We start from the raw sequence: 72,089 nt of genomic DNA, 5'->3' as shown, positions 1-72,089 counted from the left end.
TTCTGAATGTGCAAAAATAGTGTAAATTCTCACTGCACAGTGCCCCTAGTGCCTACATCAATTTTGGGAGGCTTTTTACTCCCACTTTCCACATTGTAGTGGAAAGTGATATGTGCAATTTCTCTGTCCCGAGGGCATATAAAACATCTTTTATAAGGGCCCTCCTTATAATGACATGGTCCCCCACCCCTGGGACACCTAGGGGGGAACCTGGAGGTACCTAAAATGCTAAAATATTATAGCCATTTTGAGGTCAGGCGTGCTTGTATCCTGTGTGAAAAGCTTTCAAAGTTTGTTTAATTGTAGGCTTAATTTGGGTACCCTCGGTTCCTCTGAATTCCCTTTCAGATCGCCGGATGTTAACTCTCCTCCTCTGCTCACTACCTCACAGTCCCTGCTGTGCATCAGTTGTTAGGTGCGGGACGCTCTCCTCATCGGCGCCGTTACCGCGAGCACCCGGTGTGTTTACCAGTCGAGGTGCATTTACACAGTGGTGGATGGAGGGGGTGGGGCCTGAGATACACTCTGTGGCACGTTTTAAGTTGGGGAATTAATTCCCCATCAATCCTTAGGGCTCGTGGGGGCTAACTAGCCCACGAGGTGCGTCCAGTAAGCGCCACTTTCTTTCTTGGAATTACTAAATAGGTGTGTTGTAAGTGGTATTGGTATGTCCATCGTTTTGAAAATGTTAGTTTCTATTCTTGAGTGTGTGTATCAAAGGGTATATATGGATGAGAGTAGGTCTGCTACTCTATTACAAGCATGATGTCATCAGTGATGTAATTTGACGTCATGAGTGATGTCACTGACCATGTCATGAGTGATGTAATATGTGACATCATCAGCAGTGCATTGTGGGCACACGAGTTATAGATAGCTGAGCTAACTATAACAGGACAATTTCAATGGTTTTGTATGGGTGAAATGTCCAACTAACTATAACGCCCCTGAAACCTATGTTTTTTCAGTGAATTTCTCTCTATCTATCTATCTATCTATCTATCTATCTATCTATCTATCTATCTATCTATCTATCTATCTATCTATCTATCTATCTATCTATATATATATATATATATACATATATACACACACATGCACATATATATATATATATATATATATATATATATATATATATGAACATCCGTGGACTTTGATCGGATGGTTGGTTCCTTTCACTACCCGCCAGCAGCTTGCACAACTTGATTGTTCTGACACTCCTCCCCCCTACCATCAACCCAGTTTCTGCCGCTACAGTGCATTCTGGGGAATGCAGTTCCTAGGACTCAGCGGGAACCGGCACAGGTGTGCCTACAGCAACAGAGGGAGGAGTTTTGGCTGCAACCCCTTATTTAATAGCAGTCGGGGTTCAAAAGTGAAAGACATTTGCAGTGTGAGGCGCTGACGAAGGCTCACCCGCCGAAATGCATCCGCCGTCACTGACATTTGATGAATAAAGTGAGCTGTGTCCCTGAACCTACCTCTGGCCTCTGATTTCTTGCGAAAGGAATTGTTTGCCATATATTCTGCGTCTGCTGGAGATGTAGTACAATTGGCCCTGCTACTCCGAGAGCCCAAGCTACTTCTGGCACCCTGCTGCTTGCAGCATCTACATGATCGAGTTATCGATATAGCGGAAGACCGCCAGGAACCTCAGGCCGACGAGGGCAGACGGAGGTATTTCATCTCGACAGGACGTGTTGCCTTGCATTTGGCAGTCCCTTCCCATCAACCTACCTGAGGCAATCAGCAGTAGCAGTACGAGGGGGCAAAGGGGAACATCCGTGGACTTTGATCTGATGGATGGTTCCTTTCACTACCCGCCGGCAGCTTGCACAAATTGATTGTTCTGACACTCCTCCCCCATACCGTCAACCCAGTTTCTGCTGCTACAGTGCATTCTGGGGAATGCAGTTCTTAGGACTCAGCGGGAACTGGCACAGGTGTGCCTACAGCAACAGAGGGAGGAGTTTTGGCTGCAAACACTTATTTGATAGCAGGCGGGGTTCACAAGTAAAAGACATTTGCAGTGTGAGGCGCTGACGAAGGCTCACCCGCTGAAATGCATCCGCCGCCACTGACATTTGATGAATAAAGCGAGCTGTTTCCCTGAACCTACCTCTGGCCTCTGATTTCTTGCGAAAGGAATTGTTTGCCATATATTCTGCGTCTGCCAGAGATGCAGTACAGTTGGCCCTGCTACTCCAAGAGCCCAAGCTACTTTTGGCACCCTGCTGCTTGCAGCATCTACATGATCGAGTTATTGATATAGCGGAAGGCCGCCAGGACCCTCAGGTGGACGAGGGTAGATGGAGGTATTTCATCTCGACAGGACGTGTTAGCTCGCATTTGGCAGTCCCTTCCCATTGACCTACCTGAGGCAATCAGCAGTAGCAGTACGAGGGGTCAAAGGGGAACATCCGTGGACTTTGATCGGATGGATGGTTCCTTTCACCACCCGCCGGCAGCTTGCACAAATTGATTGTTCTGACACTCCTCCCCCATACCATCAACCCAGTTTCTGCCGCTACAGTGCATTCTGAGGAATGCAGTTCCTAGGACTCAGCGGGAACCGGCACAGGTGTGTCTACAGCAACAGAGGGAGGAGCTTTGGCTGCAAGCACTTATTTGATAGCAGGCGGGGTTCAGAAGTGAAAGATATTTGCAGTGTGAGGCGCTGACAAAGGCTCACCCGCCAAAATGCATCAGCCGCCACTGACATTTGATGAATAAAGCGAGCTGTTTCCCTGAATCTACCTCTGGCCTCTGATTTCTTGCGAAAGGAATTGTTTGCCATATATATATATATATATTCACTGAAAAAACCATAGGTTTTAGGCCTTATATAGTTAGGAATTAGCATTTAAAAAACCTTGAAAATTCACTGAAAAAAACATAGGTTTCAAGCCTTATATAGTTAGGAATTAACATATAAAAAAACCATTGAAATTGCTCCTATATAGTTAGTTGGACTAACTCATACAAAACCATTGAAATTGCTCCTATATAGTTAGTTGTACTAACTATATATCGCGCACCCGTAATCCACTGCTGATGATGTCACATATTACATCATTCATGACAAGGTCAGTGACATCACTGATGACATCTCAAATGACATCACTGATGACATCACTGATGACGTCATCCACGTTACAATCACATACACCTTTTCACATACTAGTAAAATATTTCATCACTCTTTGTAAAATACAGAGTATGATATTTGAATCAATTGTTACAGCAATACAATTATCTAAAAACCCACTCAGTGATTTATAAATGTATACACACATCTAATCACTTACCTGTAGATTCACTCATACATGCTGTCAATGAACAATAGAACACTATCAAAAATACTTATACACCTAAATCGACATTACACACCAGCACACATCCTATTCACATATGAAGTCATCCTACTCACTTATGCAAACAATGGATCATACTTACATATTTACTTAGCTACACACGTATACAAACACAACTTCATCTATTCATTTAGATAGTAAGTCATACTTAGTGAATTATAAAATCATTATTACAAGTATAAAGTTATCCATACAGTCACTCACACAATCATTCAGTCTTATGTATATTTATTTATATACAACAACTGACACATACACTGCCTTTTATTTTTCTAGTTTGTTGGACATGTATCATTGGGACATATATTTGCTCATCACCACACCCATAAAGATATTCACTCACCCAAACAACTGTTAGAACATGTAGTTTTAACTTAATATTTCTAGTGAATCAACTATTCACACATCTTTGGGCAGTCACACACCCCCCACTGAACCACACACACATTCACTCTCCCATACAAATACTCAGTTAACTAATCAATAACTAATACAGACTTTCACATAGCTAGTAACCAACTGGAGTACCCGTTTACACAACAACTGACAAAGAGATACAGATATTCAAACAGTTTAGTCACTATCCACTATATTTAGTGAGACACTATAAATTGGACAAGTAAACAGTCAATTACACTGCTACTAAATCCTCCATCCAATTATTTATTTTAATATATCCACTCATTCTTGAATGCAAATTGCTATATATAATGAATATTTAAATAACGAAGCAAACCACATTCACTGGATGATGTCATCAGTGATGTCATTTGAGATGTCATCAGTGATGTCACTGACCTTGTCATGAATGATGTAATATGTGACATCATCAGCAGTGGATTACGGGTGCGCGATATATAGTTAGTACAACTAACTATATGGGAGCAATTTCAATGGTTTTGTATGAGTTAGTCCAACTAACTATATAGGAGCAATTTCAATGTTTTTTTTATATGTTAATTCCTAACTATATAAGGCTTGAAATCTATGGTTTTTTCAGTGAATTTTCGAGGTTTTTTAAATGCTAATTCCTAACTATATAAGGCCTAAAATCTATGGTTTTTTCAGTGATATACAGATATATATATATATATATATATATATATCTATATTCACTGAAAAAACCATAGGTTATAGACCATATATAGTTAGGAATTAGCATTTATAAAACCTTGAAAATTCACTGAAAAAACCATAGGTTATAGATCATATATAGTTAGGGATTAGCATTTACAAAACCTTAATTTACTCGCACAAAACCATTGAAATTCGCATATATAGTTAGTTGCACTAACTATATATCGCGCACCCGCAATCCACTGCTGATGATGTCACATATTACATCATTCATGACATGGTCAGTGACATCACTGATGACATTATCCAGTGACTGTATGTTTCTGTAGAGTTAAAATATGTCTTACATATTGAAGAATGAGTGGATATATAAGTGTCTGGATGAAGGATTTAGTAGGTGCATGACTGACTGTATGAGTGAGTGATTAGATGTGTCTCACTGAGTGCATGGGTTAGTGGCTAAACTGTCTTAATTTGTACATCATTATGTCTGTTGTTCTGTAAACTGCTGCATGTGTTGATCAGTAGCTATATGAGTAACTATATGGGTTATTGATTGGTTGCCCAAGTATTTGTATGGGAGACTGAGTGTGTGTGTATGGGTGGCTGGAAGGTGTGTGACTCTGTGCATAGATGTGTGAACAGTTGATTCACTAGATGTATGTGTTCAAAAGTGCATGTGGAATTAGCTGTATGGGCGGTTGACTGTGTGCATGAGTGTATTGGTGAGTGAATTGATATCTTAGTGCTACATGTCAAAGTAAGTACATATGTAAAACACAGTACATGTGAGAGTTGACAAATATAAATAACTGTGCATAAGAGCCAGTCAATGTGTGAGTGGCTGTTTGGATCATTGTAAACTTGTGTCAAGGATTGTATAAGAGAGTAAATATGTGTTAGTATACGTTTGAATAAGTAAGGTGTGTATAACTGTATAGTTGAGGAAATGGATGTGTGATTGATTTTTTGCATGACTGACTAGGTGTGTGAGTAACTCAATGGATGAGTGACAGTCTGTGAGTGTCTGTTTACACTGATTGTATCTAAGGTTATATTAGAGTCTGAAGAGGTTCATCGTATTATCTCATGAATGATGTCATCAGTGATGTGAAAAGTAATGTCAAATGAGATGTCATCAGTGATGTCATTTGAGATGTCATCAGTGATGTCATCAGTGATGTCATTTGAGATGTCATCAGTGATGTCACTGACCATGTCATGAATGATGTAATATGTGACATCATCAGCAATGGATTGCGGGTGTGCGATATATAGTTAGTGCAACTAACTATATATGCGAATTTCAATGGTTTTGTGCGAGTAAATTAAGGTTTTGTAAATGCTAATCCCTAACTATATATGGTCTATAACCTATGGTTTTTTCGGTGAATTTTCAAGGTTTTGTAAATGCTAATTCCTAACTATATATGGTCTATAACCTATGGTTTTTTCAGTGAATTTCAATGTTTTTTTAATAGTAAATATCAAAAGCTGTAAAATGTATTCTTATTCTAATTCAAAAATATATTTTTTATATTTTTCTATTATATTTTTTTAATTTAATATTTTTTTTAATTATTTTTTATTGTTTCGCTGCCGGTCCGCGAACCGGTAAACGTTCCGTTAGCGCAAGTACCGCGTTAGAAAGCAACATCGTGACGCATCGCGTAATCGCATCGTATCGCGTTACTGCGTAATGCATCTTATGACGCGCGGCGTTAGCGCACCCAGAAGCGCTCTGGAATGCGAACCAAGGCGCGAAACGCAGAGCCCCGGAAACGATCCGAGGCGCGGCGCGGAGCGCGTAACGTAAGCATAACAGGTCATGTGACTAGTTTATAAAACTTTTCATTGGTTCATTTTACTTTTAGTTTCCTAATGATGGAAGGCTTGATCATATGACTTAAAATTAACACTTTTCATTGGTTTAGAACATTTTTTTTTCCCAAATGATGAAAGTCCCACCTTTTTTCCTCACTCTGACTTTCATTTTTATGAGAGAAAGACCTGTTTCTGCTTGTTCAGTCATGGCATCTGTAGTAGCTGCAGCTGGTGGACCCCCAGCACCACCACCACCTCCAAGGAGGAGAGGACTACCTCCTCAGGTCATCATCCAACAAGAGGAGGAAGAAGAGGAAGAAGAGGAACAGGAGAAAGGGACAAGGTTTTTTTTAAAAGAACAGCCAAGGAGGTCCCATATAAAAGAAAATATTATTTGGCAATTTTTTTCATTTCCTCCACATGAAAAAAAGGTAAATGCCCGGTATGTTACCTGCCTCATCTGCCACGATGTACTGTCCAGAGGAACCGAAAAAAAATATAGTTATGGTAATTATACCATGCATTGCCATATGGAGAGGTGTCACCCGATAAATTACAGTGTTGCCCAAATACGAGATTTGGTGGATAACCCCCGACCTGCCAGTACATCCACCAGTGAAGTGGCAGTGACGGAATCAGAGGCAAGGGAAACGGTCCCAAATCTTCAGAAGAACTTTGGCCAAATGAAAATAACATGTTTAACTTGCGGCAAATTAATTTCCTGTGGAGAGAGGAGTGTAACTCTAATCAATAGAGCTTATGAACATCATCAATGTACAAAACGTCCCAGAAACTAAAGTTTCTTTTTTGTTTGTTGCTCCTGTTGAGCCCTTTCTAATGAATCATTTTTGTTCCCCCCCCAAAAAAAACACAAAAAAATATAAAACAACAAAAATAATTAAAAAAAGTTCTTTTCAGAACTATCTTCCCTTTATGAAAAATTGCTAGAATGTTTAGCACTCTAGCAACATCTATTTCTTTTGATTCGCTTCCCGGTTTGCGAGCCGGTAAGCGAACCGGAAGCGAACTAAAAAAAATGTTTTTAAAAAAAAAAGAAGAGTAAGTAAACAGAGAGTAATGTTAAAAGAAAGACAAATAGAGGGAGTAACACACAGTTACTGTTGAAAGAGGGACTGAGAAAAGGAGTGGAAAGAGTAGTATAAGTAAGTAATAGAAAAAGAAATGAGGGAAGTAGCAAAGGCAGGAAACTAAAGGTTAAAGAAATGAAGCAGTGGAACTAATAAAAGTTAAATTTGATAGAGATGTAACGTAAAGAGTACTAAACACTTACCTTATAATTATTATTAATTTAGTCAATTGTAATTTTTATACTTTTAATCTGTGTAAGAAAGAACAAAAAATGTTAAATTAATAGAAGGTAGTAAAAAAAGAGTGAGCATGAGACAAGATGAATACATATTATAAATCACAATTCAAAGTACAAAATTAATTATACATATTTAATGGTTTATTTTTGCTGTTCTCAGAATATATCAAATTTCACTGAAAACAGTGAGTTGAAGGTATTCATCATATAACAGCGGGGAAAAAAACACAATCAAAATGATTGTGTTTAAAAAACCCAAATAATATAACTAATCAGAAATTAGAACTCCTCAAAAGTAACTTACTTTCTATGACGTCAAAGGATGTCCTATGAACAGCTTATACTCTGTTGTGCTGTTACTATTTTCTGCCCGACACTTTCTGAAAGATAAACTCCATCGATTTAAGAAAAATGAGACATACAGAGCAATTTAAAACAGCACACTAAATTACAGCAACACCTAGAATCATTATAGTCCAGTTACCTACCCTAAATTCTCACTTCAGAAAACAAGTCAAAAGGCAACATTGCTTCATACTCAATTGGTAATGTTTGCTGAAAGACTAGCCTTTTTTTATTTCAAATAAGCAGTGTAATATCCTGATGTTGTCAAAGGACCATATTAATATATAATAGCTGCAGTTGCAAATGTTCTTCCTGAAATCGATGACTGTGTAGCCAAAACATTTTTAATTAGACTTAACAACTTTTTTTCATCCAGTTTATGTAGTTGAAATTGTAAAATGACATTTCACTCATAAGTTTCCATAAATAATATGGACAGCATTGCAGACTTACATTTCCTCTACTCCTTGTTTTGATTTGCTGCTTGAATTAGCTTATAAACACAAACAGTTTTCGCTCTGTACTACACTTATCCACAAGGCCATATAGAGTAGGAGCCATTAGAACCTCTTGAAATTCCTCAGAACACATCCCAAGATTCCTTTCCTAAAATTTTGGTTGTAAGAACACCAGGTAAGAATTTTGAAGGTGGAAAGGCAATCTTTTTTTGAAAGTTAAAACAGAATCATTGCAGAATGACCAGCCGTTTCCAGATTTTAAATAAGCTGTGTAATGTCCTGAAGTAGTTGAAGGACCGTCATGATATATAATTGCTGTAGTTACAAAAGTCCTTCCTGATATTGACAACTGCGAAGCCACAAAATTATTAATTAAAGTTGTCAATTTATTTCCACCAGGCCTACATCGTTGGAACATTAAAATGACATACTGGCCATAACTTCGTAAAATTAACGTGGACAGCATTGCAGACTTACATTGGCTACACTCCATGTTTTGATCGGCTGCCTTTACTAGCTTATTGAAGGATACTGATTTACTGTCAGGCAAAGTTAAATATATAAATCTTTCTGAGTCTACACTAGTAGTACTTGATAGCCTACAGTTCTCGCAATCATGCTGCCATTGATAAGAAAGGCCAAACAGATAATCTACATCTATACCTTCATCTTGCAATACATCAAGCATATACATTAAAAACTCCTGACAATCCTGCTGAATATTTTGAGAGAATTGTGTTTGACCTGAACATTCATCTAACAGATAACGAATTTCAGACACACTTTATACTCTTGTTCTATCAGCGCTACATTTCTCTAACACAGAATTCAACAAACAACATAAACTTTGTTCCGAATTGATCACAATCTGTTCTTTTAAAGTCTCTAGTGAAAAGAGAACATTAACCACTACATTAGCATAGCAGTTGACACCAGAACTATTTTCAAATTGAAAACCAACAACATCTTCAACAGAATTCATTTTATTTCTGCTTACAATTTTCGGTTCATCGACTTTTGGTCTTTTTGCTACAACCTCCCTACTATTACTGATATCTCTTCGTTTCCGGCCTACCACACGTTTCTCAAACAAAGGATATTGAGGCAAATGTGGCGCATACTCTCTTCTTAACCTATTGTATTCCTTAACACTATCTAGATCCGCACAAATGTTTGTGACATCACAGTCAATCAAGTACAATCCCGATAAAGTTCTGACTCGTGACAATGCTACATAAGCCATACCCTCTTTGAACACAGAACTGCCAATATTCACCAAAGCACTGTCTACACTTAAACCTTGCGATTTATGAATTGTCACGGCATATGCCAAGCAAACAGGAAACTGCTTACGGCAAACATATAAGTCTTTTACAAGCAAAAACCTAGCTTTGCAACGACCAATTAGCTGTACTTCCTCAATGCCATCAAATTTAATTTTTAAAAATTCAATTCCATCTCTACTTCTGTATTTCTCAAAATCAACAACATTACCCATTGATCCATTTACCAGACCTCTTTCAACATGTAAATTTCTTCTCAAAATGATACGGCAATTTAAGCACACATTCAGAGTCTTTTCAAAACCCGCAGTTTTAGATATGGTCTTCTCTAATGAATCCAATTTAGATTTCAAATTCTCAGACAAAACAATTGTTGCACCCATATGCTCTATTCTGTCAATAGCTTCCAGTTTCACAATCTCTTGGTTCTCTAAATTCAATATTTTGTTGTTGAAGATGGAACATTCTGCAAGAGTTGGCATCAAACATATTCCAGATTTTTTCTCAGTAATTTTCTGAAAAATATCCTCTGGCAGAACGTCTTCTTCTGGATACAAATTTGACAGTAATCATGCATGTAAAGCTTCTTTCCCACGCTCAGTCACTTTCCCGATTCTAACATCTTGTAGAATATTCTTGTAATCTTCATCCTTCGCCTGACGCATATTTTCACGCAGCTCAGCATAATTGAAGTTTAACCATATGTTAACGTTGCCAATGCTCCCTAGGCACTTCCTGGTATCTTCATGCGTAAGCAGTTTAAACACTGGTTGTCCTTTCACTGGTGTCAGCTGCAGAAGATCACCGAAAACAATGATGTGTTTGCCACCGAATAACACATCATACTCTGTTTTAAGAACTTCCTGCATTCTCAAATGCACAAAGGCAAGCATGACATTGGAAACCATGCTTACTTCGTCAATGATAAGAAGTTTGATCTTCTTCAGAACTCTAGATACTTCACAACAAGCATCCCCAGATAACTTGTGGTATTGTAATTTGTTATCATGCTCCACTGGCAGCATCAGTAGCCGATGCAAAGTAATCCCTTTAATGTTATGTGCTGCCAGTCCAGTTGGAGCAGTGACAACACAAGATAGCGATGACTCAGTCCTTTTCTGCAGATAACATGAAATTGCTTTAATGAGAAAACTTTTTCCAGTTCCTGCTTCTCCACTCACGTACAGTCGGACAGGCGTCAACGACGTACATGAGCACTCTTTCTTCTCATGACTTAATCCATGATCAATTTGTTTGGTAACTTTGTCATATATTTTCCTCTGCTCAACATTGAGTTGTCTTTCCAAATCTTCTAAGTTAACCGCATCCTTCTGAGCATGTGCCATGGCTCTTTCCTCTTCAATCATAGCAGTGGCAGCTTTATTTTCGATAACTGGTTCTCCTAGTGGATCCTGACTCAATGAAACAGAACTCTGACTGTCCTGAGAACTGTCTCTAGCAATCTCAGCTGCAATTGTTGCTTCCTGCTCGATTTCTGCATTCAATATTTCTAGATATTTTGGAGAAACAGGACATTCTATGGACTCCTTGGCTGCATTAAAAGAGTCTTCGTAACAGAAGAAATCTCCAAGCAGTTCCTCTTCTGCACGCCAAGGCTTGAAAAGTTGCAAAAGAGCTAAATAGAAAAAATCTTTTCTTTCTGGACATTCGCAATTCAATTTTCGATGATTTACCAAATGACATTTTCTTTGCTTGACCAGACATCCCTCACTTCCAATTACAGCATACACTCCTTTATCAATATCTTCTTTGATGTTCCTCTTAAAAATGTAATTTTGTAGAACATCATACAGACAAACATTCTCCAGGTGACTGCTTCTATTTGGATAATATGTATCCAACATGTTGGTCTTCAAAATATCTGTACTGCCTGGCTCCTTCTCCGCCAAATACTCAATTTCCCGTACAGGTTTCAGAACTCGATTACGCATTGCAGCAAGACCAAGACTCGCCCAAATGATACTCCTAGATTTGGCATAGAGACTTGCTGAAGATAACCGGTCAGAACATTCGTAAGCTCAGATTTCTCGATGCGACAACATCTTCAGACTGAAACTGTACAACTTCTTACTGAGACTCTTTTCATGGGAAATATCCTCCCACATATCCTTCAGTTCTGTCTTTTCTTTTTTGGTGATGTAAGACGTCACATACCGAGCCACAGCCATACAGTTGTCAGCCACAAACTGTATATCCATGTTAGCATTCCACATGGACAAAATCACTGGGTTGTAGTCGTTAATGTACTTGGACTCTTCGTTTCTTTTCAAATTGTATGTGTTTTTGGGTGATTTCCTCATCACATTATGTCGCAGCGAAGTCATCAAATTGTTCACTCTTCCTTTAGATATCACCGACCGTGGAAATGCAAAACGACATTTGGTGTAGTACTTGTCCTTGTTTCTGAATTTACGACAACAGTACTTTCCACAGCGATGGCTTTGAAACCGTAAAACTTGTTCTCTTAGACTTTTATCTTCGTTTGTCTTTGGAACAGCACATGTAGCATACTGTTCTATGAAACTCATCACTAAGTCATCCGGATCTGTTCCAAATTTGGGTGCATCTTTGATCCATAGCAGCATATGTATATGAGGAGCACCTCTTGCTTGATACTCTTTTCTCCAGAAGAAATCCAACCCATCTCCAAGAGGTGGATTTTTCTTGTTCGTGATTAAAGACATCATAGCTTCAAATCTATGATTGAAGTATCTGCATACATTCACTGGATCCAAAGAGCACAGTTCTCCGGGTGTCTTGAATTCGATATTTTCAATGTTTCCATTTGCCTCTCGTAGAAATTCAAGTAAGTCTTCCCAGCCATACTCAGCACAGCTGAGAGTGAGGAACCATGTGGGAGTTCCTAAGTTCCTCAGCATACATTTTAAGTCACCATGACGGCGGTACCAATACTCATTAGTACCACGCTGACAAGCCATGAGATTAATCAGGGGAGAATCCAAAATACTGTCTTGCACATTGACTTTATCCATAAAGTCCCTTGCCGAGATATTTCACAGTTGTACACCACTTTTCAAGATGTGGTTCACTGCATAAGACAATCCAGAGAGATCACTTTCAAACAGTAGATGAAATAAATAGGGAATGCATTGACGAAACCTAGGATCTTCTGCATACAATCGTAAAGTCCGGTATTCTGAAGCAGGAATTTGAACAGGTCGCTCATCATATCGTCCTCCTTGACCTGTGGGAAATAACTGTGGGAAACACCGAGCTTCCAAACTTTCCTCCCAAACACTAATGGGACTCCCTTTGGCTTGTTTCATTTGAAACAACTCAATAGCATTCCCCATGACTTCCTTGGAATGCAAAGGATGAACACTATAATGTTCATATATTTCTTCATTTTTAGAGGCTTCTACTTTCTCAATTTGTCCAGCTCACAAATCGCTGTCCTCTTCTTCACTTACTTCCTCTTCTGCAACACATACATTCTTGTAGTACTCATTGTTTTTTTATCAAATACAATGTTGCCTTTTTGACTTTCCTAACATCCACTAAATCTTGCCAGATTTTCTTACTCTTTGTCGGAACCCCATTAACTATGATAACCAGAGGTTCCTCTTCCACTTTCTCTACTCCAATTGTATTAATGTTTTTCTTCAAATCTAAAGGCAAATAAACAACTCTTCCCTTTAATCCTCTCTGTAAATCTGATGGAGGCAATTTCCCTGTTTTTGGCTCCATTCGTATAATAGCCTGGAAGGGATGGACACTTTGAATCAAAATAGATTCATAAGTATTTAAATCCCTCAATTCAGAAGGAATGTCAACCAATTCCAGATTATTATAAACCGCTCTAGCAGGCATCTGGTTTTGGTTTAATTTGTTATAACAATAAGTACACATACGTTGCTCAGCTCCCAAATCAAAACAATTTTCTACCATCAAGTATGTGGCAAAATCCTTCCATTCACTATTGTTTTCTATATCACTTTTTGCATATAAATCCACTAACTTAGTCTGATTCTTATAATAAGTCGGTCGACAACACACACAAGTGAAATTAGGCCTCTCACTTGATTTCACCATAAACGTGGAAATTTCCTTGTGAAACTTATGTTTACTGAAAATCTGTACACTCTCTTCCACATTACCTTCTTCTAGTGGGTCAATTTCAACATTGTTCTCTTTACCAGCAAAGTAACAGAACTCAATTTCTTGACAAATATTCTTCACATCTACTTCAGAACCATGCAAAAGAGCACTGCTTAATTGTTTAAGCATAATTGCTGGACTCTTAGCATAATACAACATTCTAACTAATTTCCTTATTTTATTATGATGCACTGCTAGCATCCTGAAATGATGAAAAACACTCTGACATACTCTCCTGGAAAGACAAGCCAGTGAATGACCATGCAAACCTGTCACTTGTCTCACTCTACAAGGATCTAATTCTTGCAACAACTTTATTTTTTGTTTTAAACTTTTCTTATTAAATGTCCGTACAAATTCACAAAGCAAATTGATGGAATCCTGACGCACACTGCAAATAGAACTACACTTCCAGGTGTACACTGGTCCCTTAGGATGTCTCCCTAAAACATCATCACTTAACACCTCTTCTGCATCTGCAGACACACATTTTTCTTTTTCAACCGGACGACCATCTTTTACCTCATATGCTCGACCATTGCTGTCAACTGCATGCACCAAATCATTGTCCTGAAAATAACTCTCCTCATTAAAAAATGCCTCACTATTTGAACTATGCATCCATTCTCCTGAGAAAACTTCACAAAAATTACTTCGATTAACTACTCTCTTCCATCTACTATTTGATTTGAAAACATAAATTACCTTGTTTAGTTTCCTAATTCTATTAATTACCAAAATAAATAACTTTCGCTTAATTTCGAAAGCCTGATCAATAATTTTCTCTACATTTTTCTTTTTCTTAAAAAATGCCACTTTCTGTTGGCCTTTCTTAAATTGTTTTAGCAAATTGACAATTACCCTGTTGCGGAACATTCGCCTACGAATGTCCCTGAATGTATTTTCCCTTCTACTGCCATGCACAGAGTTATCTCCTGCTCTAGCAGAAACTTTTTTGACAGACCTTTCCTTTCCATTTAAATTGCCTCTCTTTTTCTGGACTAAAACTTGTTCTGTAGTTATACTTTTGTTTCTACAAATGTTTCTAAGGAATGATTTTGTTCTCTTACCCGGAGCTTTCTTCGTGCGTTGACGTGATTTTAATGTAGAGGACTGCTGCAAGCATTTAGTAATCTGCTGTCTTTGACGTTTCGTAGCCTTTCGGATTCTATCCTTAGACGGCATTGTCTAATTTTTAAATAATCTGCGGTAAAATATAATAAAAAATGTTATTAACCACTATTACCAAACAGTAAATCAATAACAGTAAGGATTTGATTCAGCAATGCCATAAAGATGATTCAGTGAAATCTTCTTAATTTTACTGTGATAGTTTTACAGGGCTTTCATGCAAATAACTGCCCACCCTGCAACAAAAAGCCCACATGAAACTTGACGCACATTAAATTGTGTATTTACCTGCAATAATCCATATGCCAGTGTTTAGGTCCCTCCACCCTGCCCCTCCCCCTCCCCACCTCCCTGCCCCACCGTAACTCCCTCCACGACCCGCGGCTGCTATCTTGCAATATGGTGCATCTTGAAAATCTCTCCTGCATTATAAAAGTGACGCAACAGCAGCACAAAATAGGCGCACAGCCATCATAAATCTGCCCCTAACACTTTAAATGATTTATTCAGGATGACGATAAGGTGTGGACTATCTAGAAGTTTGTTTGAGGTGAGGCCTACTCAGGGTTGCAGATGAAATTTAGGATTGTTGAAGAGTACAGAGGTGATAATACATGTACAGGCCTACCAATGAAGTGAATCATGTCCACTGCACTCTTGAACAAAGGCCAGACCTCCTCTATCTCCCTGAACACGCCTAAACCTCATCTGCACAATGTGATTTGTAATGTTAGGAAACACAAGTGATATAATTGAAAAATGTGCAAATATTTTTGCACATTTAACAATCACATCACCTGTATTTCTTCAGCTTACTTATCTCATTGTGCAGATGTACTCTACGTCCTATGTAGAAGCACACCCTATCAATACTTAAATTACCCAAGCACACATGGGAGAGTATTTACAAGGACCTTGCTCCAGGGGAAATGTCTTAAATTAAAATTGGAAAAATTACATCAAAGGGACTCAAAGGGCTTGTAAATATGCCCCAAACAACCTATGAAACACTAGCAGTACATATCAAGAAACCTAATTGATTTAAAAAAATGTTTTTAAACCTTTTATGTAAAACAATTATATACCTACATTCATGGGGAACTGACTTAAAATGCCCTAATACACATGAAAACGTTTTTTTAAGGTCCTTGCACCTTTTTTCAATCACTTTTAACATGGCTATGTAACTCAAACAATCAAAATCAAAATTTACCAAGCACACATGGGGGCGTATTTACAAGGACCTTGCACCACGGGGAAAGTGACTACAAATGACCAAACACACATGGGGACGTATTTACAAGGCCCTTGCACCAGGGGGAAGTGACTTGAAATGGCTAAGCACACATCGGGGTGTATTTACAAGGCCCTTGCACCACTTATGCATCACTTTTAACATGTACACTGTAGAGCAGCATGGGGCAATAACAACACAGATGCATCATGCATCTGTTCCGCAAAAGCGACGCATTGCAGGAGTGACATCGAAAGTAAATAAATTCTCATAATTTTTAAAAGCATTCCTTTTCCTTAAAAACGATTTTCTGATCATAATTTGAAAACACAGCACAGCTCCTATGTACAACCACACCTTGTCAGTACTAATACTTTACATTGTCTGCAATTACAATTGGTAAAAGAATGCAAAATCTTCTTTGAAAACATAATGCAAACACTTGACTCAAAACATCATTTTAAATGCACAGCTAGCTTTCTTATTTTCGCAAAAAAGCATACTAGTCTCTATCTAACATAAAGAAACAATATCTCACCTTAGCAAATGCTTTTTGAATTTCAAAACAGTCTCAGAAACACACCAAATTTTCTTTTGCAGAACAAAAGGTATGCACTCCAGAGGCTGGAACCAACAAAGGCACTGAAATGCTGATATTCCTCACACATATCTCTCATGTCAGCCAATCAAAACTTTTCCCTCACTTTTTTCAAATCAACACCCTTCCCCCTCTGCCCTTTCTGCCCTTTTTCCATAGCAACTACCTCCTGCCAGACCTCTCATGTTTACAAGTTCACACAACAATGTTTCAAATGAACTCTGAACTCTCAGTACACCTGCTAATCCACTGCAATCTTTCATAACATCATGTTTTATTAACCATTCAAATTACATCTTTCAAAGAACACATCCATGCACCCTAACTTTCTGTTTTCAGCAATGGAAATCCACCAATCTCTTCTAATGAATCATTAGCACTCAAACTCCACAGTTTTTTTTCTTTACAAACTCCACTGTTTCAACTGCCATTTCATTCCCACACTTCATCTGACTGCAACAGAACCTCCTCTCGCCATGCTTTCTGTCTGGATTCTAGGACATAGCTACATCCACTGGGCTCACAGGTATGCTGATAACAAAAATTTACACAACCCCAATTTACAAAATGTGCAAATCAAATGGATTGGGCAAAGAGGATTGAGATGTCACCAATTGATACCATTGGTGAAAACCTTTTTGCATTTGCCAAAACCTGACCTCATAATAGTGCACTGTGGAGGAAATGATTTGGGCACTTTGACTGGGGTAGGTCTGGAAATGCTCTTAAAGGACACCTTTGAGCAATTGATGGCACTTTTTCCTCAAACTGCCTTGGTATATTCCAATATATGCCAAAGACAAAAATGGAGGTGGTCCATTCAATTTTGTCCACAAATTGAGAAATCGAGGAAGCATGTAAATAAGTCTGTTTCTGCTTACATGAGAGACCATGGAATGGGCTGCATCTACAACAATAACTTGCGTTACTACATGCAAGATATCTACAGAGGAGATGGCGTGCACTTCTCAGATGAGGGGAACAGAGTTTTCATACAAAATTTAAGACTGTGTATTGGTACTTACTTATAAGTACCTAGAACTTACACAGAACCCAAAAGCTCTTTTCAGAGCTACCTTAACTTTAATTACTCTTTTAAAATTTCGAATGTACCTTTTTTCACTTATGTTCGCTTCCCGGTTCGCTACCCGGTTCGCGTACCGGCAGCTAACCGCGCGAAAAATTCAATTTTTTTTCCGACATATATGAGCCTCCTCAACCACCCTCAGAAAACCTAGGGGGTCAGGATACGTCTACCGTGCCCCCTTCTACCCATTCTGAACATTATTTACCTTCCATCTTGTATCTCAATTCTACCAAAACACAAAATGGAGGACTCCCGTAACGCTGCAGGTTCGCGTACCGGGACACGCACTGACAAGCACTCGCTAAAAAAAGGTGGGAAAGTAATTTATAGAAAAAACACTGGAGACACTTTCACCAATTATACATTAGCTCATACTACATACCAATCCCTACCATTTTCACAAATTTGGTTAGAATTCCATTTAGCCATTTAGCATGTAGACCTCTCTAAATTTCCTGAGGTAAATTACTTCACAAAACACATATGAAGTGTTGGAATTGACAACCAATTAAAATGTTACTTTCATTTTCTACTATTATATCATGACATTTGATTGGTTATGTACCTGAATATATATAAAGAAAGAGAGAGAAACACAGCCATTTTGACTACTACTTCCTGAAGTACATTTCAAGAGCATTTTCACTGACAAATTAAACTTCTTTTTGAAAGGTAAGAAGTTATTTTAAAAATTTGAAATGAGAACTATGTTATGGTAATTTGTGAAAACGTTTTCAGATAGTTATATACTGTCCCTCTGTAAGAGTTAGAGATTGAGATAGGCTTCTCTGTTATAATTATGGATTGAGTTAGGCTTCTATGGTATAATTATGAATTTACTTAGTCTTCATCACAGGCACTTTGTAATAGTTCTACTTCCTGCCTGAATCCATACAGTGCCCAAAGATAACTTCACTGTTAAAAACTCACAAGTACCTGCCTAAACTTTAACCCAACAGTAACCTATCTCTACTGATATATTTTTATTTTTTATGCAATTTACAGCAAGAAAATGGAAGCACAACAGAAAGAAAATAATATTTCCTTTCAAATAAATATTGAAAACAATCCAAATGAAGAAAAGGATGAAAATGACTTTTTGGATGACACATTAGACGAAGAATTAATTGAATGCGTAGAAGAATATGAATCATGGAATGAAAAGGAGGACATACCTGATGAATTGATGTTACAAATTCTTTTAGATTTTGAAAAATCTGAGCAATAAATTAAAATTTTAAAACTAAAAATTGTTTGAGACATTATTCTTTTTTATATGTAAATTATGAAATAGTACCAAAAATAGATATAATATAAAGTGAGACTTAAAATATACTGTACAACTTTTTTGTGTTACATAGTAAGTTTGCTCATAGTTACTTCCTTTCTCCAACTATATTATCTCCAATGTGTATTTACCATCTCTTTATCATCTCCTGCCTCCATATTGTTTCGGCTTTCCAGACAGACTATGGTATGAATTCCATATACCACAATAACTTCTGAAACAACTTGCAAGATATCTACAAAGGAGACGGCGTTTATTTATTTTTAGACTCTGCATTGGTACCTACATGTTGCTACGTAAATAAAAAAAAACAAAAAAAAAACAACAAAACGAACATTCAATAAACATACAATATTTAAAAAGTCTATCATTCTTGTTTCCTTATAGTACGCTCCCCGGACCGCTTTCCGGTGCGCGTACCGGGCTCACCCCACGCAAAAAAAATGATTTTTTTTTTGCCCAGCGGGGCCCTTTTAAAGCCTCCACATCAAACCTAGGGGGTCAGGGAGGATCTACTATGCCCCCTTATGGTCATTTGCCCCTTCGTTTTGGCCTCCTCTTTTCTCTCGATCCTACCGAGAGACAAGATGGCGGCCGCTCCGGACTCATTAGAATGTTGACAGACACCGGAGAGCCAATCAGCTTCGCTTCGCTAAGTTCCGTTACGCGAAAAGTACGCGAACCGGAGCGCTACCCGGGGACGCTGTCACAGATATATCTGTTTTTTAAAACGTTAATTTCTCAAAATCCACTGGAGCACATATATTGAGACCCAGCAAAGGCACATCGGGCTAACAGTCCCTACAATTTTGCCAAGTTTCGTGCTAATCCATTCAGCCGTTCGAGCTAAAAGTGAGGCCAAACGCCCTATGGAAAAATGAATGGGAAACACGTTTTGGGAACCCCTTTTTTTCTCGGCCCCCCCTTGATGAAACCACCCCAAATTTTCAGGGGCTGCTCAGAAACGAAATGTGCCATTTTCCTGAAAATTTCAGCCGATTCCGTCCACAAACACCAAAGTTATTAGACATAGAATTTTCAAAAGTCCCATTGAGAAAAAATCCTAACTATATATACCTACTGGCGAACGCCAGTAGGTAATATATATATATATATATTTACTGAAAAAAACAAAGGTTGCAAGTACGTTATAATTAGGAAATAGAATTAAAAAAAACTTAGAAATTCACTGTAAAAAACAAAGGTTACAGGGATGTTATAGTTTGCTCAGATTTCACTTGTACAAAACCATTGAAATTTAGCAGTTATAGCTAACTATAACTCATGCCCAGCGATGCACAGCTTATGAGCTCACATATTACATCACTCCTGATATTGTCAGTGACATCACAGATGACATCTCAGATTACATCACTGATTACATCATTCAGTGAGTAAAAGTGTTTTGTAAATGTTTCAGAGGCTTAAAGATACATAGAAAGCTACTTTGTAAGTTAAATTACTATTCCTTTAGTACTACTAATGAGTGCTACTATTTCTAACATCTGTTATCTGAGCTGCTGTGAGACTGTCTGAGTCTGTGTGTGAGTGCCTATCTGAGTCGTTATATTGGTGTGTGTGTGGCCGTATGGGTGAATACGTTGGTGTGTGAGTAACTGTAGAGGTAAGTGAGTGGGTGTGTGAGGGGCTGTATTGTTGCGTGATTGGGTATGTGAGTGGATGTATGGGTGAGTGAGAGGGTATGTAAGTAGCTGAATGGGTGAGTTACTGGCAGTGTGAATGGCTGTGTGGGTGGTTGAGTGGGTGTGTAAGTAGCTGTAGGGGTGATTGAGTAGCTGTGTGAGTGGCTGTTATTGTGAGTGAGTGGTTGTGTAAGGGGTTGTATGATGGTAAGTGCCTGTGTGAGTGACTCTATGGGTGGGTGAGTGGCTGTATCGGAGACTGAGTGGCTGTGTGAGTAGCTTTATGGGTGGGTGAATGGTTGTGTAAGTCAGTGAATGGGTTAGTGAGTGGGTGTTTGAGTAGCTGTATTATTCAGTCAGGTTCTGTGTGAGTGGCTGTATAGGTGAGTAAATGGGAGTGTTAGTGCTTGTTTTGATGTGTAAATGGGTTTGTAAGTGGTTTGTGAGAGTGAACACATGTGTGAATGGCTGTATAGGTGAGTGAGTACATTTATTAGTAGCTGTATGGGTAAGTGAGTGGCTGTTTGAGTGACTGTATGGGTGAGTGAGTGGTTCAGTGAGTGGCTGCATGAGTGAGCAAACAGGTGTGTATCAGTAGTTGTGTGGGTCTGTGAATGGGCTTGTGAGTGATTGTGTGGGTATATAAGAGGTTGTACAGGGATGTGAGTGTGTGTGTGAACGATTATGTGATGATGTCATAAGTAATGTCATTTGAGATATCAGCAGTGAAGTCATCAGTGATGTCACTGACCATGTCACCAGTGGTGTAATATGTGAGGTCCTTAGCAGGGTATTGTGGGGACATAAGTCGTAGTTAGCTCAGATAACTATAACTGTTGAATTTCAATGATTATGTGTGAGTGAAATCTGAGCCTAAATATAACGTCCTTGTAATCTTTGTTTGTTCAGTGATTTCTAAGGTTCTTTTTTCAATTTCCAAATTTTGATATCCCTGTACTCTTTGGATTTCTTCAGTAAATTTCTATGTTTTAAAAAATGTTTTATTTCCCAACTATAATGTCCTAGAAACCTTTGTTTTTGTGTGAATTTTTCTAAATTTTTTAAAATGTTATTACCCAACTATAATATCACTGTAGCCTTTGATTTTTTTAGTTAATTTTGCAAGATTTTTCAAACATTTAGTTTCCTAACTGTAACCTGTGACCTTTGTGAGTGGGTGTGTGATTGGCTGTACAGGATGATAAATGGGTGTGTGAGTGGCTGTATGGGTCTGTGAGTAGGTGTGTGAGTGGTTGTGTAGGTGTGAATGACTGTGTTATTAGCTGTATGGGTCTGTGCATGGGGGATGAGTCTCTGAGTTGGTGAGTGAATGGGTGCATGATTATTTCAGTCGGTCTGTAAGTGGGTGTGTGGGTGTCTGAGTGGGATCTGTCACTGGGTGTGTAAGTGTCTGTGTGGGTCTGTGAGTGGGGGTGTAAGTGTCTGACTGAGTTTTTAAGTGGGTCTGTCAGTGGGTCTGTGAGTGGGAGTGGGAGCATATAAAAGGTCTCTGAGTGGATGTGTGAGTGTCTGACTGGGTCTGTGAGTAGTTGAGTGAAAGTGTGAATAAGTCTGTGAGTGTGTGTGTGAGTATGTGAATGGGTCTGTGAGTGGTTGTGTGAGGGCCTGAGTGGGTCAGTGAGCAGGTGTCAGAGTATGAGTAGCTCTGATTCTGGGTGTGTAAGTGTCCGAGTGGGTGTGTGAGTGGCTGTGTGAGTCTCTGACTGGGCCTATGAGTGGGTGCATGAGTGTCTGAGAGGGTCTGTGCATTGGTGTCTGAGTGGGTCTTTGAGTGGGTGCATGACTGAGTGGATCTGTGAGCTTTTGCCTGAGTGTTTGAATGGGTCTGTGAGTGGGTGTGCCACAGTGTCAGTGGGTCTGTGAGTGTGAGTGGGAGTATGTGAATGGGCCTCTGAGTGGATGTTTGAGTGTCTGACTTGGTTGTGATTTGGGTGTGTGAGTGAGTGGGTCTGTGAGTAGTTGTGTGAAAATGTGAGTGAGTCTGTGAGTGATGTGTGAGTATGTAAATGTGTCTGTGAGTGGATTTGTGAGTGTCTAAGTGGGTCTGTGAGTTGGTGTTTGAGTCTCTGAATGGGCCTGTGAGTGGGTGCATGTGTGTCTGAGAGGGTCTGTAAGTAGGTGTGTGATTGTTTGAGTGGGTCTGTGAGAGTGTGCTCAAGTGCCTGAGTGGGTCAATAAGTGGGTGTGTGAGTGTCTAGGAAGGTCTTTGAGTAGTCACAAGTGTCTGAGTGGGCCTGCGAGTGGGTATGTAAATGTCTGAGTATATCCATGACTGGGTGTGTAAGTCTCTGAGTGGTTCTGTAAATGGGTGTGTGAGTCTATGAGTGGGTGTGCGAGTGCTTGCCTGGGTCTATAAGTGTGTTCATGAGTGTCTTAGTGGGTCTGTGAGTGGGTGTGTGAGTGTCTGATTGAGTCTGGGAGTGGGTGTGTGTCTTTGACTGGGCCTGTGGGTGTGCGAATCTCTAAGTGGGTCTGTAAGTGAGTGCATGAGTCTCTGAGTGTGTGCCTGAATAGGTGTAAGAGTGTGAGCGGGTCTCTCAGTGAGTACATTAGTGGGTTTATATAGGTGTCTGAGTAGGTCAGTGAGTGTGTGCATGAGTGTCTGAGGGGTTCTCTGAGTGGGGGCATGAGTGTCTAACAGGTCTGTGAGTAGGTATGTCAATCTCTAAGTGGGTCTGTGAATGGGTGCATGAGTTTCTTGGTATGTGGATATGTACGTTTCTGAGTGGGACTCTGAGTAGGTGCCTGAGAAAGTGTAAGAGTGTGAGTGGTTCTCTGAGTAAGTATATTAGTGTCTGAGTGAATATCTTAATGTATTTTTTAAAAATGTCAGCAATATTCATGAATGTCGCAAGTGGGTCTAGGAGTGAGGGTGTGAGTCTCTCAGTGGGCCTATGACTGGGTGTGGAGAAGCGTGGCTCAATGGTTAGAGCGGCAGACCCTGATGCAGAGGTCTGGCCCGGGACCAGGTTTCGATTCCCGCCTCGGCAGCTCTTGGACTCAATCTCCCCGGACCTGATAATTCTCGCCTCGGTGCCTAGTCTAATCATGGGTCCCACTCTGTGACTCTGGGCAATAGCTTGCTTAATCTCCACAACGGCCCCAGCAGCGTTTGGATGCCTGGCTTCACCTTGGGGGTGCCCAGGAGTGGACATCTCACAGGAAAGCCAGGAAGGGTTCCACAGCAGTATGAATACAGCGCTACGAGACCTCTGGGTAGAAGGCGCTATATAATTACAATCACATTTACCTTTACATTTTACATTTAAGCGTCTGGGTCTGTGAGAGGGTGTATAAATGCCTAAGTGGGTCCGTGAGTGTGTGCAAGAGTGTCTGAGTGGGTCTCTGAGTGGGTGCATGATTGTCTAACAGGGTCTATGATTGGGTGTATGAGTGCCTGAGTGGGTGTGTGAGTCTCTGAGTGGGCATGTGAGTGGGAGTGTGAGTCTCTGTGTGGGTCTGTAAGTGGGAGCAGTACTGACTGAGTGGGTCTGTGAGTGGGCGCATGAGTTTCTGAGTAGATGAGTGAATGAGTGCATGTGTGTGTCTGTGCCTCAGTAGGTCCGTGAATGGCTGGGTGAGTGAGTGGGTATGTGTGTGTGTCTGAGTAGGTATGTGAGTGGGTCTGTGGTTGTCTGAGTAGGTCTGTGAGTGGGTGCATGAGTGTTTGACTAGGTCTGTGAGTGGGTGTGTCAATCTCTGAGTAGGCCTTTGAGTGGGTGCATGAGTGTCTGGGAGGGTCTGTGAATGGGAGGTGATTCGCACCCTGGGAGGGGTTTTGTTTTGGCAAATATAGCATGTAGCACTGAATGCTTCAGGATCCTTGTGGGCTGACTTTACCGCCACAAGATCGGTCTTGTTGCGTGGTAAAATACGCTCTCCTCTCTCCCCAAGGAGAGGAATGGCACATCATCGGACAGTAGGGCGCCATCACCGGTCCAATGATCATCTCCACTGCCATTTATATATATATATTTATTGTCAGACTTAAGTCCTACATCTATCACAGTAGGTGAGGAGCACGTGCGCAAACACTGTGGACAAAGGTTCCATTCTGTTCATGGTGCATGATGGCTAAATCTTGGAGATCTGAATGAATAGAGTGATCTTTTAGAGATTATGAAGGATTCCAGTGATTGCGTCATTGTGAGACACGACAGTTTCACAAGTCGTCCCGCCCTCCCTTAATGTGGCAGCTGCTTAGGGAGTGTATGGAATTCGCCGAATACCGCGCGGTGTCTCCCTGAATCCTGTAAAGGCAAGGCAGGCACCCACTGTGTCAGTTTCTGTTTGTTTCTTGTGTGACATAGAAATGTTCGGAATGAGCACGCCCGTCACTAGGACTGTGCTTGTAGTGCTGGGTTTCCCTTTTACAAACCACTATTTGTGAGTCACTGTCTGCCCTCCACACAATGCCCTCTGCTACCCTATCATATCATGCCTCTTCTAGAGCAAAGCTACCCCAGTAGGATGTACATTGCCTACCCCACAGCAACAGAACGGCCTACTACTACCGTGAAGATCTTGTCTACCCTACAAAGCGTTAAACGTACAGTGGTTCTGCCACAACACACTTGACTGAATCTAAATTTCTTTAAATTTCGATACAACTAATGTAGCAAAGAGAGACACACATCTGTCTAAACACGTCTTACAAAGAAGCTGAACATGTGGAATTACAGTTTCTGGGGAAAGGTGTCATAACGTCTCCAGCAGTAAGCTTCACGCTGCTAGGGGTATCAGACCGAAACTGCTACTTTTATCCTTGCGTAATACATGGAATTGTGAAAAAATTATACGTATTACGTCAAATATACATTGTGCAGGTTCAGTGAAAATTGAAACAATGGCATACCTCACTTAGAAAAGTGAACTATGTTACCGGTGAGTCACTGGTCTGAGCAGGACGTCTATGGGGGCAGAATCATTTTTTCAGTTCCTAAGAAACGTGCCCGAACTTGTCTTCTGTGACTTAAAATTAGGTGAAAAAGTATAATTGGGAAGAGAAAAAAAATTCTGGGGCAGATTTATGTTAACTGGCGCATCCCCAGGGATGCGCCAGTTAACATGCGCCACAGCTCCGCCAGCCATGGTGCGCCGCATTTATAATGCCTATTTTAAACAACAAGGGGACCCCAATTAGTATCAGCGAGGGACCTCGGGGAGCTTTATCATATAGAAACAACAGTGGTCCCTGGCAGGGAGACGGATGATCAAAAATGAATATAGACTCAGTCAGTTCTATATTAGCGAAGACATGCCCAACCGGGCAGAGGTCCTCAAGGTTTATATTTAAATCAAAGTTAGCAAGACACAATAACACCTTCAACAATTCACGTGCGTGGGGCAAAAGCCTGTACCCAACGACGACAATACACAGACAAAAACATACAAAAAGGGCTTGTAAGGCAAAATCAACAATCTCTGTAAAGTTCCAATTTTAGACAGAGAATTTCTTGTAGGTACCATTACGTAGTTTTGTATAGTAAATCATTACACAAGTATATGGTACACAGTGAGTCGACGACGTTTCGGACCCCCTTACTAAATGATGGGGTCCATCATCAGGACAAAGCAATGGTTGCCTTTTAAATTATAAGCCTCTTTAGCCTAAGGGGAAGAAGGGAGGACAAAAGATACATTAAGTTTAACTACACGCATAATGATAGTTACATTGTGCAGTGGTTATTCAACTAATTCGCTTATATCCTGGCGGAGACAGCGAGTGGTATTAACGTTATGGTGTCAGCAGGCATGTGACTGAGTGAACGAGCACATGCTGATGGTGACTTGGTGAGTGGTATACAGCTATTTTGCACAACCTAAGGCAAGTGTAAGTGAATAGTTCTCAAGATTAAAACCAAGGGGTGACAGCACAGTCAAGTAAAAAAACGGCGCAGTGGTGCGATTGAATTGCAAGGAGAAAGGATACCACAGTGGTTGGAGGTGAAGTGATACACTTATATTACAAAAGAGATGTTGAGCTCACCAAAGGGGCATATAGTTTGAGAGCTCACAGGCGAGCGTACAGATGAGTAATTTACTCAGGACCAGAATTAGATGGCTTGTCCGAAATGTTCGGGGTATCTAAAAAGGAATAGCAGCGATTATGGCGGGAAATAGCCATTATTATATTCGGGCGGTCGGTGAAAATGAGGCGGCTTACCAGTAATTCGCAAAAGAATAGTTCTGAGGTCCAGGGGCGGGGTAGAAATAATACCACGTTTCCGCATGTACCTGTATATAGGGTATATGTTTTAAAAGGGGGGGAATCCAAGGACAGGTGACCAATGGCACATTACAGTAAAGCCGAGTGGGGCTTACCTTGTGATCCGGGTAGTACCGGTAGCGCCGTGTCGCGCTGGGGTCCTGGAACCAGGAGGGCCTGCGGGTAAGGAGAGGAATAGAGGCCTGGTAAGGCAATTGGGCAGGATGAATCGCGGGGCCATAGAAGCGAGCGAGGAGCGCGTCTTGATCTTACCGGGTCAGTCAGCAGCACTTGATTTCCTGGTTGTGGAAGTCATGTGATCGCGACCCATATAATATGCTCGGCCATTGGCTGGGTTAGGGGCATGGGAATAAAGGAAGGACCAAGGCCGGGTGGCCATATTGGGTGAAGCAAATAATAAGCTTAAGTAGAGGGAATGAAAACAGCGTGAGTAGGAATAAGTGCAGAGTGGTGACATTTGTGGAAAACAATAACACTTATAAAATAGCGAAAATAACAACATCGTTAAAATTAGAGTGCATTGGTACATAGGTTGCACATAGGAGTCTCTGTGAAGGAAAAAATGTTTTTTGTTGTTCATTCACTTGAGTCTTTTCAAAAGAGGAACATATAGAGCAAGATCAAATTAGTGTAGTCCAGTCCTCTTGCTGGTTAAGGCCAGAGTTCAAACTGTCTGTTCTTATTATCCATTTTAACTCCTCTTTGTTGAGCAGGAGATTGAGGTCACCTCCTCTTGGTGGTATTGTCACTTGGTTTATCACCGTCCAGCGAATATCATTTTCAGTGTGCTGCTTGGAGGTGAAATGCTCAACCAACGGAGCATTAGGGGTCCTACAGCGTATTCTGCTCCGGTGTTGGGAAATCCGCAGCTTGACTTTTTGCTTGGTTTGCCCCACATAAATAAGGTCACATGGGCATAAAATTGCATATACAAAATTACAACTGTTGCAATTTGTGAGTGTTTTCAACACATTTCTAGTTTCCTTGTACACAAATTCTTTACTCTCAATAGTGAAGTCACATACCACACATGTTCCACATTTAGCATGACCCCTAAGAGGTGTCGTGGCCCAATGGTCATTAATCGTTCTTTTTAGTGGGGTTGGGGATGGTAAGGCTGCTCTCACTAGATGGTCTTTGATATTTTTGCTTTTTTTAAAAGCAAAAAGCGGGCGTTCCCAGTTCAATTGCCCCGAGTTTAGAATATGCCAGTTTTTTTTAATGGTTTTCGTGACTTTGTTGGACACACTGGAGAAGGTCGTGACACAAACCAGTTTATTTGTAGGAGGTTTAGGTTTATTTACCAAGAGGGTCTCACGTGGACAATACCAAGCTTGCTTCATAGAGTTTTTAATGAGGCGGCGAGGGTAGCCTCTTTGTCTTAATTTGGTAGCTAGAATGCTAGCTTCATGAAAGTAATCCTCTTTGTGGAAATTATTCCTTCTCAACCGGAGGAACTGTGAGTAAGGTAAGCTATCTTTCAGAGCCCTAGGGTGACAGCTATTGTAGCTTAGAAGCGTGTTTTTCTCAGTAGGTTTGCGGTATAAAGAGGTATAGAGTAGGCCATCCTGATGCTGGATGTTTAGGTCCAAGAAGGGGATAGATGTTTTGCTGTGAGTCAGTGTGAATGTCAAACCACTGCAATTATTGTTTAGCCAATGTAGTAAGGCTGGGAAAGCGTCAATGTCATTACCCCATATCATGAAGACATCGTCTATATAACGTCTCCATGTAAGAATGCCTTGGTAGAATGGATTGCTATCAACGAGAATCGTATTACATTCCAACCAGTCCATGTACAGAATGGCCAAGGTTGGAGCAAAAATAGCTCCCATGGAGGTTCCACGGACCTGCTGGAAATACTGATTATCATACATAGAGAAATTTTGCGTAAGGCAAATTTCGAGGAGCTGAATTATGAAAAGTGTGGGGACTCTATGAGGACGAGTTCTTTGGTCAAGGATAGTCTCCATTACGTACAGTGATTCTCTCTGGGGGATGTTCGTATATAACAATTCAACATTGAGAGTACAGAGGGTCTCAGTGTTATGATTAAATGGATAGTTCTCAACAAGGGTAATCATGTGAGTGCTGTCTTTTATATAACATCTGGTCGCTGGAACAAAGTCCTTTAAGAAGAAATTAACGTAGTGGCCCAAGGGTTCCAAGACCGAACCTCAGCCCGAGACGATCGGGCGGCCTGGAGGTTGGTCAAGGCTCTTGTGTACTTTGGGCAGAGTATAAATTACTGGTGTTCTGGGGTTAAGAGTGTTAAGAAAATCATACTCATGTTTACTCAAGTATCCATTATCCAAAGCCTCAGTAGTGATAACTCTGATTAAGGCTTGGATTTCTTTAGTGGGGTTGGTGGGGAGTCTACAATAGTGGTCCGTATTTGATACTTGGCGTAGTAACTCACCTTTATAGTTGTCAATGTCTTGCAATACAATTCCTCCACCCTTATCAGCTGGCTTAATGATTAGACTGGGATTATTTTTAAGTGTGGAGATGGCAGATTTCTCTTCTACGGAAATATTGTACGGTACAAAAATGTGAGATTTTGCCCGATCGGTGGTTTCTTTGAGAACCACCTTCTCAAATGTTAGAATTTCCTTAGGAATCATGCCCACCATGGGGGAGAATCTGGAGGGTGGTCTGAAGGGTGTGGACACAGGTTTGGGATCAGTTGGGTTAAGTTCAAAGTAGGCACGTAGCCTAATTTTCCGGAAAAATGTCATAAGTTCAGACTGCAGATCAAGGAAGTCTGGGTAGGTAGTGGGGACAAAGGATAAGCCTTTGCTCAGGACAGAGATTTCATGAGAAGACAGTATATGGCTTGATAGATTAAACAGAGAAATAGTAAGTTCTGTGTTTACAACCTCTGTCACCATTGGTAGAACCTCTTCCGGGTCTGTCGCTCTCCCGGGGGGTTCTGCCATCGTGTTTGTTGTTTCACACGGCCTTTCTTGGGGGGTTCTTGCTGGCCTCTGGCTAAAAAATGGTTTTGGTGCCGTTGCGGTCCGCCACTAGGGCCTTCCCCGCCGTCTGAATTGTCTGAGGAGTCGGCTGATGAGTCAGTGAAACCGACAACCGTGTTCCTTCTATTAAAGCGACCCCAAGGCCTTGGTGTGAATTGGTTTTGGTTGAGGTTACGGTTGGTGTAAAAATCCTTCTGAAGGTAGGGGTATGCGCGTTCAGAAGTAAATGATTTGATATCTTTTTTCACTTTGTTGGCCCTCTTATTTTGTTCTATTCTATGAAATTCCTGTACTGTTTTATCAATTTTTTCAAGGAGTTTCTTCGCCTCAGTATTAGTGTTCTTTTCCGTTATTTGCTTCTCTAGATCTTTGATTATCTCATCTAATTTTTTGAGTTCCTCAGAGGCGGTTTCAATCCCAAGGACTAACCAGTGCCGAGAGCAGGTAGTCCCTATATTGCTGAATCCTTCAATATACTTCGGGTTGTCAGTGAACACCCCTGGTATATTTCTAACCTGGAGACCTAACGGAATCGTATTGGACCTTAAATAATCAGAAAGCATAATAGTCATAAGTTCCAGTCGAACATATTTCTTTTTTTGTTTTTCTAAATCCTCACTTAGATTGGTACTTGCAACTGCTGTTGGTTCCTCTAGATCAGTGAATAGGGAAGGGCCTTCACAGATTTTCTTAATGTACTCTAGGGAATAAAGGGGGGTGTCATCAGACATAACAGGGTGATTGGAGGGGACACAAAGGTGTTGTGGGCAGTGATGTGAACCACAGGAAGGTGGGAGGGCAGGGAGAGGAGGACCCACTTAGGTGAAGTGGAAGGGAACAAAAAAGCCCTTGCAATCTAGCGATTGCGCACAGTATCTATTTTAAACAACAAGGGGACCCCAATTAGTATCAGCGAGGGACCTCTGGGAGCTTTATCATATAGAAACAACAGTGGTCCCTGGCAAGGAGACGGATGATCAAAAATGAATATAGACTCAGTCAGTTCTATATTAGCGAAGACATGCCCAGCCGGGCAGAGGTCCTCAAAGTTTATATTTAAATCAAAGTTAGCAAGACACAATAACACCTTCAACAATTCACGTGCGTGGGGCACAAGCCTGTACCCAACCACGACAATACACAGACAAAAACATACAAAAAGGGCTTGTAAGGCAAAATCAACAATCTCTGTAAAGTTCCAATTTTAGACAGAGAATTTCTTGTAGGTACCATTACGTAGTTTTGTATAGTAAATCATTACACAAGTATATGGTACACAGTGAGTCGACGACGTTTCGGACCCCCTTACTAAATGATGGGGTCCATCATCAGGACAAAGCAATGGTTGTCTTTTAAATTATAAGCCTCTTTAGCCTAAGGGGAAGAAGGGAGGACAAAAGATACATTAAGTTTCACTACACGCATAATGATAGTTACATTGTGCAGTGGCTATTCCACTAATTCGCTTATATCCTGGCGGAGACAGCGAGTGGTATTAACGTTATGGTGTCAGCAGTCATGTGACTGAGTGAACGAGCACATGCTGATGGTGACTTGGTGAGTGGTATACAGCTATTTTGCACAACCTAAGGCAAGTGTAAGTGAATAGTTCTCAAGATTAAAACCAAGGGGTGACAGCACAGTCAAGTAAAAAAACGGCGCAGTGGTGCGATTGAATTGCAAGGAGAAAGGATACCACAGTGGTTGGAGGTGAAGTGATACACTTATATTACAAAAGAGATGTTGAGCTCACCAAAGGGGCATATAGTTTGAGAGCTCACAGGCGAGCGTACAGATGAGTAATTTACTCAGGACCAGAATTAGATGGCTTGTCCGAAATGTTCGGGGTATCTAAAAAGGAATAGCAGCGATTATGGCGGGAAATAGCCATTATTATATTCGGGCGATCGGTGAAAATGAGGCGGCTTACCAGTAATTCGCAAAAGAATAGTTCTGAGGTCCAGGGGCGGGGTAGAAATAATACCACGTTTCCGCATGTACCTGTATATAGGGTATATGTTTTAAAAGGGGGGGAATCCAAGGACAGGTGACCAATGGCACATTACAGTAAAACCGAGTGGGGCTTACCTTGTGATACGGGTAGTACCGGTAGCGCCGTGTCGCGCTGGGGTCCTGGAACCAGGAGGGCCTGCTGGTAAGGAGAGGAATAGAGGCCTGGTAAGGCAATTGGGCAGGATGAATCGCGGGGCCATAGAAGCGAGCGAGGAGCGCGTCTTGATCTTACCGGGTCAGTCGGCAGCACTTGATTTCCTGGTTGTGGAAGTCATGTGATCGCGACCCATATAATATGCTCGGCCATTGGCTGGGTTAGAGGCATGGGAATAAAGGAAGGACCAAGGCCGGGTGGCCATATTGGGTGAAGCAAATAATAAGCTTAAGTAGAGGGAATGAAAACAGCGTGAGTAGGAATAAGTGCAGAGTGGTGACATTTGTGGAAAACAATAACACTTGTGAAAATAGCGAAAATAACAACATCGTTAAAATTAGAGTGCATTGGTACATAGGTTGCACATAGGAGTCTCTGTGAAGGAAAAAATGTTTTTTGTTGTTCATTCACTTGAGTCTTTTCAAAAGAGGAACATATAGAGCAAGATCAAATTAGTGTAGTCCAGTCCTCTTGCTGGTTAAGGCCAGAGTTCAAACTGTCTGTTCTTATTATCCATTTTAACTCCTCTTTGTTGAGCAGGAGATTGAGGTCACCTCCTCTTGGTGGTATTGTCACTTGGTTTATCACCGTCCAGCGAATATCATTTTCAGTGTGCTGCTTGGAGGTGAAATGCTCAACCAACGGAGCATTAGGGGTCCTACAGCGTATTCTGCTCCGGTGTTGGGAAATCCGCAGCTTGACTTTTTGCTTGGTTTGCACCACATAAATAAGGTCACATGGGCATAAAATTGCATATACAACATTACAACAGTTGCAATTTGTGAATGTTTTCAACACATTTCTAGTTTCCTTGTACACAAATTCTTTACTCTCAATAGTGAAGTCACATACCACACATGTTCCACATTTAGCATGACCCCTAAGAGGTGTCGTGGCCCAATGGTCATTAATCGTTCTTTTTAGTGGGGTTGGGGATGGTAAGGCTGCTCTCACTAGATGGTCTTTGATATTTTTGCTTTTTTTAAAAGCAAAAAGCGGGCGTTCCCAGTTCAATTGCCCCGAGTTTAGAATATGCCAGTTTTTTTTAATGGTTTTCGTGACTTTGTTGGACACACTGGAGAAGGTCGTGACACAAACCAGTTTATTTGTAGTAGGTTTAGGTTTATTTACCAAGAGGGTCTCACGTGGACAATACCAAGCTCGCTTCATAGAGTTTTTAATGAGGCGGCGAGGGTAGCCTCTTTGTCTTAATTTGGTAGCTAGAATGCTAGCTTCATGAAAGTAATCCTCTTTGTGGAAATTGTTCCTTCTCAACCGGAGGAACTGTGAGTAAGGTAAGCTATCTTTCAGAGCCCTAGGGTGACAGCTATTGTAGCTTAGAAGCGTGTTTTTCTCAGTAGGTTTGCGGTATAAAGAGGTATATAATGCGGCGCACCATGGTGCAAAAACGGCACAGATGCGTGACGCATCTGTGCCGGAAATGTGGCGCATTGCTGGAGTTGCGTCGCAAGCGCGACGCAGCTCCAGCAAGGCTCGGGGGTGCCCCATTCTAACAATGCTGCGTCAAGACCTACGCCTGCTTCAAGCAGGCGCAGGCTTTTGACGCAGCATTGGCTTAAAAGTGACTGAGTGAAATCTCATAGATTTCACTCAGCCACTTTTGCGAGGCGCACCTGCCCCGGAACGCCCACCCTGCGCCGGAACGCCCACAAGCGGCGCAGGGCTTTACAACGTGACGCATCTGCCTAGATGCATCACGTTGTAAATCGTTCGTAGGGATGCACCACGTTTACGCCGCCTTGCGTGACGCAACAGCGGCGTAAACGTGGCGCAAGGGCCTCATAAATCTGCCCCTCTGTGCCTTGCCTAGCACTGGGATAGCACAAAATGACGGGGCCCCCATCCAGAATGTGAAGAGTGACCCCTGAGTCTCCCATATCTCAGAGACATTCATTGGCTGTGGGCTGAATGTGAGCCACTTAAATGGGCGATGTGAACCTTAGCAGAAATATGTCAATTTGGTACGTTCAGCACGGCCCAGGATGAAATCCTGACTCTCTGTCTCAATACAAAATCTGTCTCTAAAATTGAACTAAAAACAAGATTAATACCAACTGCACACAGAGACCAAAATCAACTCTCTGCACTTGTCTAATTTTCCTGGGATTGAGCCCAAGTGGGCAAAGCCCTATAACTACACACTGTGGCTTACAACATGTCCCCAGCTTTGCAACGCCACACTGAGCCACTTTGGGCTTACTACACCACCTCACACACACACGTTATTTCTTTTTTATGTTTTATTTCTTTAAAAAAACATGATTTATACTTAATCTTTGTGATTTGTGATTATTATTGTATGTATAAACAATTTGCAAGTATATCTTAATAAAAATATTTATATTAGGTCTAGGTTTAGTGTTGACATTAATAGCTAGGTCAAATATTGGGAATAATCATCCCAAATAAAGGAGAGATTTTTCGCTTGATTTTATAAGTTTGGTCAGGGTAGTTTTTTTGCACTTTTTTGGGAGCTGATAATAAAACAGCTCCCCACAGAATAAAAGTATTAAGGCATTGTCCAAAAGTACTAAATTACTCAAATGTATATTTCATTGAACAAAATTATAAAGTGCTCAAGAGTCCCCTGTGAAGACTAAAAAAGAATACCTCTAATCTACTTATTCGTCAGGAATCTTATATATTATATTTTCTGCAAATTTTCTGTAAATTGAGTACAATGCTCCTTATCTAATGCAAAGCTCATTCTTGGCGTTGTGTGTTTTAAAAAGAGCTTCCTATGACCTGGAGACCAAGCCTGTATTGTGATGCCTCCAGGGCTATTTTAAGGTTTCTATTAAAAGTGTGCAATGCTGATTCTTCTCTAAAAGTCTTTAGTTTGAATATGTGTCTTAAGGAGCCAGGAGCTGCATTAAAAGGTTGAAAGCTCGAGGTGCAAGGCTAGTACGGGGGCTAATTGGGAGACTGTCAGCAGTTTCCGTAGTTTAGTCCCTTCTTTTATTGGCCAGGTTTTAATCAGTATATATTCCAAAGCATAAGATAAAATGGGTGGAATTTTCATACTGTAGACCCCCAGCAGGGATTTAAAATGTTTATTCCCAGTTGAGGTGTAGAATCTCTGTAATGCCCCAACATGGGAGTCTGCCTTTTGCCTGAGGTGCTGAAAATGGGAAGCAACTTTTTGAAGGTTATGCGAAAAGATTCGGCCAAATAAATATATTCTTTCATTATCTCAATCAATTTACCTCCCAGTGACCAGGTGAAAGGCGGATATTTCCTTTTTCCTCTAAAAGGTAAAACTCTAGTTTTAGTGATGTTAGGGACCAAAACATTTTCTTTTGAGAACCTATTTAGTTTGTTTAAATTTCTTTGTAGGCCGATTGGGGTGCGATCAAATATAACAATGTTGTCTGCATACATTAGGCTATGGATTTCACTTAGTGCTAGTTTGGGAGGGGGAATTATTAACACACACATGTCGGGAGCTGATAATAAAACAGCTCCCCACAGAGTAAAAGGATGGAGGCATTGTCCAAAAGCACTAAATTACTCACATGTATATTTCATTGAACAAAATTATAAAGTGCTCAAGTCTCCCCTGTGAAGACTAAAAAATAATACCTCTTGTCTACTTATTCATCACATTTACTATGATGTAAAATTATAAATTTAACTGCACATCAGTACTTGTGGATCAAGGCTGAGCTACTTTTTAGACATCATAATGTGCTATAGCTGTGGTCTTTGTTGGTGATGGCCATCACCAACAAAGACCACAGCTATAGCACAGCCAGATACTTTACCTATAAACACAATGGAGACTGGACACTGTGAGAAGGTGGCTTGTTATATGCTGTCCACTAATTAAAGTGGGCACCTTGTGCCAATCCACACGACCCTTATGATGTATGAGGTCAAAGGTAAGCTTATTGAAAGCTTGCCTAGTGGTAGCTATGGAGAGCAGCCTTCAAGCTTAATCTTGAAGGAATGTAAAGCAGCTTGTTTTACCAGAATATCACCTCCTCAATGACTAAATGAAGGAGAACCACAAGGTAGTTATATAAAAATATGTATTCATTAATATAACATTCTCCGCTATCCTCTACATGAGGATAGAACACAAAGCACACAATACTGGATCAATAGAACAGTTGTAAGTAGCACAATACACATCGGGCACCAGGGGGAGACCGAACCTTATACTAAAATAGTAGTATAACAATCACGAGTTGACTAGACACAGTGCCTAGTGTACATAGAATCACTGGGACCTCAAGGAACCACACAAAGTGATGACACAAGAGACCCACGGAGGACGGGTGCAATGAGGAAACACGACTGCGTGCTTCCTACAACTCTATGGGAAAGTCGCGGTTGCAGTGTTAAAGTTTAAGGACTCTTCTAGGAGGATGTCGAGCAAACCCTTCGAAGCTTAAGAGTTTAAAGAGTTCAAGTTCGGCATTTATATAGCGCACTACTTACCCATAGGGTCTCAAGGCGCTTGAGGAGGGTGGGGGATTACTTATCAAATATCCAGGTTTTGAGTTGTTTTCTGAAGGAGAGGTGGTTTTGAGTAAGGCGGAGATGGGTGGTCAGGGAGTTCCAGGCTTTGGCCGCAAGGTAGGAGAAGGATCTTCCCCCCATGGTGGATCTGCGGATGTGTGGTATTGCGGCGAGGGCTTGGTTGGACGATCGGAGTTTGCGGGAGGGGGTGTAGAAAGAGAGGCGTGTGTTGAGGCATTCGGGTCCAAGGTCGTATAGTGCTTTGTGTGCGTGGGTGAGGAGACAAAACGTTATTCTTTTGCCGACGGGGAGCCAGTGGAGGTCTTTCAGGTGACTGGAGATGTGAGCTCTGCGGGGGACGTCTAGAATGAGTCTGGCTGAGGCATTTTGGATACGTTGGAGCTTTTTCTGTAATTTGATTGTGGTTCCGGCATAGAGGGTGTTTCCGTAATCAAGTCTGCTAGTGACCAGTGCGTGGGTGACTGTCTTTCTTGTTTCGGTGGGGATCCATTGGAAGGTTTTTCTGAGCATACGTAGAATGTTGAAGCACGAGGAAGAGACGGCGTTAACTTGTCTGTCATCGATAGGGAGGAGTCTAGGATGAAGCCCAGATTACGTGCGTGGTCCCTACGTTTGGGGCCGTTTCCCAGAGCCGGTGGCCACCATGAGTCATCCCAGGAGGAGGGGGATGATCCTAATATGAGGACTTCTGTTTTGTCCGAGTTCAGTTTAAGGCGACTTTTCCTCATCCATTCGGCCACTTCTTTCATTCCTTGGTGTAGATTCGTTTTGGCGGTGTTTGGGTCTATGGTAAGGGAAAGGATCAGTTGGGTGTCGCCTGCGTAGGAGATGATGTTGAGGTTGTGTTTGCGAACGATGGATGCGAGAGGGCTCATATATACGTTGAAGAGTGTGGGGCTGAGTGATGATCCTTGTGGTACGCCGCAGATGACTTCGGTGGCCTCTGATTTAAAAGGGGGGAGTCGGACTCTTTGCGTTCTTCCGGCGAGGAATGAGATAATCCAGTCCAGTGCTTTTCCTTGAATTCCGATGTTGCAGAGGCGGTGAATAAGGGTGCTGTGACAGACTGTGTCGAAAGCTGCAGAGAGGTCGAGAAGGATGAGGGCAACTGTTTCTCCGTTGTCAAGTAGTTTTCGGATGTCGTCTGTTGCTGCGATGAGGGCGGTCTCGGTGCTGTGTTTGGCATGGAACCCAGATTGTGATATGTCGAGGGATTTGTTGGATTCGAGGAAGGCGGCGAGTTGACTGTTGACAGCTTTCTCGATGACTTTGGCAGGGAATGAGAGGAGCGAGATTGGTCGGTAGGTTTTAAGTTCAGTGGGGTCTGCTGTGGGTTTCTTCAGGAGGGCGCTGAGATCGGCGTGTTTCCAGCTTTCCGGGAAGGTAGCGGAGTTGAAGGAACTATTGATGATGTCGCGAAGGTGGGGAGCGATGATGGAGTCTGCTTTGTTGAAGATGTGGTGGGGGCATGGGTCGGTAGGTGATCCTGAGTGGATGGAGTTCATCAGGCGGATGGTGTCTTCAGTGGTGACTGGTTTCCAGGTGCAGAGTTTGTTAGGAGGGGGATTAGATTCTGAGGTGGGTGGGGTGGTCTGGTCACCCGACTGGTTTTCAAAGCTGTTGTGTATGTCGGCGATTTTGTTGTGGAAGAATGAGGCTAGGGAGTCGCAGAGGTACTGGGAATGAGTGATGTCGTTGGTGCCGGCTGAGGGGTTGGTGAATTCTTTTACTATGTTGAACAGTTCCTTACTGCTGTGGGCGTTTTTGTCGAGTCGATCTTTGAATGCTGTTTTCAAAGTGGAACGTATTAGTTGATGGTGTTTACGGGTGGCGTTCTTGAAAGTGGCTAGGTTTTCGGTGGCTGGGTTTCTTTTCCAAGCTTTCTCGAGGGTGTGGCATGTCTTCTTGGATTTTTTAAGTTCATGGTTGAACCAGGGGGCTTTCTTGAGGTTTAACTTGGTAGGGTTGTTTTTAAGTGGTGCTAGTTCGTCAGCGCTGCGGGTGATCCATTGTGCCATGTTGGTGGCTGCTTGGTTTGGGTCTGATGAATAAGCAGGAGGGTATTGGTGGAGCGATGTGAGAAGCTGGTCGGTGGTGATTTTTTTCCAGTTTCTGCGGGGAATTTGTTGTGGGTGGTTGCGGGTCGTAGTCTTTTTGTATTCGAAGTGCACGCAGCTGTGGTCTGTCCAATGGAGAGCTGTGGTGTGGTTGAAGGATATGTATTTGCTGGATGTAAAGATTGGGTCGAGTGTGTGTCCGGCACAGTGGGTGGGGGTGTTCACAAGTTGTTTGAGTCCAAGATTTGCGAGGTTGTCCAGAAGGGTGGTACTGTTGTTGTCGTTGTTATTTTCCAGGTGGAAGTTGAGGCCGCCAAATAGAATGTAGTCCTCGGAGGGGAGGGCGTGTGGGCTGATGAAGTCAGTGATGTCATCACAGAATTGTGTGCGGGGTCCTGGTGGCCTGTAGATGAGGGTGCCTCTGAGTGTGGTCTTGGGGTCGATGTGGATCTGGAAGTGGAGGTGTTCGGCGGTTGCGAGGTTGTCATCGGAACTGGTCGTGATGCGAATGGTGTTCTTATGAACAATGGCAATTCCTCCTCCTATTTGGTTGGTGCGGTCCTTACGGATGATCTTGTAGCCATCAGGGATGGCTATGGCGATGTCGGGTGTTGAAGAGGCGTTCATCCAGGTTTCTGTGAGGAAGGCGACGTCCGGAGCAGTGGTGTCAAGCAGATTCCAAAGTTGGATGGCGTGACTGTGGACAGAGCGGGTGTTGATAAGAAAGCATTTCAGGTGGTTGGAACCGGTGTTCTGTTTGGTGTTTGTGGATTTGGTGAGGGTCCTAATGCAGGCAAACTTGCAGGAATTGCAGGTGAAAGGTCCATGGGTGAGTGCAGGTGCGGCTTGGTAGCAGTTTGGTGGTCGGCCGGGGTTAAGGGCTGAGAGGGTAGTGGCGTCGTATGTGATGCGGGAGGGTTGGTCTTTGCGGGGGCCAGGGGGTCTTGCACTGGGCGTGGTCCAGGCGCGGACGGGCGTAAACGGGCTTACCTTTGGCGCACCTTCGGCGCGCATCCACTGCGCGTGGATGCTGCACGTCAGCTGTTCTGACATATGTAGAAAGTGGAGGGGGAGGGGCGTGGGAGGGTCAGCTGGGAGGCGGGAGCGTGTTGTAGGGACGGGCTGGGAAACAACAAAATGGCAGCAACAGAAAACAAAAGTGAGCAGGGTGAGGTTGGGGCGAGCAGTGGGGCGCAATAACTAACAATTAAGTTCCCAGCAGCAGTGATGAAACTTAAACGCTATGGAGGATAACAGAGCAGCGCAATGATCAGATCACGAACAAAGCACAATGCAGCGCTGCGATTTTAAGCACAATGAAAACTTGCAAAGCTGCGCTATGACTAGATCACGAAAAGCACAATGCGGCGCTATGAAATTATGTAAGATGCAAGCACAGAGCACAGGCAGCGTTTGAATAGCGCTACAATACCCAGGAGGAGTGAGGGGAGCGACCGCTTCTGCTCGGGTCAGGACGGTCACAGCTCTCTGAGGGGGTGGGGTCGGGCTATACTATTAGTGGGTGGGAGGGTCAGCTGGGAGGCGGGAGCGTGTTGTAGGGACGGGCTAGGAAAGACCAAAATGGCAGCAACAGAAAACAAAAGTGAGCAAAGTGAGGTTGGGGCGAGCAGTGGGGCGCAATAACTAACAATTAAGTTCACAGCAGCAGTGATGAAACTTAAACGCTATGGAGGATAACAGAGCAGCGCTATGATCCGATCACAAACAAAGCACAATGCAGCGCTGCGATTTTAAGCACAATGAAAACTTGCAAAGCAGCGCTATGACTAGATCACGAAAAGCACAATGCGGCGCTATGAAATTATGTAAGATGCAAGCACAGAGCACAGGCAGCGTTTGAATAGCGCTACGATACCCAGGAGGAGTGAGGGGAGCGACCGCTTCTGCTCGGGCCAGGACGGTCACAGCTCTCTGAGGGGGTGGGGTCGGGCTATACTATTAGTGGGTGGGAGGGTCAGCTGGGAGGCGGGAGCGTGTTGTAGGGACGGGCTGGGAAACAACAAAATGGCAGCAACAGAAAACAAAAGTGAGCAGGGTGAGGTTGGGGCGAGCAGTGGGGCGCAATAACTAACAATTAAGTTCCCAGCAGCAGTGATGAAACTTAAACGCTATGGAGGATAACAGAGCAGCGCTATCAGAGTTACATAACCCAGGGAAGCCGGGTGCAAAGGTCTGAAGTGGCGTCGGAAACTCTTTTTGTTCTCTATGGAAGAAAGTGAAGTACTGCAGCTGTGAAGGTGAAAAGGATCCAGTGGAATACAAGCCTGGATACTGGATGAGAGGAACCTGAAAGCAGAGGGGACAGACTCTGGGTCACTTCAGAGTGATCAGGGGCTCGCAAGACGAATGCCCACCGATGTCGGGTGCTTCAGGTGCGAAGAAGGGATGCTTGACTATGCACCCACGATGTCCCGGAGGCATCGAGGACAATCAAGAGTCAGAGGTAAGCTGTACCACAATGGATGTTGAGTGCTGAGGGGTTGGTGTCCGGTGGGAGCACCAACAAGCCTTGGCAACAGCAACCCACGCAGGAAGGACAAACAGGTTACGGTGTGGACCAGCAAGGTCCAGGGGACTCACCAAGCAATGGGGAGTCAGGGAGTCGGGGCACATTGGGAGCAACCTGAAAAGCCCAAGAACAATCAAGATGACCCTTAGGGGGAACCCATGGGCCAAAGAACCAGGAGTCATGAGGGGACCTCAAGCAAGATAGCAAAGCACCAACCCACAGAGCACATGGTGTGAGGAGGCCAGAGTTCTTTGGTGCACATACTGCTCAGCGTTAGGACTACACAGGGTCTAATGCACAAGTTCAGGAATTGCCAACAAGCTTATGCACTTGCAAATGAACGCTGTGCACAGGGGTTCGGGTTACGCAGCCCCCACAAGGGAGACTGGCTTTAATCTCAGTGAGAAGGCAGATTGACCTCAGGGACCTTCAGGATCCCACCTCCTGTGTTGCTGAAATCTTTGGAGTCCGCAAGAGCTGTGGAGCAGCTACAGGTCAGTTATGCTTTAGGTGCCTGTGAAGCAGGGGAGTGACTCCTTCACTCCAAGGGAGATTCTTCTGTTGTCTTAATTGCCTCACAGGTCCTGTACCGAGCCTGTATGGAGTCATGGAACAAACTTAGCTTCGGACGGAAAGGGGGACGAAGTCAAGCCCAGTCGAGGTCCAATGAAGTTCAAGGTGTCCAGACAGTTGAAGGTCAGTGGTTTCTTCTTGTAGACTCTTGTCCACATAAAATCTAATGTCCTGTATCCAGGGAACCCATTTTATACCCACAGAAGAGGGTAGGACAGTTTCAGAGGACCCACTTAGGGGAGGGGCAGGACAGAGGAGTGGCTACACCCATGTCCTTTGTCCAGTTTAGTGCCAGAGCAAGAACAAATAGATCCCAGAACTGGTGTAAGCTGGGCTATGCACAGGGACACCAAATGTGCCCCATACAGACTTTCAGGCCCTCTCAGAGTGCACCCACCCAGCCCCAATACACTAAACCCTGTCTGAGAGGTGGTCACAGGATGCCTATTGCGCTGCCCCCCTGCTGCTTGAGCTTGGCTCAGCAGCAGGGGGGCAGACATGTGTCTCTGGCTGGCAGCATCCATTTTGTGCTGTCCGGGTCGAGAAGGCTGGCACCGGGTAGACTGGTGACTCCACCAAGCTCACTGCTGAAGACGGGAATCATACTGTGTGGAGGTATGATTCCAAGGTGTTTGATACCAAACACGATATGTTTCTATTAAGCCATTTTCGAGATAGCATTTACCGCGAGGGTATAATGCACCTCTACCTATATGACCATCTGAGTCACAGACAACCCGGGAGAATGGTCTTGAAGGCTGCAGAGGGGCTCTGCTCATGCAGGGGCACCCTCTCACATAAAACCCAGCACCCTGCCTTCAGGATTGATAAGGCCTTTTATAGGGGTGACTTATAAGTTTAAAGTGTAGTGACTATTAGATATACTGAACCTATATCTAAAGTAAGAGGGGCAAGCACCATCTTACACAGGCTGCAGTAGCAGACCTAGAATTCCATTTGGCATGGCCTCTCATGGGTGGCATAATATATGCTTCAGCCCATGGGAGGACTCTGGGATACCTTTGCCCTGGATACATGGTGTTCCATACACTAGGGACTGATAGGGTACCCCAGTATCCAATCTGGAGTGTACCAAAGTACATGTATGTCAATTAAAGGGAGTAAGCAGATAGGCTGGAGTCCTGATTAGCAGGATCCCTGCCAGACTAGTCAAAAACAGTGAGACATCAAGCAAAAAGTGGGGGTAACCATAAGAAGCAGATCCTACTTTCCTACAGACAAAAGCCAGATATTTTGGTCTGGACTCATTAAGCCTCAACCCAAGAGGGGGCAACCAACAGTCATCCCTGAATAAGTTAGAATCACATTTCATCCTGCAGGCTGGCGCAAAATTCCCAAATGGGTTCAATTTGGATGAGGAGATATATTCCCATCTGTAGAACAGTTTAGCTATCACATCACCACCCATGACAGAACTCTCACAGCCCACCCTTTTCCCCTCTGTTTCCCTTTTCAATATGTATATAGAGTATTATGGTTACAGAATGCGTACAATAACATATTATTGCCTCGCTTATTTTAGTATACTTAATAATGTGCATTACGTGATTATTATCTGTTGAAAAATTGGTGACCTTGCTGCTATTAATTGTTGTGTTTAACTTGTCTTTCACAGGCACATGAGGCAGAGATATAAAACGGACTGATTCACCTTCGTTAGAGTTATGTGCACTGGAGTGGACAGACATTTTAAGCAATCCTCATTATTCCTAGTCACTATAGTTATCCCCACACTGTCTACTATAGACTTTTCCACTTGACAGAACGGAGTTACATGCACAAGAGTGAGCAGACACGTCAGGTAGTCTCACGTGGTAACTGTATCTTATATAGTTTATACATAATTTTGGTACTATACCGGAATCTCTGTCACAACAGCCCGCAACAGTACTATCCCCTGCACGGTTAGACCACTGACCTCCCATTACTCATGGCTGAGGATTCCCCACCCTCTTTGAGACGGGGTGGTATACGGGGTCACCTGATCACACCCTTGCGTCACAATTTTGACAACGCCGCACAAACCAGTGTGAAAGCAGTATCACTACAACATAGGCAATATTCAAATAGATATTGTTTGGCATGAATGGTTATTTATTGTTGTAATTTACAAGCATCCTGTAAATGATTATGCAATATAGTGAATGTTTTCTTTATTTTTTCCTTCTTCATTACACGTAGTGTCCACGCATATGTTTTGCACCTTTAAATAAGGGTTGGTCCGGAAAGAGGTCGGGTGACCAAGACCACGGACGGGGTCGAAACGTGTCTTTCATGCTACTGAATTAAAATATCTTGAAAATTCGAATAGTAGGCTCATGGAGAGTTTCTTTCGATAGTCCTTGCATCGCGATATTTCAGCGGCGGCGGTGGCCAGTGTAGACCTGACTCTCCAGGAAGGGCGTTCAAGTTCTCCTCCGTCTAGCCTGCATTTGGATATATATATATTCTTAGGAAATCCCCATTAATCAGACCCTCCAGTATTTCGCGATTTCGCGATTCGCAATAAAATCACGAAATCAGCAAAATAGCGCAATGACCGCGATATTTATGTTTTTTGCCGCAAAAAAAGGTCTTGACAGACAGCAAACAAAATGGTGACCTCTGATTGGCTGTACGGGCACACGTCACTACGTCGTGCCGTACTAGCTAATTTAGAGGTGGTGAGTAATTGTACATGCCTTGTGGATTAGAGAGGCCAGGACAGCTCATGGCTCCACAAGACTGCCACCTGTGAGTGGGGGCATTGATGAAGGGGGATCCTGACACCACGTCTGAGAGTAAACACCAATCTTGCTGCTTTACAGCAATCACAGCAATCACAACCAACAATGTGCTTTCAGATTAGCACTCACGTAAATTTTACAGCAAGGAGGTGCTGTATTTAACACGCCGTACAGGAAAGATGAAAGGTAAGTCAGACACAAAGATCCATTGCAGCAGCCTGCACACATCTCTGTGGAAGGTGGATCTCCCTTTGGTGCAAAGTGTGACTCCCTTGTAAATCGACTCATTCCGATTTCAATGAGGTCCTCGTGCTTCGGAACTATGTATTTCTACACTTAGGGGCATCCATCACTCCCCTGACATACCATGATAGCTGTTTACAAAAAAAAAACACAGCCAGCATAGCTAACACAAGTGCATCACGCCAACAATTCAACCGGCATCCAAGGAAGCTTCTTTTTTGCATGCAATCATGTTTTCAAAGTAGGCACAAACACCTTTGCAAAATGTGTCAAACAGAGTATAATCGGAACTGCTTTATTTATTTATTTATTTATTTATTTTTGACACTTGTAAAGCGCTACTTATACCCTTAGGCGTCAAGGCGCTGAAAACCATTATTGAAGAAGTGGGAGAGAAGAATAAACAGGATGACAGTTGAGCATGGTTAATGAGAGAACAGCCAGGTTTTCAGGAGTTTACGAAACTGAAACAGCGTAGCACTTCGTCTGATGTTGAGAGGCAAGGTGTTCCAAAGTCTGGGGGCCGCCACCAGAAAGCGACGGTCTCCCCAGGACACTGTTTTGGTGCGTGGGACAGACAGTTGATTAAGAGTGGCTGAGCGTAAAGCTCTTGTCGGTTTGTAAAGTTGAAGTTTGTCTCTCAAAAAATGTGGTCCTCGATTATTAACTGATTTGAAGACTATACAGAGAGCCTTGAAGTGGATCCTTTTTTGTACAGTCAGCCAGTGAAGGTCTTTTATGTTTTGGGCAATAGGTTCGAACTTTGTTTTGCCGGTAATGAGACGGGCTGCTGCATTCTGTATAGTTTGAAGTTTTGTGGTGACTCGAGATTGCGCATTGAGAAATAAACCGTAACAATAATCCAGGGATGAGAGGACAAGAGCCGAGACCAGTGTCTTAATCGCAGATTCGGGTAGAAAAGGACGAATTTTGCGAATCATTTTTAGTTTTAGGTGCGCTGTGGATGCTGTCTTATTGGCGTGATCCATGCAATTCAGTCCATCATCGAAGATAACCCCCAGATTCCTGACCTTCGAGGTCGGTGTGGGAGGGGTACCAAAGGTCTCTGGCCACCAACTGGTGGACCAGGCTGGGGACAATGGACCGAAAATAAGCACCTCAGTTTTCTCTGAGTTTAGCTTTAAGCAGTTGGTTTCCATCCAGTCTCCTATGTCTAGGAGCCCTTTCTTAAATTTTTCAGCTACTTGCTCTCCGTCACCCTTGATCGCCAACACTAGTTGGGTGTCGTCGGCGTACGAGGTAAGGCTCATCCCATGAGCTTTGATGGTCTTAGCTAGGTCCGACACATAGATGTTAAAAAGTGTCGGACTAAGGGATGAGCCTTGAGGGACACCACAGGGGGCGGAGAGTTGTGCTGATTGAAAGGGTCCTAGGATGACCGCCTGCGTTCTATTGGCAAGGAAGGAGGCTATTAAGTTTTTGGCAGAGTGACAGATGCCAAATCCTTGGACACGGTCGACCAAGATGTTGTGGTCGACCGTGTCAAAAGCCGCTGATAGGTCTAGCAGCACCAATATGGCAGTGCCACCTTGGTCCCTAATCTCCCTGATGTCATCCGCGGCTTTAATCAGGGCGGTCTCGGTCCCGTGAAATTTTCGGAACCCAAACTGCGTATCGTCCAGGAGCTGGTGAACCTCGATGAACTCAGAGATCTGGGTGTTCATGATCTTTTCGATGGTCTTAGCAATGAACGGTAAGCTGGCAATTGGTCGGTAATTTTTCAGCTCATTTTTATCGAGCGAAGGTTTTTTTAACAGAGGCTTTAGTAGCGTGTTTTTGAGCGAATTAGGGTATTGGCCTGACCGCAGTATCAGATTGCAGACCTGTGTGAGAGCCGGTAGGATAACTTCTAAAGCTGGTCTGAGGACAGATAGGGGGCAAGGGTCGAGGGGTGAACCTGATTTAATGGTCAGAAGTGTGTTTTTTATTTTCTCCTGAGTAACTGGTTGAAAGCACGGAAAGACATTAGCTAAGGAGGAGGTGACGGAAGATGTGGCGACCGGAAGTGATTTGGAAGAAAATGGATCCAGGCAGCCTGACCTTGCTCTCGCCTTCGATGTTTATACTGGCGCTGAGCAGGTCGCAGGTTTGGCCAGTACAGGAGAAACAGGTATGTACATGGCCAGATTTTACTGTGAGCTGTTCCAACTCAATCTTTCATCCTTCCGAGGGCGATAATACAACTGAGTTTCAATTGGTTTATGGGCAGACCTCGTCATTTTAACTGAGAGCTGTAGGTCGACTAGAGATGAAGCTGTGGGACCGAAGGATGGATGGGTACACTTTTAGGAGGGAGATTTTGGGGAAGAAGTAGGAGATTTGTATTCCATGATTTTAAATAGGAGCAAGCAAGGCTTCAATCAAAATATCAACTTTCCATTGAATGTGGTTTATTGCTTTCCTGCATAGGACTTATCGGCGTGGAAATCCATCTTTCTATTTTGGAATTTTAAGAGTTTGCGTGGCCGAGGGCAGTATTTGCATTTCAGATTTGTGTGAGTGCATAGCTTCTTCCATTGTGTACAGACCAGCACAATAATTGTAATTTTGCCACAATTCAAGGTTGACTACAGTGGTTACATTCTTTTGCTTGCTATTGTTCTATAAATTCTGTTGATGTGTAGGTTTGTGTGTGATAAATTAGCAGTTTGTAAATAGCTGTTTGAAGGGTAACATTTGCTCAAATTGTAATATTAATCCTGTTCAGTAGGGTTAGTAGACTTTTTCCAAAGGTGGCTGCCAATATTTTTTGCACGTTCTATTGTATTTGTTTTTGGGCATCCCATTTTTAAATGAGAATTGAGAATCATGCACGTCCACCCTCAATCACCCATGCCTGACACCAGGCTGCCTTCTGAGGAGCATTTACATGTGCTCTGCATGCACCAGTATTCCATAGGCAAGCCCTACATTCCCAAGTCCAGGGACTGATGGGCCCAACATATCTTCTGGATCGGGGCTTGCAGTGGCCGCTAAGGGTGGAGAGGAACTCAACCCCGCTCCACAACACCATCTAAGTGGTGCCTGCGGGCTGAATGGAGGACCTCCAGTTGGATGTCGCAACCTCATGAAACTAACACCAGCTCACCCAATATTTTAAGGGTTTGTGGACCTGGCACATAGAATCCTTTGCTCTGAGGACCCGCAACTAAAACACTTACGCTAAAAATCTGTGCTTAGCATAGTGTGCTGCCCGACTTGTATTTTGCTGTTTCTGTCATTGCATCCAGATATGTGATACAACAAGTAACATCATACCTACAACAAGTCAGGATTATTGGCATTGTCAATGGTTTTTAGTTGCATAAGATAAATGTTATAAATAAATGCCACGTAGTCCATGTAGTTTCTTGATGCTCCTTTATTCATGTTAGTTGGTAAGCCAAGTATATAAAGGAGAAACCCCACCAGGAGTGGCCTCCTGCCACTCAGCCCACATTCAACTGCCAGACATCCACACAGAACATTCTAACAGGCTCTTGCATCACACATTCTATGCTGGGCAGCAGGGACAAGTATAACACATCCCCCTTCTTTAATTTGACGAACGAGAGATATGAATAGATATTGCGGAGAGTAAGTGAGATAACAAGTCACATCACGCAATTTCAACATAAATGTAAAATCAGATAAGATTAGCAATTTTAACATCTTCATCACAAACCAATCACGCAAACTAATAAATAACATTCACACCACCTTCTCTCTTCCTTAAACAAACATTACTCACACAACGAAATAACTAACACACTATCACGCCCACGCATCACATACTCCACCCAGAAACCAAACAAACTGACTGGCCAGGTCAGTAAGAGGCAAAAAGATCCCAACTCACGGCGTAACAATACAACACTTAGATAAGAGACAACCTTCACATCACTTATGTCAAATATAAAGTCTAGTAAGCAACCAAAAAAGGAACTCCAAGCTCCCTCAAACTCCTTGTAAATATTTAAAAGTGGAACTCCAAGTTCCCTCAAACTCCATGTAAATATTTAAAATTGGAACTCCAAGTTCCCTCAAACTACATGTAAATATCTAAAAGTGGAACTCCAAGCTCCCTCAAACTCCATAAAAATATTTAAAATTGGAACTCCAAGCTCCCTCAAACTCTGTTTAAAAGGATACATAAGTTCCTATGAACAACACTGCATATACCACCACCCCAAAAACACACCTCTCCAGGGCACATACTACCCTAAAATAAACTCAATTGGAACCCTAAGCACACCATGAATTAATAAATCACCTCAGGACAGAATACGCCACCAATATGACCTCCCCAAAGATGAGTACTGAATGTAAAACACAAATACAGACCTTAAACACCAACTAAAACCTCAAACCCATACACAAAACGACATTACAATGACCAGCAATATAATGTTATCAACAGTCTCGTGGTCCGATGAGCGGTCTCTCACCCGAGGTCTTCATAGAAGTAGAGATGTCAGTCCTTAATCTGCCGGTATCTGTGAACCCCTTGCAATGTCCACTCGGTATCTGAGCACAAGCCATATGAAAACGAACAAACTCCAATGTTCGTGACATCTCCCAAAAACGGCTTTCATGTTTTAAAAGGGTTACTTTCTGCCAGTCCTTTGTGCTACAATGTTCCAAGCATATCCCAAAAGCCTTGTACCTGCCGCGAAAGAACATTCCCATGGTGATGATTACAAAGACTGTAAACACTAATGCGATGCAATGCGACGTCGGTACCAATATGGTGGCACGCATACCACGTCGCATCCGGTGGCTCTCGGCACGCAGGTGCCTGACAAATGTGAGAAAGCGTCATTGACATCGCCAGCCTCCCACAACGTCAGAACGAAGACAAAAGGTAGAATCCAAGCGCATTACATGCGCACCTTAAAATAAAAAGCATCAACCTCTGTGTAATAAACCGATGTTTATTTAGAACTTATTTCCAGCGCTGGTTGTCCAAATATCCAATTGTGTGCCGCCTCCCACAAACTTCCGCAAACAATTGCAACTATGGCTTGTTACATATAATATTGAAAAAGCTTCTGCTTAAAGCCCTGGTGACACCACAATGTTGCTGCTCTTGCGTTTCAAGAAGAGAAGGGAAATCCAGAAAGAAAATGACACTTTAAAGGATTTCCTCCCCTCACAACGCTCACCTGCCATGACGTCAGTAACTTCTCCACTAGTCAGACTCTCCAGGATTTCGCAATTTTGCGGTTTGTCACAAAATCGGCACTTTTGTAAAAATGCAGCGATTTTTACAAAAGTGCCCAATAAGATATCTGTGTTTGTTGTAGGAAAAACTGTCAAATAAAATGCCGCTAAATTTTTATTTTTGTGCCGCTAAATTTGCTAATCCATGCCGCTATATCCTGGGGGGTACTCTGTTTAATCAATGCTGGTTGACGTCTAATGAATTGTGTTCTTTTCCTGTGTCTTACATATAATATATAGCCTGGCAGTAACGATTTACTAAAGTTAGAGGTAAGAATTTCATTGACACTGATCATAAGACAAGCTATGTATTGCTGAGTAATTGAATATTTATGTTCATGTTTTCTTTTACTCATTTAGGTGTAAAACATTGCCAGTGGCCTTCGCTATTCAACCAGTTAGTGGAAGAGGAGATACACAAGGTATAAACAACACTATATTGTAGAGAAAAGGTTTCCTACAGGGTCTATTTACATTAGACAGCCTACCACCGCCAAGCTCCAGAAGAGACTCCAGCGGATCCAGAATGCCTCAGCCAGACTCATCCTCGACATCCCACGAAACAACCACATCTCCGGACATCTGAGAGACCTGCATTGGCTCCCCGTCAACAAAAGAATCACCTTCCGTTTCCTCACCCACGCACACAAAGCCCTACACGATCCAGGCCTGAGCTACCTCAACAACCGCATCAACTTCTACGCTCCCAAACGCCACCTCCGATCAGCCAGTCACGCCCTCGACGCCGTCCCCCGCATCCGAAGAACGACAACAGGAGGAAGGTCCTTCTCCTACCTGGCCGCCAAGACCTGGAACTCCCTCCCGACCGACCTGCGCCTGACCCAAGACCATCTCTCCTTCAGGAAGAAGCTCAAGACCTGGCTGTTCGAGCAGTAGCAGCACCCCCCGCCCCCCAAGCGCCTTGAGACCCTCCGGGTAAGTAGTGCGCTCTATAAATGTCTTTGATTGATTGATTGATTACTCACACACTTTATTATTTTTACACTCAGGGAGAGAAAAGACGGGCATACGTAACTTCATCTAGAGTACTTGCACCAGAGGATGTCTTCTATTTTGTTTGCATTCTCATCCCTTCCCCTCTTCCCATTTTGTTTGGTCTGCCTTTATCCATCGTTGTGTCGACTCAGCTAAAAGGGAGATTGGGACTCAGCATTGCGGCCTCCTTTCGTTCCTGTGGAAAAACCCAGGTGAGACTTTGACACAAAGGGAGGGGGGGATAGGTATTGGTAGGATGGGCCATCTATACATGATGAGGGAGAGGGGTTGTCACCTACTACATTTGTTTTGACAATAGTCTTTTTGATACATATAAGTATTACATACTAGCCCCTAGAGAATCTGGGGCCAGGGTAGGAAGGCAGTACATTTGAAACACCTTTCTGGGTGGAAACCTCTAGAATATTCTCCTACTGCAAAGCTGGCACCATGTACAAGTATTGGACCCTCACTACCAACTCTACAGTACACCTCTGCACCAGTGAAACACTCAGAATGACTCCTATGCTGCTCTACTGCAAGAAGGACTGCTACTCTGCTGCCCTGCTGCGCTGCTACCTGAGAGAAAAGGACTGGACTAGCATCTTGAACCCAGGACCACCAGAGTGACTCCAAGTTGGCTGATCTCCTAATCAGAGCCCAACACTTACACTCTGGTTGACTTGAGTTTTACCCCCAAGTGGAGCCACCCTAGTCCTGGGGTCTTGGAAGTGGGCCTGAAGGTGTTCTGCCAGCCCACCTGCGGTCCTAGCAGAACTGATGCAGGTGACGCATAGCAGCCCGCATTGGAAATGCCGAGTGACATATCCCAGACACAGGACTTTCACAGCTCCTCTAAACAGTAGTTGCATGATGCCTCCTCTACACAGGACCTCACATCGCAACCCCGTAACTCATCAGCACCACTGATGAGCTATACATTCTCAATGCCAGATCTTGCATCTCAGCCAAACAGCTCCCTAGGCTCGCCGCTGCATGATGCATCTTTGATACAGGACCTAGCACTGCCGACCACAGCCCATCGGAACCGACATTGCTCGACACATCCTTCTCGCGGAATCTCACAACAATCCGCAACCAGGATTTAAGGTACTTTTTTCAGTGGGCATAACTTGGTCTCTGTATCTGGCCCACCCTCCAGCACAGTCAGTCTTAACCAAAAATAATTTGTGTTTCAAGAATAAAAACTACTTGAACCTAAAAAAAAGGCCTCAATCAAAAATATTTTGTGTTTTGAGAATATAAACTACCTGAGATTAATACTCATTAATTAAATGTACACTATTTAATGAGCTTACCTTAAGATACCTCATAAACAGTCATAGTGTTTCAGCCTGAAATTATGACATTGTCCCGGACCGACTCAATCAAATAACCACAGTTGGTGCTTTGTGCTTTTAGGCTTTATTATCTAAATATTTAAAATTGCATATCTCTGGATCTACTAATTGGATTTTTGTTACTCTAGTCTTGGATCATTTATTAGATTTTACTCAATTTTTCTAAATTGGTGTGAATTTTCCTTGTGTTGTGTTTGCACTTTATTACTGTTTGAAACACAGCAGAAATATTTGCCACACTGCCTCTAAGTTAAGCCTGACTGCTCTGTGCAAAGCTTCCAGAGAGTTAAGCACAGGTTCATTTGGGGTTTGCTTGTGACTTCACACTGACAGGAATTGTGGTTGCTGCTTGAGAAGGGTTTCACCCCCCTCAACCAGTAACCCAATTTCCTACAGTTTTGCACTGGATGAAGACATAAGACAGGAATATTTTCATCTATTAAAATAGTTTATGCTGGTTCCACCAGGCCTCTGGCCTGTTGCTAGAATAAGAGTAAGGATATATAGAGTCTTTGTAATGCTAGTGATAGCACAGTATTTCAAGGTGACATACTCCTCACTATTCTGAAAGCCAGACCATTAAGTTATAGGTAACGAAAATTATACGACTTAAATTATGAGTTTAAATGCTTAAAGTTCCTTTTTAGTTTTAGGAAGTTGCGACACGACTCTCATTTACAAAACCAAATTCAAATTTGTAGCAGCATCACTATCATCATCTTTCTATATTCGGTCATTAAAAAAACGATAAAAGATACACAATACAATAAAATCTCAAAAAATGCATATAACACATGAAAATCCTTTATCATATAAAATCAATTAAACATGAACAGTAATAGCCAAACATATCATGCAGGAACAACAATTCACACAATGGTTGCAGAGCACTGGTGTATTGATCGCTGTGTATAGGTTGCAATCGCAAAACCTATTTCTACAGATGATAATGTTTGTAAAAACTGCATGGCAGCCCTACACTGTCTGTAAGTCGCTTACTTCAACAAACATTTGCAATGCAATAGGTCTCGCAATAGGTAAGTTTGAGCTATTTGTTTTGTAAAAGACAATTTTTTTATTATGTTTTTGTTTTGAAAGTTGTTAAATTAATAATTTTGTCATTTACAATGTGAATAGTTTTAACATTTTCAAGTGTGACACTTATAACCTGTGTTCCGCTGAGTGATGTTGTGGTAGTGCTGAGTGGTGCTGTGTTGGTGCAGAGTGATGCTGTGGTGGTGCTGAGTGGTGCTGTGGTGGATGCTGATTGATGCTGTGGTGGTGCAGAGTGGTGCTGTATTGGTGGTGATTGGTGCTGTGTTGTGGTGATGAGTGGTGCTGTGGTGGTGCTGATTTGTTTTGTGGTGGTGTAGAAAGATAACGTGGTGCTGCTGAGTGATGCTGCGTTAGCGTTGAGTGATGATGTGGTGATGGTGAGGCTAGAAAGGTTAAAAAAAGGTGTATCAGAGGGCAGAAGTTCAGAAATAGAAAGGATAAAAAATGCTTGCATTTGTGTATACATACAATAATAATCACAAATAATTAAGCATAAATCATGTTTTTTAAAGAAATAATAAAACGTAAAAAAGAAATAACGTGTGTGTGGTGTAGTAAGCCCAAAGTGGCTCAGTATGGGGTTGCAAAGCTGAGGACATGTTGCAAGCCACATTATGTAGGTGTAGGGCTTTGCCCACTTAGGCTCAATCCCAGAAAAATTAGACAAGGGCAGAGAGTTGATTTTTTGCCCTCGGTGTGCAGTTGGTATTAATCCTGTTTTTAGTTCAATTTTAGAGACAGATTTTGTATTGAGACAGAGAGTCAGGATTTCATCCTGGACCATGCTTATACATACCAAATTGACATATTTCTGCTAATGTTCACATGGCCCATTTAAGTGGCTCTCGTTCAGCCCACAGCCAATGAATGTCTCTGAGATATGGGAGACTCAGGGGTCACTCTTCACATTCTGGATGGGGGCCCATCATTTTGTGCTATCCCAGTGCTAGGCAAGGCACACAATTTGTTTCTCTTCCCAGTTATATTTTTTCACCTAATTTTAAGTCACAGAAGACAGGTTTGGGCAGAAAACGTTTCTTAGGAACTGAAAAACGGATTCTGCCCCCATAGACTTCCTGCTCAGACCAGTGACTCACCGGTAACCTAGTTGACTTTTCTAAGTGAGGTATGCCATTGTTTCGATTTTCACTGAACCTTCACAATGTATATTTAACGTAATACGTATAATTTTTTTTTTTTGTGTCCTCATTATCCGCTTTATCGTTGCAAGAATTAACCAACCACCAAAAAAGTCCTTGAAAGGCAGGTATCTATACAATAGTTCCATTCTTCCCAGGAACAAACCAAATAGCTTGGCGGGAGGTACCTTCTGGACAATGTTACTCCGTCAAAGCCTAAATCAGGCCGTCGGCCCACTTTCGTCGTGGCATGGGGGAGCCTCCCGTTGGACCTGGAGTACTGGGCCTAATCCTCGGACCCGGGGAGAAAAAATTAAAATAAAACAACCCCGGGGTCTCTGATAGTTTTTATCTCCACTTAAGTAGCAAATTCCAAAAGTCCAAACTACGGGGACTACAAAACCTTGCCATGTCTACTTTGGATATTTCATAAAGTGATGTCAACCACTCTGCATGAGTCGGGGGGTTGGTATTGACCCATTTTTACAAATGTCTTCTTGCTACCATAATAGCAAAAAACAAAAATAACCTCTCTACCCCCCCAATGTTATCACTTAGTCCAAAAATAACTAAGGACCAAGAAAAAGGAATCGGGATTTTGAGGATTGATTCTAGAGAAGCCTTAACTTCCTGCCAGAAGCTACTAATGTTGGGACATTCCCAGAACATGTGGACATCTGAGGCTGCTAGGAGGAGGCATTTATTACAACATTTCCCTGGTTGAAACTTAGAAAGTCTTTGGGGAGAGAAGTATGGGCGATGCAAAGTAAATAGATGGTTGCACCTCAGCCATGCAGGTTTGATGACTTTATACAGGAGACTAAAAGATCTCGTCCATAACTCCTCCCCCTGGACTTCTCCATTCCCTCCCCACAGTTCAGCCAGGAGGCTGAAGTCTCCATCCACTTCCTCCATAATGTTCCAATACAAAAAAGCAACTTCCTTACCACCCCTTACTTTCTCTACTAGATTTTTCTCTAGAGAACTATATCCCCCGAGTTTAACCTTTTTCTTTATCTGTTCTCGAAACTAACCCTGGGCGAAGCACTACGCTACGCTCGCGGAGTTTGCGAAGTTTGCGCAACTTCCCACTACGCGAGCTGCACGTAGCACAGTGCGAACACGCGTAGTGCAGCGTAGCAATCAAATATAATAATGTTGTCTGCATACATTAAGCTGTGGATTTCACTTTGTGCTAGTTTGGGGGGAAATTATTAACACACACATGTCGGGAGCTGATAATAAAACAGCTCCCCACACAGTAAAAGGATGGAGGCATTGTCCAAAAGCACTAAATTACTCAAATGTATATTTCATTGATACAAAATTATAAAGTGCTCAAGTCTCCCCTGTGAAGACTAAAAAATAATACCTCTTGTCTACTTATTCATCACATTTACTATGATGTAAAATTATAAATTTAACTGCACATCAGTACTTGTGGATCAAGGCTGAGCTACTTTTTAGACATCATAATGTGCTATAGCTGTGGTCTTTGTTGGTGATGGCCATCACCAACAAAGACCACAGCTATAGCACAGCCAGATACTTTACCTATAAACACAATGGAGACTGAACACTGTGAGAAGGTGGCTTGTTATATGCTGTCCACTAATTAAAGTGGGCACCTTGTGCCAATCCACACGACCCTTATGATGTATGAGGTCAAAGGTAAGCTTATTGAAAGCTTTCCTAGTGGTAGCTATGGAGAGCAGCCTTCAAGCTTAATCTTGAAGGAATGTAAAGCAGCTTGTTTTACCAGAATATCACCTCCTCAATGACTAAATGAAGGAGAACCACAAAGTAGTTATATAAAAATATGTATTTATTAATATAAAATTCTCTGCTATCCTCTACGTAAGGATAGAACACAAAGCACACAATACTGGATCAATAGAACAGTTGTAAGTAGCACAATACACATCGGGCTCCAGGGGGAGACCGAACCTTATACTAAAATAGTAGTATAACAATCACGACTTGACTAGACACAGTGCCTAGTGTACATAGAATCGCTGGGACCTCAAGGAACCACACAAAGTGATGACACAAGAGACGAGGACGGGTGCAATGAGGAAACACGACCGCGTGCTTCCTACAACTCTATGGGAAAGTCGCGGTTGCAGTGTTAAAGTTTAAGGACTCTTCTAGAAGGATGCCGAGCAAACCCTTCGAAACTTAAGGGTTTAAAGAGACACCCCACCCGTGGATACCATAGTATCAGAGTTACATAACCCAGGGAAGCCGGGTGCATAGGTCTGAAGTGGCGTCGGAAACTCTTGTTGTTCTCTATGGAAGAAAGTGAAGAAGTACTGCAGCTGTGAAGGTGAAAAGGATCCAGTGGTATACAAGCCTGGATACTGGATGAGAGGAACCTGAAAGCAGAGGGGACAGACTCTGGGTCACTTCGGAGTGACCAGGGGCTCGCAAGACGAATGCCCACCGATGTCGGGTGCTTCAGGTGCGAAGAAGGGATGCTTGACTATGCACCCACGATGTCCCGGAGGCATCGAGGACAATCAAGAGTCAGAGGTGAGCTGTACCACAATGGATGTTGAGTGCTGAGGGGTTGGTGTCCGGTGGGAGCACCAACAAGCCTTGGCAACAGCAACCCACGCAGGAAGGACAAACAGGTTACGGTGTGGACCAGCAAGGTCCAGGGGACTCACCAAGCAATTGGGAGTCAGGGAGTCAGGGCACATTCGGAGCAACCTGAAAAGCCCAAGAACAATCAAGATGACCCTTAGGGGGAACCCATGGGCCGAAGAACCAGGAGTAATGAGGGGACCTCAAGCAAGATTGCAAAGCACCAACCCACGGAGCACATGGTGTGAGGAGGCCAGAGTTCTTTGGTGCACATACTGCTCAGGGTTAGGACTACACAGGGTCCAATGCACAAGTTCAGGAATTGTCAACAAGCATATGCACTTGCAAATGAATGCTGTGCACAGAGGTTCGGGTTACGCAGCCCCCACAAGGGAGACTGGCTTTAATCTCAGTGAGAAGGCAGATTGACGTCAGGGACCTTCAGGATCCCACCTCCTGTGTTGCTGAAATATTTGGAGTCCGCAGGAGCTGTGGAGCAGCTACAGGTCAGTTATGCTTTAGGTGCCTGTGAAGCAGGGGAGTGACTCCTTCACTCCAAGGGAGATTCTTCTGTTGTCTTAATTGCCCCACAGGTCCTGTACCGAGCCTGTATGGAGTCATGGAACAAACTTAGCTTTGGACGGAAAGGGGGACGAAGTCAAGCCCAGTCGAGGTCCAATGAAGTTCAAGGTGTCCAGACAGTTGAAGGTCAGTGGTTTCTTCTTGTAGACTCTTGTCCACATAAAATCTAATGTCCTGTAGCCAGGGAACCCATTTTATACCCACAGAAGAGGGTAGGACAGTTTCAGAGGACCCACCTAGGGGAGGGGCAGGACAGAGGAGTGGCTACACCCATGTCCTTTGTCCAGTTTAGTGCCAGAGCAAGAACAAATAGCTCCCAGAACTGGTTTAAGCTGGGCTATGCACAGGGACATCAAATGTGCCCCATACAGACTTTCAGACCCTCTCAGAGTGCACCCACCCAGCCCCAATAGACTAAACCCTGTCTGAGAGGTGGTCACAGGATGCCTATTGCGCTGCCCCCTGCTGCTTGAGCTTGGCTCAGCAGCAGGGGGGCAGACATGTGTCTCTGGCTGGCAGCATCCATTTTGTGCTGTCCGGGTCGAGAAGGCTGGCACCGGGTAGACTGGTGACTCCACCAAGCTCCCTCCTGAAGAGGGGAATCATACTGTGTGGAGGTATGATTCCAAGGTGTTTGGTACCAAACACAATATGTTTCTATAAAGCAATTTTCGAGATAGCATTTACCGCTAGGGTATAATGCACCTCTATCTATATGACCATCTGAGTCACAGACAACCCGGGAGAATGGTCTCGGAAGGCTGCAGAGGGGCTCTGCTCATGCAGGGGCACCCTCTCACATAAAACCCAGCACCCTGCCTTCAGGATTGATAAGGCCTTCTATAGGAGTGACTTATAAGTTTAAAGTGTAGTGACTATTAGATATACTGAACCTATATCTAAAGTAAGTGGTGCAAGCACCATTTACACAGGCTGCAGTAGCAGACCTAGAATTTCATTTGGCATGGCCTCTCATGGGTGGCATAATATATGCTTCAGCCCATGGGAGGACTCTGGGATACCTTTGCCCTGGAGTGTTCCATACACTAGGGACTAATAAGGGTACCCCAGTATCCAATCTGGAGTGTACCAAAGTACATGTGTGTCAATTAAAGGGAGTAAGCAGATAGGCTGGAGTCCTGATTAGCAGGATCCCTGCCAGACTAGTCAAAAACAGTGAGACATCAAGCAAAAAGTGGGGGTAACAATAAGAAGCAGATCTTACTTTCCTACAGACAACAGCCAGATATGTTGGTCTGGACTCATTAAGCCTCAACCCAAGAGGGGACAACCAACAGTCATCCCTGACTAAGTTAGAATCACATTTCATCCTGCAGGCTGGCGCAAAATTCCCAAATGGGTTCAATTTGGATGAGGAGATATATTCCCATCTGTAGAACAGTTTAGCTATCACATCACCACCCATGACAGAACTCTCACGGCCCACCCTTTTCCCCTCTGTTTCCCTTTTCAATATGTATATAGAGTATTATTGCCTCGCTTATTTTAGTATATTTAATAATGTGCATTACGTGATTATTATCTGTTGAAAAATTGGTGACCTTGCTGCTATTAATTGTTGTGTTTAACTTGTCTTTCACAGGCACATGAGGCAGAGATATAAAACGGACTGATTCACCTTCGTTAGAGTTATGCGCACTGGAGTGGACAGACATTTTAAGCAATCCTCATTATTCCTGGTCACTATAGTTATCCCCACACTGTCTACTATAGACTTTTCCACTTGACAGAACGGAGTTACATGCACAAGAGTGAGCAGACATGTCAGGTAGTCTCACGTGGTAACTGTATCTTATATAGTTTATACATAATTTTGGTACTATACCGGAATCTCTGTCACAACAGCCCTCAACAGTACTATCCCCTGCACGGTTAGACCACTGACCTCCCATTACTCATGGCTGAGGATTCCCCACCCTCTTTGAGACGGGGTGGTATACGGGGTCACCTGATCACACCCTTGCGTCACAATTTTGACAACGCCGCACAAACCAGTGTGAAAGCAGTATCACTACAACATAGACAATATTGAAATAGATATTATTTGGCATTAATGGTTATTTATTGTTGTAATTTACAAGCATCCTGTAAATGATTATGCAATATAGTGAATGTTTTATTTATTTTTTCCTTTCTCATTACACGTGGTGTCCACGCATATGTTTTGCACCTTTAAATAAGGGTTTGTCCGGGAAGAGGTCGGGTGACCAAGACCACGGACGGGGTCGAAACTTGTCTTTCATGCTACTGAATTAAAATATCTTGAAAATTCAAATAGTAGGCTCATGGAGAGTTTCTTTTGATAGTCCTCGCATCGCAATATTTCAGCGGCGGCGGTGGCCAGTAAAGACCTGACTCTCCAGGAAGGGCGTTCTCTTCCGTCTAGCCTGCATTTGGATATATATATATTCTTAGGAAATCCCCATTAATCAGACCCTCTAGTATTTCGCGATTCGCAATAAAATCACGAAATCAGCAAAATAGCGCAATGACCGCGATATTTATGTTTTTTGCCGCAAAAAAAGGTCTTGACAGACAGCAAACAAAATAGTGACCTCTGATTGGCTGTACGGGCACACGTCACTACGTCGTGCCGTACTAGCTAATTTAGAGGTGGTGAGTAATTGTACATGCCTTGTGGATTGGAGAGGCCAGGACAGCTCATGGCTCCACAATACTGCCACCTGTGAGTGGGGGCATTGATGAAGGGGGCTCCTGACACCAGCGCAAACACGTTCCATTCAGTTTGGCTGTTGCCAGCGGGACTAAACACCAATTTTGCTGCTTTACAGCAATCACAGCAATCACAACCAACAATGTGCTTTCAGATTAGCACTCACGTACATTTTACAGCAAGAAGGTGCTGTATTTAACACGCCGTACAGGAAAGATGAAAGGTGAGTCAGACACAAAGATCCATTGCAGCAGCCTGTACACATCTCTGTGGAAGGTGGATCTCCCTTTGGTGCAAAGTGTGACTCCCTTGTAAATCCACTCATTCCGATTTCAATGAGGTCCTCGTGCTCCGGAACTATGTATTTCTACACTTAGGGGCATCCATCACTCCCCTGACATACCATGATAGCTGTTTACAAAAACACAGCCAGCATAGCTAACACAAGTGCATCACACCAACAATTCAACCGGCATCCAAAGAAGCTTCGTTTTTGCACGCAATCATGTTTTCAAAGTAGGCACAAACACCTTTGCAAAATGTGTCAAACAGAGTATAATCGGAACTGCTTCCTCTTGGATCCAGGCAGCCTGACCTTGCTCTCGCCTTCGATGTTTATACTGGCGCTGAGCAGGTCGCAGGTTTGGCCAGTACAGGAGAAACAGGTATGTACATGGCCAGATTTTACTGTGAGCTGTTCCAACTCAATCTTTCATCCTTCCGAGGGCGATAATACAACTGAGTTTCAATTGGTTTATGGGCAGACCTCGTCATTTTAGCTGAGAGCTGTAGGTCGACTAGAGATGAAGCTGTGGGACCGAAGGATGGATGGGTACACTTTTAGGAGGGAGATTTTGGGGAAGAAGTAGGAGATTTGTATTCCGTGATTTTAGATAGGAGCAAGCAAGGCTTCAATCAAAATATCAACTTTCCAGTGAAAGTGGTTTATTGCTTTCCTGCAGGACTTATCGGTGCGTAAATCCATCTTCCTATTTTGGAATTTTAAGAGTTTGCGTTGCCCAGGGCAGTATTTGCATTTCAGATTTGAGTGAGTGCATAGCTTCTTCCATTGTGTACAGACCAGCACAATAATTGTAATTTTGCCACAATTCAAGGTTGACTACAGTGGTTACATTCTTTTGCTTGCTATTGTTCTATAACTTCTGTTGATGTGATGGACAATGGAGAAACAGCGGCCCTCATCCTCCTAGACCTCTCCGCGGCATTCGACACGGTCTGCCACCGCACTCTAGTACGGCGCCTCAGCAACATCGGAATCCAGGACAAGGCGCTGGAATGGATCATCTCCTTCCTCGACGGAAGAACACAGAGAGTCCGCCTACCACCGTACAAGTCAGAGGCCTCCGAAGTCATCTGCGGCGTCCCCCAAGGATCATCCCTGAGCCCCACCCTCTTCAACGTCTACATGAGCCCCCTCGCGGCCATCATACGCAAACACCACCTCAGCATAATCTCCTACGCCGACGACACCCAGCTGATCCTCTCCCTGACCAACGACCCCGCCGCCGCCAGAGCCAACCTACACGAAGGGATGAAAGAGGTAGCCGAGTGGATGACGACCAGCCGCCTGAAACTGAACTCGGACAAGACGGAGGTCCTCATCCTGGGCTCCTCACCCTCCGCCTGGGACGACTCCTGGTGGCCTCCCGCCCTGGGCACCGCACCCAAACCGACAGACCATGCACGAAACCTGGGCTTCATCCTGGACTCCTCCCTCGCCATGACCAGGCAAGTCAACAGCGTCTCCTCGGCGTGCTTCAACATCCTACGCATGCTACGGAAGATCTTCTGGTGGATCCCCACAGAGACCAGGAAGACCGTCACCCAGGCCCTCGTCACCAGCCGACTGGACTACGGCAACGCCCTCTACGCCGGGACCACCGTCAAGCTCCAGAAGAGACTCCAGCGGATCCAAAACGCCTCAGCCAGACTCATCCTCGACATCCCACGATCCAGCCACATCTCCGGACACCTGAGAGACCTTCACTGGCTCCCCGTCAACAAGAGAATCACCTTCCGCCTCCTCACCCACGCACACAAAGCCCTACACGACCAAGGCCCGAGCTACCTCAACAGCCGAGTCAACTTCTACGCACCCAAACGCCACCTCCGATCTGCCAACCACGCCCTCGCCGCCGTCCCCCGCATCCGAAGAGCGACTACAGGAGGAAGGTCCTTCTCCTACCTGGCCGCCAAGACCTGGAACTCCCTCCCGTCCGACCTGCGCCTGACCCAAGACCACCTCTCCTTCAGGAAGAAGCTGAAGACCTGGCTGTTCGAGCAGTAGCGGCACCCCCCCCCCCAGCGCCTTGAGACCCTACGGGTATGTAGCGCGCTTTATAAGTGTCACTGATTGATTGATGTGTAGGTTTGTGTGTGATAAATTAGCAGTTTGTAAATAGCTGTTTGAAGGGTAACATTTGCTCAAATTGTAATATTAATCCTGTTCAATAGGGTTAGTAGACTTTTTCCAAAGGTGGCTGCCAATCTTTTTTGCACGTTCTATTGTATTTGTTTTTGGGCATCCCATTTTTAAATGAGAATTGAGAATCATGCACGTCCACCCTCAATCACCAATGCCTGACACCAGGCTGCCTTCTGAGGAGCATTTACATGTGCTCTGCATGCACCAGTATTCCATAGGCAAGCACTACATTCCCAAGTCCAGGGACTGATGGGCCCAACATATCTTCTGGATCGGGGCTTGCAGTAGCCGCTAAGGGTGGAGAGGAACTCAACCCCGCTCCACAACACCATCTAAGTGGTGCCTTCGGGCTGAATGGAGGACCTCCAGTTGGATGTCGCAACTTCATGAAACTAACACCAGCTCACCCAATATTTTAAGGGTTTGTGGATCTGGCACATAGAATCCTTTGCTCTGAGGACCCGCAACTAAAAATCTGTGCTTAGCATAGTGTGCTGCCCGACTTGTATTTTGCTGTTTCTGTCATTGCATCCAGACACAACAAGTAATATCATACCTACAACAAGTCAGGATTATTGGCATTGTGAATGGTTATTAGTTGCATAAGATAAATGTTATAAATAAATGCCACGTAGTCCATGTAGTTTCTTGATGCTCCTTTATTCATGTTAGTTGGTAAGTCAAGTATATAAAGGAGAAACCCCACCAGGAGTGGCCTCCTGCCACTCAGCCCACATTCAACTGCCAGTCATCCACACAGAACATTCTAACAGGCTCTTGCATCACACATTCTATGCTGGGCAGCAGGGACAAGTATAGCACATCTCCCTTATTTAATTTGATGAACGAGAGATATGAATAGATATTGGGGGGAGAGTAAGTGAGATAACAAGTCCCATCACACAATTTCAACATAAATGTAAAATCAGATAAGATGAGCAATTTTAACATCTTCACAAACCAATCACACAAACTAATAAAAAACATTCACACCACCTTCTCTCTTCCTTAAACAAACATTACTCACACAACGAAATAACCAACACACTATCACGCCCACGCATCACATACTCCACCCAGAAACCAAACAAACTGACTGGTCAGGTCGGTAAGAGGCAAAAAGGTCCCAACTCACTGCGTACCAATACAACACTTAGATAAGAGACAACCTTCACATCACTTATGTCAAATATAAAGTCTAGTAAGCAACCAAAAATGGAACTCCAAGCTCTCTCAAACTCCATGTAAATATTTAAAAGTGGAACTCCAAGTTCCCTCAAACTCCATGTAAATATTTAAAATTGGAACTCCAAGCTCCCTCAAACTCCATGTAAATATCTAAAAGTGGAACTCCAAGCTCCCTCAAACTCCATGAAAATATTTAAAATTGGAACTCCAAGCTCCCTCAAACTCCGTGTAAAAGGATACATAAGTTCCTATGAACAACACTGGGACATTTAGATCCCAAAAATCTCTCAAATCACAAATACGGGGGAAATAGTAGGATACACATGTTCCTTGCAAAAACATCACCACCCCACAAATTTACCAACGTAGGGCATATACCACCACCCCAAAAACACACCTCCCCAGGGCACATACTACCCTAAAATAAACTCAATTGGAACCCTAAGCACACCATGAATTAATAAATCACCTCAGGACAGAATACGCCACCAATATGACCTCCCCAAAGATGAGTACTGAGTGTAAAACACAAATCCAGACCTTAAACACCAACTAAAACCTCAAACCCATACACAAAACAACATTACAATGACCAGCAATATAATGTTATCAACAGTCTCGTGGTCCGATGAGCGGTCTCTCACCCGAGGTCTTCATAGAAGTAGAGATGTCTGTCCTTAATCTGCCAGTATCTGTGAACCCCTTGCAATGTCCACTCTGTATCTGAGCACAAGCCATATGAAAACAACAAACTCCAATGTTCGCGACATCTCCCAAAAACGGCTTGCATGTTTTAAAAGGGTTACTTTCTGCCAGTCCTTTGTGCTGCAATGTTCTAAGCATATCCTAAAAGCCTTGTATCTGCCGCGAAAGAACATTCCCATGGTGATGATTACAAAGACTGTAAACACTAATGCGATGCAATGCGACGTGTGGTACCAATATGGTGGCACGCATACCACGTCGCATCGGGTGGCTCTCGGCACGCAGGTGCCTGACAAATGTGAGAAAGCGTCATTGACATCGCCAGCCTCCCACAACGTCAGAACGAAGACAAAAGGTAGATTCCAAGCGCGTTACATTGCTCGCGCTGTGTTTTTAAAAATAGGATGACAGTTAAAGTGCGAAGTACTGCGCACTTTAAAATAAAAAGCATCAACCTCTGTGTAATAAACCGATGTTTATTTACAACTTATTTGCAGCGCTGGTTGTCCAAATATCCAATTGTGTGCCGCCTCCCACAAATGTCCGCAAATCAATTGCAACTATGGCTTGTTACATATAATATTGAAAAAGCTTCCGCTTAAAGCCCTGATGACACCACAATGTTGCTGCTCTTGCGTTTCAAGAAGAGAAGGGAAATCCAGAAAGAAAATGACTCTTTAAAGGATTTCCTCCCCTCACAACACTCACCTGCCATGACGTCAGTAACTTCTCCACTAGTCAGACTCTCCAGGATTTCGCAATTTCGCGGTTTGTTGCGAAATCGGCACTTTTGTAAAAATGCAGCGATTTTTACAAAAGTGCCCACTAAGATATCTGTGCTTGTTGTAGGAAAAACTGCCAAATAAAATGCCGCTAAACTTCCATTTTTGTGCCGCTAAATTTGCTAATCCATGCCGCTATATCCTGGGGGGTCTGATTAATCAATGCTGGTTGACGTATAATGAATTGTGTTCTTTTCCTGTGTCTTACATATAATATGTAGCCTGGCAGTAACGATTTACTAAAGTTAGAGTTATGAATTTCATTGACACTGATCATAAGACAAGCTATGTATTGCTGAGTAATTGAATATTTATGTTCATGCTTTCTTTCACTCATTTAGGTGTATAACATTACCAGTGGCCTTCGCTATTCAACCAGTTAGTGGAAGAGGAGATACACAAGGTATAAACAACACTATATTGTAGAGAAAAGGTTTCCTACAGGTGCTATTTACATTAGACAGCCTACTCACACACTTTATTATTTTTACACTCAGGGAGAGAAAAGACGGGCATACGTAACTTCATCTAGAGTCCTTGCACCAGAGGATGTCTTCTATTTTGTTTGCATTCGCATCCCTTCCCCTCTTCCCATTTTGCTGGGTCTGCCTTTAACCATCGTTGAGTCGACTCAGCTAAAAGGGAGATTGGGACTCAGCATTGCGGCCTCCTTTCGTTTCTGTGGAAAAACCCAGGTGAGACTTTGACACAAAGGGAGGGGGGGATAGGTATTGGTAGGATGGGCCATCTATACATGATGAGGGAGAGGGGCTGTCACCTACTACATTTGTTTTGACAATAGTCTTTTTGATACATATAAGTATTACATACTAGCCCCTAGAGAATCTGGGGCCAGGGTAGGAAGGCAGTACATTTCAAACACCTTTCTGGGTGGAAACCTCTAGAATATTCTCCTACTGCAAAGCTGGCACCATGTACAAATATTGGACCCTCACTACCAACTCTACAGTACACCTCTGCACCAGTGAAAAACTCAGAAGGACTCCTATGCTGCTCTACTGCAAGAAGGACTGCTACTCTGCTGCCCTGCTGCGCTGCTACCTGAGAGAAAAGGACTGGACCACCAGAGTGACTCCAAGTTGGCTGACCTCCTAATCAGAGCCCAACACTTACACTCTGTTTGACTTGAGTTTTACCCCCAAGTGGAGCCACCCTAGTCCTAGGGTCTTGGAAGTGGGCCTGAAGGTGTTCTGCCAGCCCACCTGCGGTCCTAGCAGAACTGATGCAGGTGACGCATAGCAGCCTGCATCGGAAATGCCGACTGACATATCCCAGACACAGGACTTTCACAGCTCCTCTAAACAGTAGTTGCATGATGCCTCCTCTACACAGGACCTCACATCGCAACCCCGTAACTCGTCAGCACCACTGATGAGCTATACATTCTCGATGCCAGATCTTGCATCTCAGCCAAACAGCTCCCTAGGCTCGCCGCTGCATGATGCATCTTTGATACAGGACCTAGCACTGCCGACCACAGCCCATCGGAACCGACATTGCTCGACACATCCTTCTCGCGGAAACTCACAACAATCCGCAACCAGGATTTAAGGTACTTTTTTCAGTGGGCATAACTTGGTCTCTGTATCTGGCCCACCCTCCATCACAGTCAGTCTTAACCAAAAATAATTTGTGTTTCAAGAATAAAAACTACTTGAACCTAAAAAAGGCTTCAATCAAAAATATTTTGTGCTTTGAGAACATAAACTACCTGAGATTAATACTCATTAATTAAATGTACACTATTTAATGAGCTTACCTTAAGATACCTCATAAACAGTCATAGTGTTTCAGCCTGAAATTATGACATTGTCCCGGACCGACTCAATCAAATAACCACAGTTGGTGCTTTGTGCTTTTAGGCTTTATTATCTAAATATTTAAAATTGCATATCTCTGGATCTACTAATTGGATTTTTGTTACTCTAGTCTTGGCTAATTTATTAGATTTTACTCAATTTTTCTAAATTGGTGTGGATTTTCCTTGTGTTGTGTTTGCACTTTATTACTGTTTGAAGCACAGCAGAAATATTTGCCATACTGCCTCTAAGTTAAGCCTGACTGCTCTGTGCAAAGTTTCCAGAGAGTTAAGCGCAGGTACATTTGGGGTTTGCTTGTGACTTCACACTGACAGGAATTGTGGTTGCTGCTTGAGAAGGGTTTCACCCCCCTCAACCAGTAACCCAATTTCCTACAGTTTTGCACTGGATAAAGACATAAGACAGGAATATTTTCATCTATTAAAATAGTTTATGCTGGTTCCACCAGGCCTCTGGCCTGTTGCTAGAATAAGAGTAAGTATATATATATTTTTTTTTAATGCTAGTGATAGCACAGTATTTCATGGTGACATACTCCTCACTATTCTGAAAGCCAGACCATTAAGTTATAGGTAACGAAAATTATACGACTTAAATTATGAGTTTAAATGCTTAAAGTTCCTTTTTAGTTTTAGGAAATTGCGACACGACTCTCATTTGCAAAACCAAATTCAAATTTGTAGCAGCATCACTATCATCATCTTTCTATATTCGGTCATTAAAAAAACGATAAAAGATACACAATACAATAAAATCTCAAAAAATGCATATAACACATGAAAATCCTTTATCATATAAAATCAATTAAACATGAACAGAAATAGCTAAACATATCATGCAGGAACAACAATTCACACAATGGTTGCAGAGCACTGGTGTATCGATCGCTGTGTATAGGTTGCAATCGCAAAACCTATTTCTACAGATGATAATGTTTGTAAAAACTGCATGGCAGCCCTACACTGTCTGTAAGTCGCTTACTTCAACAAACATTTGCAATGCAATAGGGCTCGCAATAGGTAAGTTTGAGCTATTTGTTTTGTAAAAGACAATTTTTTTTATTATGTTTTTGTTTTGAAAGTTGTTAAATTAATAATTTTGTAATTTACAATGTGAATAGTTTTAACATTTTCAAGTGTGACACTTATAACCTGTGTTCCGCTGAGTGATGTTGTGGTAGTGCTGAGTGGTGCTGTATTGGTGCAGAGTGATGCTGTGGTGGTGCTGAGTGGTGCTGTAGTGGATGCTGATTGATGCTGTGGTGGTGCAGAGTGGTGCTGTATTGGTGGTGATTGGTGCTGTGTTGTGGTGATGAGTGGTACTGTGGTGGTGCTGATTTGTTTTGTGGTGGTGTAGAAAGATAATGTGGTGCTGCTGAGTGATGCTGCGAGCGTTTAGTGATGATGTGGTGATGGTGAGGCTAGAAAGGTTAAAAAAAAGAGTGTATCAGAGGGCAGAAGTTCAGAAATAGAAAGGATAAAAAATGCTGTTGTTGTAAATGTATGTGTTGGGGACAAAGTAACAACACCTTTTTTTTACTTGCTATTTACAATTAAATATATTTCTTCTTATCATTAAAAAAATGTGATCCTTGTGAGGAAAACCAGACTGGTATGTTAGAAGTACAATAAGCTGTTGGTAGTGCTGTGGGGAGGGTGGGATTAGAAATCCGAGACATGTGTTTGCAGGGGTGAACATTTTGAAGCAGGGTGCGAATTTGAGGTACAGTAGGGCTTGATCAGACTTGAATTGCATACTTATATGGCCTGTGATAAAAATTTGATCAGCATTGGTAAATTAATTTCATTTGAGCGGCATATTTTGTTTTTGTGATGTAATTTGTATCACATATTTTGATGTATTGACGGAAACAGGAAAAGACAAGTTGTCTGCCACACTTGGTATTTATGTTGTGACTTGTATAATATATTTAGATGGAATGATGGACACAGTAAAAGACATTTTTTATGACACACTTTGTATTTATGATGTGATTTGTTTTTTTGTTGTATGCAATGATGTAAACATTGAAATACAAATTTTGCGACCCATTTAGTAATTTAGATGAGAGTTTTTTCACATATTTGTATGTAATAACGGAAACATCAAAATCCCAGTAGTTTGTCCCACTTTGTGTTTATGATGTGTTTGAAATATTTTCATGCAAATATGGAAACAGCAAAGTTCAAGTTGTGCACCACACCTTTGTATTGATGATGTGTGTCACATATTGGGATGCAATGACGGAAACATTAAAATACAAGTTGGGTGGCATAATGTAGTTGTGCTGAGTGGTGCTGTGTTGGTGCTGAGTGGTGTTTTTTTTGGTGTTGGTGAGTGATGTTGTGGTGGTGCTGAGTGTTGTTGTGGTGGTGATGAATGTTAATGTGCTGGTGCTGAGTGAAATTGTGGTGGTGTTGAGTGATGCTGGTGCAGCGCATAGTGATGATGTGTTGATGTGGTGTGGTGCTGTGGTAATTATGAGTGTTTTGTTGGTGTTGTGGCGAGTGGTGTTTTTGTGGTGCTGAGTGATGCTGGGCTGGCGTTGGTGGTGATGTTGTGTTGCTGAGTTGTGCTGTGGTGGTGCTGTGTGATGCTGTGTTGTTGCTGAGTGGTGCTGTTGTGTTGTATATTGATGTTGGTGTGGCGCAGAGTGATGCTGGTGTTGGGCAGAGTGATGCAGGTGTTGCGCTGAGTTATGCAGGCGTTGTGCAGACTGAATATTGGAGTAGTGTTTTCTGATGCAGAGTTTGGGGTGAGTGATGCAGTGGCTACGCTGAGTGTTGCAGGTGTTGTACTTAGTGATGCAGTTGTTGTGCAGAGTGATACAGTAGTTGAATTAATGTTGAGTGATGCATTGTTTGTGCTGAGTGTTGTCGGTGTTGCGCAGAGTGGTGCAGAGTAGTGTTGAGTGATGCTGTGAGTTGCACTGAGTGATGTAGTTTGTTTCCTGACTTATGCATTATTTGTGTAGAGTGTTGCAAGTGTTGTGTGGAGTGATGCAAGTGTGGTGCGTAGTTTTGCTGTGGTGCGCTGAGTGTTGCAGGTGTTGTGATGATTGTTGCAGGTGTTGGGATGAATTATGCTGTTTTTGCGCTTAGTGATGCATGTGTTGTGCTTAGTGATGCTGTGGTGCTGTAGAGTTGTGTTGTTGCGGAGGCTTACTGATGTATAGTGATGTATAGTGATGCTGTAGTGGTGTTGAGTGGTGTTGTGGTGTTTGTTATTGATGCTTTGCTGGTGACGTATGAGTGTATTATAGTGTTGCTATTGTTAGTGTGTGATGTGTCTTTTTGCTGAATTGATGTTGTGTTAGTGTTTTTTAGTAGTATGTTATAAATGTAATGTGTATGTTAATCTGTGTGTTTATTTGTGTGTGTTGTATTATTTTGTGTGTGGCGTGTGTGTTAATATTGTGTAGATTGCCGTAATAGATACTGATATATATATATATTTTTTTAAATGGCGGACGCAATGCGTCCCCTTGACGCTATTTACGTTAATTAGGTTAGCGGTCTAGTTTTTTTGTTGTGCTGGTACTTCCCTGTTAAAGTTTTGATTGACATTTGTTTCTATCCAATCTTTGTGCTATGTGTTTGACGTAGCATTGCGATTGGCGTGCGTCAACGGGGAATTTCCCAGTTGATCGAGAATCGTGGGGCGCGGAAGGCGTGTTCTTGTTCCTGTGCTGTTGCTGCATCGTTTGACAGGTAAGAGTTTATTTATATGTGTTTTTTTAAGTTTATAGAATGTACTATTGCTAGTGTGTAGAAAGGAAGCAATGCTTATTACTGTTTTTCGATAATTTCTTTTTTTTTCGCGACTGTATTAGTAATAGCGTATTTATTTATTTTAAACGAAAGTAAATGTTTTTTATGTCGATGTATTATGTATATGTTTCTGTCAATTGAAAATGTATTAATTTATTGCTTTTATTTGAAGTTTTCCGTACACATTTAGTATTTTTCCTTCGATTCTGTATGTACTTTGAGTCTATGTATTTTTTATATGGATGTGCTATTTTCTAATGCAATTTATATTTTGTTTATTACATTTTTGTAATTGTTTGCATTGTATTTAATACATATTGTGACAGGTATTTATTCCGCGTATGTAATTATTTTATTATTGTGATGGTATTAGCTGATATAGTACTTTTTGTATTGGATGCACATTGTTTATATGAAGGTGTGGCAATGTTGATTTTATTGAATGTGTTTTATTCTTATTTTCGTGTGAATTGAAATATGATAATAATGTTAGGCAACATATTTTAAAAGCGCAAATGTGGATGTTCCTTTGAGTGGGCAGTCCCGTTTTAGTTGTATGTTCACTTTATTTCCATTTATCCTGCGATCTTCTTTTGTAGTTTGTTTAGCGAAGATTTATATTTTTGGTGAGTGTTACTTAAAGGTGATACGAATGTACGTAGTATTGGTTTGTTTTTTGATTTGTTGCTAGTGTAGTTTTGATTTACTTTGTGAGTAAAAGATCATTTGGTATTTTGTGTTTTATAGAATGTTATTTGTGACATTCACCAAGTTATCTTGTGTTTGTGGTTTGGCCTTTTTTTTGGTGTTGTTTGCATCGGCAAAAAAACGATAACGTTGAACATTGCTTTAAATG

Source organism: Lissotriton vulgaris, chromosome 7 (genome assembly GCF_964263255.1).
Source record: "Lissotriton vulgaris chromosome 7, aLisVul1.2, whole genome shotgun sequence".
NCBI classification, from domain to species: Eukaryota; Metazoa; Chordata; class Amphibia; order Caudata; family Salamandridae; genus Lissotriton; species Lissotriton vulgaris.
Note: the sequence above shows the minus strand (reverse complement) of the source record.